Genomic DNA, 71,384 nt, shown 5'->3' with positions numbered 1-71,384 from the left:
ATCACCTGAGGTCAAGAGTTCAAGACCACCAGCCTGGTCAACACGGTGAAACCCCGTCTCTACCAAAAAATACAAAAATTAACTGGGCATGGTGGCAGGTGCCTGTAATCCCAGCTACTCGGGAGGCTGAAGCAAGAGAATCCCTTGAACCCAGGAGGTGGAGGTTGCAGTGAGCCCAGATCACGCCACTGCACTCCAGCCTGGGCAACAGGGTGAGACTCCATCTAAAAAAAAAAAAAAAAAAAAAAAAAAGGAAAAGAAAAGAAATAGCAGAATAGCAGTAAGCTATAAAATGCTAAGACTAAAAATTTTAGTAATATGCAGTTCCTCCAATGCTAAAAAGCTTGAAGAAAAAGAGTACTACTGAACATCTTGGGCCCAGGAAACAGTGGTTTCTAAGCCAAAAAAGATAATTAAACAGATAGTAAAATGTATTGTGTAACAAAACTAAAATCTTAAACATTTCTCAAAATTTTTCTTCACTCAATGTTAGCAAAGGAATTCTTTTTGTGTGTGTAAACTTGAATTCTTTAAAGGTAATTTTAAAATTTTATCTGTGGTAATCCTGCAGTTTTCAAGAATGCCAAAACAGGCCAGGTGTGGCAGCTCACACCTATGATTCCAGCACTTTGAGAGGATCTCTTGAGAGCCCAGGAACTTGAGACCAGTCTGGGCTACATAGTGAAACCTTGTCTCTAAATTTAAAAATTAGCCAGGTATGGGATGGTGTGCACCTGGGGTCCCAGCTACTCAGAAAGCTGAGGTGGGAGGATCGCTTAAGCTGGATAGATCGAGGGTGCAGTGAGCTGAGATCTGCCACTGTACTTCAGCCTGGGCAACAGAGCAAAACACTGCCTGCCGCCACCGCTCCTGCCCTCTAAAAACACCTTAAATTATGATTTTATGATTTTGCAAGTGCTTTTAAAGCTTTAAGTGATGTCTAAATGTCTGGTATTCTTGGGGTTTTTAAAGACACTGGGGAAAAATGTTAAGAGGAACAGCTGACAGGTCACAAAATAAATGTAAAAACTTTGATATAATAAGTAATGACCTTGTCTAAATATACACTAAACAGACCTTTTGCATTCTGTTTTAAAATTACATTATTTTTGCTTTCTCTTTAGTCCATAATTTTGGTGTCAATTACTAGTTGTTCCTAAAATATATAATCAACATTTTCACCAACTTTTTTTTTTTAATTATTTTTTGGCAGACAGGATCTCACTCTGCCACCCTAGCTGGAGTGCATGGCATGATCTCTTTGGCTCACTGCAGGCTCAACCTCCTGGACTCAAGTGATCCTCCCATCTTAGTCTCCCAAAGACCTGGGACTACAGGCACACGCCACCATGCCTGGCTAATTTTCATATTTTTTGGAGACAGGGTCTAGCCATGTTGGCTTGCCTTGGCCTCCCTAAGTGTTGGGATTACACGCATGAGCCACTGCGCCCAGCCTTCCTGTGGATTTCTTAAAACCTATAGAAACATTAACCACAGAGAAAATAAAAGGACAAATTCCACATTATAATCAATAATTTGTTCATCAAAAGATGCCATAAGGCTGGGTGTGGTGGCTCACACTTGTAATCCCAACAGGTTGGGACGCTGAAGTGGGAACATCGCTTGAGAGCAAGAGTTCAAGACCAGCCTAGGCAACATAGTGAGACCTCTATTATTCAACAACAAAACTATAAACTAAATGAAAGAACTCATTGTGGAAGAAGACATTTACATCACACACAACTGACAAAGAACTAGGAAAAAAAAGAAACAGCAAAAGACAAACACTTCAGCACAAGAGGAAATCTAAATGACAAACATTAAAAGATGCTCAGCCAGGCGCCGTGGCTCACGCCTGTAATCCCAACACTTTGGGAAGCTGAGGTGGGTGGATCACCTGAGGTCAGGAGTTTGCGACCAGCCTGGCCAACATGGTGAAACCCCATCTCTACTATAAAAACAAAAATTAGCTGGACGTGGTGGCAGGCACCTGTAATACCAGCTACTTGGGAGGCTGAGGCAGGAGAATCTCTTGAACCCGGGAGGCAGAGGTTGCAGTGAGCCAAGACCACACCACTGCACTCCAGCTTGGGCAACAAGAGTGAAACTCCGTCTCAAAAATTAAAAAGATGCTCAACATGTTTTAAGGCTTAAATGATTCAGGGAGCAAGTCCAAATGTCTCTGTAGCTCATCAGACTGTTCATGATTGGATCTCTGCTTAACTTCTGCAATGTTCCCTCCTCCTCCTTTCATCCTACCCACCATTTGCAGACCTTCCTCTTCCTGAACCAGCTTCCCACTCTCACTATAATCTGTCTAACCCTATTTTTGTCCTTCTGGTTTCGGTTTACAGAGCTGAGAGCCTAGCCTGACCCACATCCTCTCCGTCCCCTTTCCACTTGGGAGTCTAGAATTGCCTCTTTGCTTTGTCCTGTTCATGGTTGAATCCAGGATCCATAATGCCTAATGCTGTGCTCGGCAATGATCTAGACACTGTAGTTTCTTTAGAAACCTAGTATCAAATGCCCATCTTTCTTGAATACCCTGGAATCCTCTCCATAATGGGAGGTGAAGTATATACAATGTTTTATTTTTACAAGTATCTTAAACTCAAACCTCAAGAAACAAATAACATATGCTATTCAATATGAATGTAAAGTACATCCTTACAATAAATAGACCCATTTGGTTTGGATTCAACAATCAATTCATGCTCAGGTAAACAATACATCATGCTTTTCTAACCATGAGTTTGTTATTGCGGATGCTGGCTCTGTTTCCCACAAGCAGATTCTACTAATGCACAACTACCTATATTTAAACTGCGGGAACCGGTCGCTTAAACAAGAGTAACACTATAATTACACTTAGAAAAATCTCAGAATTCCTTTAAGACACTTTAAACTGGATTTAAATGGATTTGAAATCCATTATTCAAGAGCACTAACTAGCGGCCAGGCACGGTAGCTCACGCCTGTTATCCCAGCACTTTGGGAGGCCGAGGTAGGTGGATCACTTGAGGTTAGCAGTTCCAAGACCAGCCTGGCCAACATGGTGAAATCCCATGGTGAAAAATTAGCCGGGCGGCAGTGGCACACTTCCTTAATCCCAGCTACTCCGGAAGGTGAGGCTGGAGAATCGCTTGAACGCAGGAAGTAGAGGGTGCAGTGAGCCGAGAAAGCGCCACAGCACTACAGCCTGGGCGACAGAGCGAGACTCCATCTCAAAACAAAAACAAAACAAAAAACACTAGCTGGCTCTCTTAAATGAGTTATTTTTTTCTGAGCCTCTATTTCTTCATTTGTTCAAATAGCCAAATAGCTACCATTAAACTTTGTGTTTAATATCTGGTCAACGGCCGGGCTTGGGGGCTCATGCCTGTAATCCCAGCACTTTGGTAGGCAGAGGCGGGCAGACCAAGAGGTCAGCAGTTCGAGACCAGCCTGGCCAACGTAGTGAAACCCGTCTCTACTAAAAATACAAAAATAAGCCAGGCGTGGTGGCGCGCACCTGTAGTCCCAGCTACTTGGGAAGCTAAGGCAGGATAATCTCTTGATCCCGGGAGGCAGAGGTTGTGGTGAGCCAAGATCACGCCACTACACTCCAGCCTGGGCAACACAGCAAGACTCCGTCTCAAAATATATATATATGTATCTGGCAAACAGTAAAAGCGAGCTTTTCAAAATGTCGCCCACTGCCCGGATAAAAAGCCCTAAACAGGCTGGCCGCGGTGGCTGGCGTCTGAAATCCCAGCACTTTGGTAGGCCGAGGCGGAGGGATCACCTGAGGTCGGGAATTCCAAGACCAGCCCGACCAACAAGGAAAAACCCCCGTCTCTACTAAAAATACAAAATTAGCTGGGTGTGGTGGTGCATTCTTGTAATCCCAACTACTCGGGAAGCTGAAGATGGGGAATCGCTTGAACTAGGGAGGCGGAGGTTTCGGTGAGCTGAGATCGCGCCATTGCACTCTAGTCTGGGCTTGAGAGAAACTCCGTCTCAATAAGGAAAAACAAAAAAGCACTGAACTGCCCAAAACCTGAGGACAACTCCCGGCCGACTTCCCCAGAGTCGCGTCCACACATCTTTGACCAGGGCCCAATTAAGGCCTCTAAAAACTCACCCTCAACTTCGAAAAAATTACAATGCCCCATAAAAATTACACTGTTTCATAAAATAAAGTATTTTCCACTCGACACGAATTTCCACGTGCGTCAAAATATAGCTTCTATTTTCATTTGTGTCGGTGCACGTGGTCTACCTACTGGAGGACCCAGCCTGATCCCAGCACTTCGGCTCCCCTCGGCCCCGCCCCGCCCGCACCCCGCCCAATCAGGCCCCGCGGTCCCCATGGTGACACACCCCCCGCGCTCACAGCTCCTGGCCCACCCCCTCGGCGGCCCCTCACCTAGGGCGAAGGCCCACCGTCCCTAAGGAGTCTAGGCGACCGCGACTCTTAACTACCCAGAAGCGTCTACCTCGATCGACTACTGGAGCCCCAACTCACTGTCTTCGCGCCGGCCGAGGAACCTCCTTTTGCACCCCACATCACCTGGCTCTCGGCGTTCGCCCTCCCGCAGGCATTCCTCCTTCCCGCCACCCCGCCCCCCGCACCGCCCACCAAACGGGCCCCGCGCCTTCCCCTTCTGGCCCCACCCCCAATGCTCCCACCTCCCGGGCCCCCGCCCCAGCCGGAGCTGCGCGGGTCGCCCCTTCCTTCGCCCAGCACCCCCACCTGGCGGGACGCGTCTCCTCCTTCCAAAAGGCCCGGACTCTCCGCGTCTCCCCTGCAGCCTTCTTCCTGTACAGCCTTTCTCCTCCGACCCTGTTTACAAGCTACACCCCCAAACGCTCCAGATTCGACCCCTGCACTCCTTCAAGCCAACTCTGCGGTCCCGCCTCCTCCGATCCCAGGGCCAGGCCGTGCAGCCCCCAACCTCCTGTGCGAGTCTCCCCTCCCCGGGTTCCGAGCGCCCCGCCGCTATGCCCCCGCCTTCGACCCCACCCCCACTCCGCTACCTGGTGGGGGCCGCAGGCGCTGCGGATCTCCGCAGCCCTCCGTTGAGGTTCTTCGCCTTAGGCGGCGACGCGGAGCGCGCCGAGGGCCTGGGCCCAGGCCCAGCCTCGCTCCAGGCCGCATCCTCGCCTAGGGAAGGAGAGGCCCCGGGGACAGCGGCGGCACGGCCGCCTTCGCGAGAGGCCCTGGCCGAGGCCTTGTTGGCATCACTCAGCGCCGGAGACTTGGGGAAGAAGCTGTACAAGGTGCTCTGTCGCGACATAGCGACAGCCGACAAGGCCCAACCGTTCTGTCGGACGGAGCGCCGAAACGCACCGCACCTACCGCGCGGCTCCTGCTGGCGGGAAACCTGGGGGGAGGCGCGCTCCGCCGGAGGAACCCGGGCCCCAGTGGCCAATCAACAGGCGCCTCGCCGTGCGCCGGCGGTGCGCGCCAGCCCCCGCCCCCGGGCGCGCGGCGACGTAGGAGGGGCGGGGCTGGCACGCTGGCGGGGAGGGGCCAGCGCTGCTGCCGACGCCTGGGCCCCGCGCGCGGAATTGCTGAGCGTCTCTTCCCTTACCCTGCGGGGCTGGCCGGGCCGGAACACTCCGACCCGAGGTTGGTTGCGGCTGCGGGGCTAGCGGGCTCGGAAAGCCCTCCCTCTCTGGAGCGGAAGCGGGAACAGCGGGGACGCGCACCGCCTGGGCGCGGGTAGTCGGGGGGACCCGAAGGGCCACGGAAAGGGGCTCGCGGGGAGAAACGCGTCCGGCGCTCGCGTGACCTCATGTCGTTAGAGCACTTTCGCAAGGAGCCGGAGCGATAGGGACTGAAGTTTAGTCAGCAGTTCACCTTCACGTTGTATTCTCAAGATTCGTACAGAGTAGGCACTTGGTAAATGCTAAATGAATACTGTAATAGCATTCGTTAGCGATGCTCTTGTGTATGGTAAAAACCTGCAGCTGTACAAAGCTTTCCTTTGCCAGGCACTGATCCCAGTATTCTACATCTAATAACTAAATCGATCCTTTGAATAACCTGTGAGGTAGGTACTTAAGGGCCACAGTCCGTTATCTGAGCCCTTTGACCCAGGTGTGTCTTTACAGGATTTTTCAAATTTTAGAAAGCTAAGAGACTATGAGGCCGGGCGCGGTGGCTCACGCCTGTAATCCCAACACTTTGGGATGCCGAGGCGGGTGGATCACCTGAGGTCAGGCGTTGAAGACCAGCCTAGTCAACATGGTGAAACCCCATCTCTACTAAAAATACAAAAATTAGCCGGGCGTGGCGGCGGGCGCCTGTAATCCCAGCTACTCGGGAGGCTGAGGCAGGAGAATAACTTGAACCTAGGAGACGGCGGTTGCAGTGAGCCAAGATCGCGCCACTGCACTCCAGCCTGGGCGACAAGAGCGAAACTCCGTCTCAAGAAAGAAAAAAAAAAGAAAAGAAAGAAAGCTAAGAGACTAAGAGAATAAAAAGTTTATCTTCAAATTCAAGAAAGAAAGTGGAAGACAGACAATTGTTTGTCCCCTTATCCCAAGCTGTAAATAAATATGAAATCCAGATTGCGGGAAACCAGTCCCAACCAACAGCTGTGCATTGGTAAAAACCTATGTAAGATTAGTTCTTTGCCTTGTTCGTGGGAGACTGTTTTGCCAGAAGGTTCTCCTTTGCTAGGCAAGAAATAAAATCAACCTAAAAAAAAAAAAAAAACCCGGCGGGACGCAGTGGCTCACACCTGTAATCCCAGCACTCAGCACTTTGGGAGGCCGAGACGGGCGAATCACGAGGTCAGGAGATCGAGACCATCCTGGCTAACACGGTGAAACCCAATCTCTACTAAAAATACAAACAATTAGCTGGGCATGGTGGCACACGCCTGTACCTGAGGCAGGAGAATGGCGTGAATGCGGGAGGCGGAGCTTGCAGTGAGCCAAGATCTCGCGCCACTGCACTCCAACCTGGGCAACACAGCGAGACTCTGTCTCAAAAAAAAAATTGCCAAAGATGGTGTGTGCTAAGAAAAATGCGGTATACTTCACGAATTTGCATTTCATCCCTGTGCAGGGGTCATTCCAATTTTGGTATATGTGCTACCCAAGCAAGCACAGTGAAACCAACTGTTTCAGGTAATATTTGAGAGTTGGTCTCTTTCCCCCACCGGCATATGTAACACCCCCAGAGAGTCTGGGGGAATACCCTGAAATCAGACATGCAGTAAAACTTACATGCTTATTCATACTAAGTAGAAAGAATACAGAATACAGACCATAAATAGCCTCAGGTCAAAATGTGCTACCAAATAAATTTATCCCCAAAAGCTTTACAGAGCTTTTTGGATTTCAGAATTGCACGAAGAGGCTGTTTATCCTGTATCTCCATGTCATGGATGAAGGTGAGGCACAGATGGGTCAAGTAACTTGCCCATGACTACATAGCTAGAGAGTGGTGGAGTCTGGATTTAAACTCAAGGAAGCTGGTTCTGGAGCCCTATGTTGTTAACAGAAATACTATAATGCTTCCAATTTAACACCATTTTATCTCATTTAGTTATTACAACCAACTTATACTAGGTTGAACAATATGAAATTGCCAAAATTTGCCCTTTTTAAAATTTTTTTGAGACAGGGTCTGGCTCTGTCACAGAGGCTGGAGTACAGTGGCGTTATCTTGGCTTATTGTAGCCTCAACCTCCCAGGCTTAAGCATTCCTCCCACCTCAATCTGAGTACCTGGGACCACAGGCCCGCACCAACATGCCCAGCAAATTTTTTTTTTTTTTTTTTGAGGAGTCTAACTCTGTCACCCAGGCTGGAGTACAGTGATGCCATCTTGGTTCACTGCAACCTCGCGGGTTCAGGCAGTTCTCACACCTCAGCCTCCCGAGTGCTGGGATTACAGGTGACCGCCACCATGCCCAACTAATTGTTGTTTTTTAGTAGAGACACGGTTTCACCATGTTGGCCAGGCTGGTCCCAAACTCCTGACCACAAGTGATCCGCCTGCCTCAGCCTCCCAAAGTGCTGGGATTACAGGTGTGAGCCACTGTGCCTGGTGCCCTGGTAATTTTTTAAAAATTTTCTGTAGAGATGAAGTTTCACTGTGTTGCCCAAGCTGGACCTTTTTGGTTTTTGGTTTGTTTTGTTTTGAGACAGGGTCTTACTCTGTGTCCCAGACTGGTGTGCAGTAGTGCAGTCTCAGCTCACCACAACTTTCACCTCCCAGGCTCAAACAATTCTCCTTCCTCAGCCTCCTGAATAGCTGGGATTAGAGGCACGCGCCACTACTGCCCGGCTAATTTTTGTATTTTTAATAGAGACAGGTTTCCCCATGTTGGCCATGCTGGTCTCGAACTCCTGACCTTAAATGATCCACCAGCCTCGGCCTCCCAAAGTATTGGGATTATAGATGTGAGCCACTGCTCCCAGCCAAGCTGGACCTTTTTCGAAATACAAATATTAATATTTACTTCGTTTTGGTTCAACTGAATGTAACGTTATTCTCTTTGTTGTTGTTTGTTTTTGCGGGGGAGACAGAGTCCCGCTCTGTCACTAAGGCTGGAGTGCAATGGAGCGATCTTGGCTCACCACAACCTCCACCTCCCAGGTTAAAGCAATTCTCCTGCCTCAGTCTCCTGAGTAGCTGGGATTACAGGCACCACCACACCCGGCTAAGTTTTATATTTTTAGTAGAGATGGGGTTTCACCATGTTGGCCAGGCTGGTCTCAAACTCCTGACCTCGTGATCCGCCCATCTCAGCCTCCCAAAGTGCTGGGATTACAGGTGTGAGCCACTGCGCCCGGCCGACGTTATTATTTTACAGGGAGGAAATGGAGGTTCAGAGGGGATGTGCCAGTTCTAAGAGGTTAAGAGCCTGTGCTTTGGGTTAAATGAAGAACTGAGCTCTGATGCTAGCTGGCCAAGCAGATAACTCGCAGCAATTGTATTAATACTTCTCTGAATTTGTTTCCTCGTCTTTGATGAGGACAGTAGTTCCTGTGGGCCAAATTTTGGAGGCTACAGTTAGATGCCTCCCACAAACTTCACTAAGAGACAAGAGAACACATATATTATGTGGGGACCACCCAGACCCCCAGAACTGGCATGAATATTACTTGGAACTGAAGACATTTGAGAGCCAACAGATGCAGAAAGACGCCTTTTCAAAGCTTCCCTTATGTGACTAACAGCAGAAATTTCTGGGAGTGAAGCTGCCATAAATCTCCTCTCTAGAGGAGTTTAGTGGCCAGAAAAAAAAGACAAAGACAACTTGCACCTGCAAAAACAAACATTCTTATCTCCCATTTGTTCCCCAGAAACCTGTTTGTTCTTCCCATAGAAGCCTTCTTCTCCCTCCTTTCCCCCTATTAAATGGTATATATAAAGTAGATTCAGAGATTCAAGAAAAAAAAAAATTGTATAAATGCCAAATAACAGCCTCCTGGAGTCACATTTTTTTTTCTTTGAACTCCTGTATGCATATCTGAATAAAAGTCTTTTTTTTTTTTTTTTTTTTCTGAGACAGGGTCTCACTCTGTTGCCCAGGCTGATCCTCCTGCCTCAGCCTCCCAAGCAGCTAAGACTGCACGTGTGCATCCTCACATCCTGATAATTTTATTTTCTGTAGAGACTGGGTCTTGCTATGTTGCCCAGGTTGGTCTCCAACTCTTGGGCTCAAGCTCTTCTCTCTACTTGGCCTCCCAAAGTGCTAGGATGACAGGCGTGAGCCACCGTGCCTAGCCCTAAACTATCTTTAGTCTGCAGTGCCTAACCAATACGTATATTCCATGACTATGTATGGGCTATTTTGAAAATTGAATAAAAATATTTTTATTTTAGTTTATATGTATTTTTTTTTTTCACATGGCTACACTTAATAAATTGCATAACAATCAGTGGAGTTGTTTTGGCCTAGGAGATTAGCAGGAAAGTACTAAGGTAGTAAATATACTAGGTGTTTGGGAACCTCTGGCCTACTGGTTAAGAGCTCTGTATTCAAAGTTTGTGTTCGCATCCCAGCTGAGCTGCTTGCTAAACTGCATGAGCTTGTTGGGCAAGTTATTTAGCCTGTGCCTCACTTTCTATATCTGTAAAATAGGGATGATATTAACACTACCTTCTTCATGGGGTTGTGCTAAGGATTGCGTGAAAGGACATTATGAAGCCCTCAGCCCATTGCCTGGCACACCATACATATTCAATAGATTGGACAGTTATACAAAGAAATCAACTGGCCAGGGACAATGGCTCACACTTATAATCCCAACACTTTGGGAGACCAAGACAGAAGGATCACTTGAGGCCAGGAATTCAAGACCAGCCAGCAACATAGTGAGACCCCCTTCTCTACAAAAACATTTTAAAAATTTAGTCAGGAGTGGTGGTGCGTGCCTATAGTCCTAGCTACTCTCTACTTGGGAGGCTCAAGGTAGGAAGATTGCTTGATCCCAGGAGCTTGAGGTTGCAGTGAGCTATGATCAGGCCACTGCACTCCTACCTTGAGACCCTGTCTCAGAAAAAAACAAAAACAAAACACACACAAAAAAAAAAGAAGAAAGAAAACAAGTATTCTCAAGAATACAGTGCCCTGTGTTCCCCTCTCTGCTTGTCCAAGGAACAGCGTGACCCAACAATCTATGTCTTTGTCTTGGGCCTTGGGAGGTAAAGTGAAGGATGAAGAAAGGAGGGGCATGTTTTGTGAGGGTTCCATCCTAGCCCAAGCAGCTCACGATCACCAGGGACAAGCCTGTAGTCTGCCAAAGTCAGGGTTTGTTTTGGTAGTTGCAAGGCGGGAGCCTCCACAGCAGAGGAACCATGGGGCATCTCACCAAACTAAAAAAGGGAGGGGGAGGGTGGAGTTTAGAATAAATTTACCTGAAACAGTGTTTTGCAAGCTCAAGTCTAGCTGTGTGTAAAGACAAAGCTAGACTACACAGTCCACCCAAGGTCCCATTTCCTTGGAAACAACAAAGTTAAGATAGATGTAGAATGGTGTCCACAAATCCCTTATCTAAAGTTATACACCTGGGTTGTAAATCACAGCTGTTTCTGTGTCAAAGTAAGACACTCCAGGCAAGAGTGGGATGTTTCATTTTTGCTGATACAATTTCAAACAGCAAGGCCAGGAGAGGTGGCTTACGCCTGTATTCTCAACACTTTGGGAGGCTGAGGTGGGAGTGTCCCTTGAGCCCAGGAGTACAAGACCAGCCTGGGCAGCAGAGTGAGACCCTTTCTCTACCAAAAAAAAAAATTAAAAAGATACCAGCTGGGCATGGTGACGCATGCCTGTAGTCTCAACTACTGGCGAGGCTGTGGAAGAATCACTTGAACCTGTGAGGTCAAGGCTGCAGTGAACCATGATCACACCATTGCATTCCAGCCTGGGTGACACACAGAGACCCTATCTCTAAATAAATAAATAATAACAATAATTTCAGCCAGCAAAGTTTCTGAAAGCCTATGACTTTCGAGAACAAGATTTCTGAAATTGCCAAGTGTAAAAAAACAGTATTCCTTATGCTACTTTGGGCTTTGGGATGGCAGTTTATCCTTGGGAGAGATTGTGTTTCCTGTTTAACTTTGTAGCTGCCTTTATCTTTGTTATCCCAGCCAGAAGACTAGCAGGGAATGTTTCAGATTTCTCATTCCTTGCTTATTTTAACTTTCTCAATTCTCAGGAAAAAGGAGGGGAGAAACTTTGTGCAAGTCAGCTGGAAAGAAATAGCACTTGCAGTCTGCCTTTGTTTAGCAAGGGTACAGAAATCAAAGCCTCCTGTGTACTCCCCTAAGTACCAAGGTGTGGTGGAGGCTCTGGGAGACTGGCTGGGGGAAGACAGGCTCAGAATTCACTTGGAGAAAGGGAAGATGGGCTTGAGGGCTTCCATAGCCTGGAGGCAGTCCCCTCCCCCACTCCAGCTATCTTCTCCATCCAGTGGCTAACATCCATTATTATTTTATTTTTTGAGCCAGGGTCTGGCTCTGTCACCAGTGCTGCGAACATGGCTCATTGCAGTCTCAACCTGTCCTGGGCTCAAGCAGTCCTTCTGCCTCAGCCTCTAGAGTAGCTGGGACTACAGGCACGCTACTACCATGCCTGGCTAATTTTTAAATTTTTTTTGTAGAGATGGGTCTACCTATGTTGCCCAAGCTGGTCTCAAACTCCTGAGCTCAAGCAATCCTCCCACCTCAGCCTCCCAAAATGCTGGGATTACAGACATGAGCCACCTTGACTAACTGGCTGGAAACTTCCATTATCTCAGACCATAAATGGCCCTGAGGGATAGAGAGATGGGGAGGGCTAGTACCAGCATTTCTCTAACTCTCCAAAGCCATCCTGGGTGGAATTGCCAAGTACTTTCCTAATATGGTCTCAGCCTCTGATCTCCAAAGTATGGCCCCAGTCTTGCCTCCCAAATGACTGGCCCTTCCTGCCCTCTGCATTCACTGTTCTGGAATCAGCCCCGCTCTGAAGCCATGCAGACCTGTTCTCAATCCTGGCAACCTTGGGTACATGTTGGGCACCTTGGGTAAATTTTTTGCACTTGAGCCTTGGTCTCCTGATAAATGGGGATTCACTAATATTTGCTTATGGAGGTATTGGGAGGATGGAATGAGATGAAGTAAAAACTGCTGTCAGGCGTCTAATGTATGCACTATAAATATAAATCCTTCCCTTCCCCTCAGGCTGCTTTTGCCCCCTTTGCCATTTCACAATGAGCCAAAGTATGATGGAACTGGATAAGCCCTGTGGGGACCCACTCAGAATCCCTGATTTGGTGTATAAAGATTATTTTAGGCTGAAGACATTTGAGATTCAACAGATGCAGAAAGAAGCCTTCTCGGAGCTTCCTAAATCTGACTAAAAGCAGAAGAAACTTTTTTTTTTTTTTTGAGACAGGGTCTTGCTGTCATCCAGGCTAGAGTACAGTGGCACAATCATTGCTCATTGCAGCCTCGACCTCCTAGGCTGAAGCCATCCTCCTACTTCAGCACCCCACCTCCACCCCCATTAGACAGAGAGAGGTACAGGTACAGGCTAATTTTTGTTTGTTTGTTTGAGACAGAGTCTCACTCCATCACAGAGGCTGGAGTGCAGTGGTGTGATCTCGGCTCACTGCAACCTCTGCCTCCTAGGATCAAGGGATTCTCCTGCCTCAGCCTGCCGAGCAGCTGGGATTATAGGTGCCCGCCACCACGCCCATCTCATTTTCGGTATTTTTAGTAGAGATGGAATTTTACCATGTTGGTCAGGCTGGTCTCAAACTCCTAGCCTGAAGTGATCCACCTGCCTCGGCTTCCCAAAGTGCTGGGATTACAGGCGTGATCCACCATGCCCAGCCAAGTGCAGGCTAATTTTTATAAGAAAAGCAGAAATCTTTGAGAAATGAAGACTGCTATGTATTTCTTCTTCCAGAAGCTACCAGGAAAGAGACCAAGAATAAACCTACTTCGAATTCCCTCTCCAGGGGAGTTTCATGGCTATGAAGAGATAATAGAAAGACCATGGGCCCCTGCATAAGCAAATGTTATCACAAACTTTATCTCCAGTTCGTTTTCCTAAAAATTCACTTGTGTTTCATAAAGAAACCTATGCATTCTTCCCATAGGAGCCTTTTCTTACCCCTTCCACTTCCCCACTACAGTGTATAAGCCGCAAATTGTAACCAGCCCTTTGAGCTGTGCATCATAGAGCACTCCTGTGCATAAGGGCATTGCATGCCTAAACAAATATGCAAAATTGTCTTTTGTCAGTTCAATTTGCAAATATCCAGTACTTGAACTTAAGAGTATAAAGGAAAACTTTTTCCCCAACATCCCTTATCCTCTGGGCCAACCCCTTCAATATAAGGAGAAAATGAGAAGTTAAGCAGCTAGGTGAGGGAGGGAGGGGCCCAGATTTCCCACTTACTAGTTGTGTGACCTTGAATGGATTACTTAACCTGTCTGTGCTTAGGCACATCTATGACATTGGGCAAATAATAGTACTCATCTCACAGGGTTGTGCGAATCAAATGAGTTAATGCCCATAAAGTGCTCAGAGCTGTTGGACATAGAGTAAGCAGTGTATAATCATCATTTTTATTATTAAAGGGTGCTTGCCTGAAGAAAAGATTCTTGCCTGAGAACACTTAGTTAATGAAGCTTAGAACTGAAATGAGGCCGGGCACGTTGGCTCATGCCTGTAATCCCAGCACTTTGGGAGGCCAAGGCGGGTGGATCACCTGAGGTCAGGAGTTCAAGACCAGCCTGGCCAACATGGCAAAACCCCATTTCTATTAAAAAAATACAAAAACTAGCCAGGCATGGTGGTGCACACCTGTAATCCCAGCTACTCAGGAGGCTGAGGCATGAGAATTACTTGAACCCCAGAGGCAGAGGTTGCAGTGAGCTGAGATCACGCCATTGCACTCCAGCCTGGGTGACAGAGCGAGACTCTGTCTCAAAAAAATAAAGAACTGAAATGAACATACTTTCTTCTCCCTGTATTAAATAACACGTAAGGCCAGGTGCAGTGGCTCACGCCTGTAATCCCAGCACTTTGGGAGGCTGAGGTGCGGATCACAAGGTCAGGAAATCGAGACCATCCTGGCTAACACAGTGAAACCCCGCCTCTACTGAAAATACAAAAAAAATTTAGCCAGGCGTGATGATGGGCACCTGTAGTTCCAGCTACTCGGGAGGCTGAGGCAGGAGAATGGCATGAACCTGGGAGGCGAAGCTTGCAGTGTCGCGCCACTGCACTCCAGCCTGGGCGACAGAGCAAGACTCTGTCTCAAAAAACAAAACAAAACAAAACAAACAAACAAAAAACCACTGAAGACCAAACAAAAATAATTTGGCTGCTTGCTCCAGGAAATATCTGCTCCTTACCTTGCTGGACTCACCCCCACCAATCCATTATGTCATGAATTCTGCCCCACCCAACTAGTTTCCTTCTTTGCAAGACCCAACCTCAAATGACATGGAGGGGGAAGGTAGTTCCAGACCCCCCTAGATCCAAATGCCTGGTTATCTCTCTGGCATCTCAAACTTCTCAACTTTAACATATTCTAAGCTGAACTTTTTTTTTTTTTTTGAGACAGGGTCTCACTCTTGTCATCCAGGCTGGAGTGCATTGGTAAAATCTCAGTGCACTGCAACTTCCGCCTTCCGCCTCCCAGATTCAAGCAATCCTCCCACCACAGCCTCCCAAGTAGCTGGGACAACAGCTGCATGCCACCACTCCCGGCTAGTTTTTGTATTTTTTATACAGACAGGGTTTCATCAGGTTGCCCAGGCTGGTTTTGAATTCCTGGGCTCAAGCCATCCACCCACCTAGGTCTCCCAGAGTGCTGGGATTACAGGTGTGAGCCACTGCACCCAGCCTTAAGATGAACTCTTGTCTCCCCTCCTCTAATCTGTCCTCCACATCTTCTCCATCTTAGGGAGTGACACACCTCTATTCATCCAGTTGCTCAAGCCAGAGACCAAGTAGTCAGACTTGATACCTCCTCTCCCTTGCCCTTCACATGCAAAGCCTCAGCAATGTCTGCCAATTCCACCTCCACACACAGAATAAAACTGTCTCCTCTCTTCTCCCATTACTCACAGAATCCTGCTAACATGGCTCTCTGCTTTTGCTATCATCTTACTAACATTCCTCCATTTTCTTTTCTTTTTTTTTTTTTTTTTTTGAGACTAAGTTTCGCTCTTGTTACCCAGGCTGGAGTGCAATGGCTCAACCTCAGCTCACTGCCACCTCCACCTCCCAGGTTCAAGCGATTCTCCTGCCTCAGCCTCCCAAGTAGCTGGGATTGTATTTTTGCCTTTTTAGTAGAGATGGGGTTTCACCATGTTGGTCAGGATGGTCTCGAACTCCTGACCTTGAGTGATCCACCTGCCTCGGCCTCCCCAAGTGCTGGGATTACAGGCATGAGCCACCACGCCTGGCTCTTTTTTTAATCTTTAATTTTGTTTAGCGATGGGGTCACACTCTGTTGCCCAGGCTGGTGCAATCATAGCTCACTATAGCCTCAAACTCCTGGCTCAAGCATTCCTCCTGTCTCAGCCTCCCAAGTAGTGGCATTACAGGCACAAGCCACCATGCCTGGCTAATTTTTAAATTCTTTGTAGAAGCAGGGTCTCACTATGTTGCCCAGGCTGGTCCCAAACTCATGGGCTCAAGCAATCCTCCAACCATGGCCTTCCGAAGTGCTGGGATTACAAGTGTGAGCCACCACACCCGGCCTTCATCCATCTTCTGTACAACAGCCAGAGCACACATCAGATGGTGTCACTTCTCTCTCCCATTAGAACTTCCCAGTGGATTCTCACCCATAAGGAATAAAATCCAAACGCCTTACTGCTGGTCCCTGTTACTTCTCCAATCTTATTTGATGCCTTCACTTTCCTCATTCATGGTACTCTAGCCAGGCTCAGAACCTCTTTCCCATCTCAGAACCTCTGCATTGGCTCTGCCTTCTGTCCAGTGCTCTCTGTCCCTGACTTTACATTACTGGCTCCTTCTCAACCTTCACATCTTCGGTAATCTAAAATAAGTCTCCTTTGTTACTCCCCCCCCCCCCCCCCCCCTTTTTTTTTTTTTTTTTTTTGAGACAGAGTCTGACTCTGTGGACCAGGCTGGAGTGCAGTGGTGCAATCTTGGCTCACTGCAACCTCTGCCTCCTGGGTTCAAGCGGTTCTCCTGCCTCAGCCTCCCTGGTAGCTGGGATTACAGGCACCCACCACTATGCCCAGCTAATTTTTGTATTTGTAGTAGAGACGGGGTTTCACCATGTTGGCCAGGCTGGTCTCCAACTCCTGACCTCATGTGATCCACCGCCTTGGCCTCCCAAAGTGCTGGGATTACAGGTGTGAGCCACCAGGCCCAGCCTCACTTGTTACTCTCATCTGTGCACCAATCACATTTTTTTCTTTGTGGAATCAACTTCCTAATTTTACTTAGTTATTTGTTTATTTGTGTATTGCTCTTCTCCACTGCACTTCAGGCGTTAAAGGCTTGTTTACCACTGTACACTCAACACTCAAGAACAATGCCTGTGTATACTTAGCCCTTATGGCAAGTTGATTGCCTTAATGGCCCCCAATTCAATGGCCTTCTTTCTTCCTATAATTTTGTAAGTCCCTCCCACTTTGTCTCTGGCTTGCCATGTGACTTGCTTTGGCCAATAAGATGTTAGCAGAGGTTTGAAAAGCACATATGAGCTCCCTCTTGCCTTCCCACACAATTGGGCTTGTTCTTTCTTGGCCTCCTGCCACTGCTATGAGAGCATGCCCACTAGTCTGCTGGAAGGATGAGGAACGGGAGAGGAATGTGGAGGAGATCTGAGTCAGCCTAGCAGAGCACATCCAGAGCAGCTGACCCTCAGATGTGTGAAGGAGCCCAACCAAGATCAGCAGAGCCATCTGCCTGACCTGCAGCTGAGACACATAAATAAGAAACCTGACAGCTGGGTGTGGTAGCTCACACCTGTAATCCCAGCACTTTGGGAGGCTGAGGCGGGAGGATCACTTGAGGCCAGGAGTTCGAGACCAGCCTGGCCAACATGACAAAACCCCCCGTCTCTACTAAAAATACAAAAATTACAAGAATCGCCTGGACCTGGGAGGCGGAGTTTGCAGTGAGCCGAGATCACACCACTGCACTCCAGCCTGGGTGACAGAGTGAGACTCTGTGTCAAAACAAAAACAAAAACAAAAAATTAGCCAGGTGTAGTGGCAGGCACTTGTAGTCCCAGCTACTAGGGAGACTGAGGAACAAGAATCATCTGAGCGGCCGGGCGCGGTGGCTCAAGCCTGTAATCCCAGCACTTTGGGAGGCCGAGACGGGCGGATCACGAGGTCAGGAGATCGAGACCATCCTGGCTAACACGGTGAAACCCCGTCCCTACTAAAAAATACAAAAAACTAGCCGGGCGAGGTGGCGGGCGCCTGTAGTCCCAGCTACTCGGGAGGCTGAGGCAGGAGAATGGTCTAAACCCGGGAGGCGGAGCTTGCAGTGAGCTGAGATCCGGCCACTGCACCCCAGCCTGGGCGACAGAGCAAGACTCTGTCTCAAAAAAAAAAAAAAAAAAAAAAAAGAATCATCTGAGCTTGGGAGACGGAGGTTGTAGTGAGCTGAGAACACGCCCTTGCACTCTGGCCTGGTGACAGAGGGAGACTCCATCTGAAAAAAACAAACCTGAGACTAGAGAAACCATAAAGCCAACCTACAGAATTATGCACAACAATAAATATTATTATTTTAGGCCACTATGTCTTACTCCATTTTGTGCTACTGTGACAGAATACCAGAGACTAATTTATAAACAGTTAAAATGTATCCCTTACAGTTCTGGAGGCTGGTAAGTTCAAAATCAAGGCAGCAGCAGATTTATTGTCTGGTGAAGGTCCAATCTCTGCTTCTGAGATGGTGCCTGGAACACTGCGTCCTCCACAAGGGAGGAACACTGTCCTCACAGGGAGGAATGTGGAAGAGCAAAAAGAGATGAATTCCCTCTGTCAAACCCTTTTATAATCCAGTCATAATTAATCCATCCAGGAGGGCCAAGCCCTCATGGCCTAAACGCCTCCCAAAAGGTCCCCACTTCCCAACACCATTGCGGGGTGAGTGGATATGGCAGGGCAGAAGGGAGGTGAGCATCCTAGGGACCATGTGTTGGGCCTTCAGCGTTCTACAGGACCCTGGGCCATACACAGAGACTGCAGGGTGAGTTCTGACCAAGCTGGCATGGCCAGTGAGGCTTCCAGCACCAAGTACACAAAGAGTATGAAAAGCCAGCTGATACAGGAGGGCCCTGGGAAGACCAAATGTGTATCCTACAGGAATCTGGCCTCAGCAGTTCTCAGAGGAAAGGGCCAGCAGGTGGGTTTCCTTAGGCCCTGGGGAGAGAGGTGGGACATGCCTCTTTGGCACTCTGTGCTGTGTGACTGTTTTTGTTTTTGATTTGAGACAAGGTCTCACTTTGTCACCCAGTGGAATGCAGTGGTGCAATCTTGGCTCACTGCAACCTCCACCTCCCAGTTTCAAGCAGTTCTCCTTCCTCAGCGCCCTGAGTAGCTGGAATTACAGGGACCTGCCACCATGCCGAGCTAATTTTTGTATTTTTTGTAGAGATGGGTTTTTGCCATGTTGCCCAAGCTGGTCTTTTTTTTTTTTTTTTTTTTTTTGAGACGGAGTCTCGCTGTGTCCCCCAGGCTGGAGTGCAGTGGCGTGATCTCGGCTCACTGCAAGCTCCGCCTCCCGGGTTCACGCCATTCTCCTGCCTCAGCCTCCTGAGTAGCTGGGACTACAGGCACCCACTCCGCGCCCGGCTAATTTTTTTTGTATTTTTAGTAGAGACGGGGTTTCACCGTGGTCTCGATTTCCTGACCTTGTGATCCGCCCGCCTCGGCCTCCCAAAGTGCTGGGATTACAGGTGTGAGCCACCGCGCCCGGCCCAAGCTGGTCTTGAACTCCTGAGCTTCACAATCTGCCCACCTCGGCCTCCCAAAGTGCCAGGATTACAGGCATGAGCCACTGTGCCCGGTCCTGTGTGACCGTTTATGTCCACCCCTGTCTCCTTAGCCCCAAGAAAATGGGGCCCATGTGGATCATGTTTGCCACTGTCTGGGCTCAGAACATGACGCCCCAAAGTATGGTACCTTGGAATGTAGGGTATTTTGAGCTTCAGGAGATTGAGAGGGCTGCAGAAGCAAGAAGTTTTCGATGAACTGCCTTGCCCTCCTTTCTCTCCTGAAGTGGGTCAGAGAAACTAGAACTCCTCTTCCTGGAAACAAACCATAAAAACTAGCAAGGTCACTCTCTGACCTCCTCCCTTCTCCCTTGAAGATCCTCCTGTGACAGGTGTCCTCCCGATACCTAGAGAGAAGGAACATCATACAAAGACACAAAAGAATTTGAACAAACAGGCCCAGCTGAGCTCTTCCTAATCTGTTACTCTTAGGTCACACCCCCTTTTGTCCAATCACATTTCTACGTGACCGTTTTTTTTGTTTGTTTGTTTTTCGGGAAACAGAGTCTCACTCTGTCACCCAGGCTGGAGTGCGGTGGTGCGATCTCGGCTCACTGCAAGCTCCGCCTCCCAGGTTCATGCCATTCTCCTGCCTTGGCCTCCTGAGTAGCTGGGACTACAGGTGCCCGCCACCATGCCCAGCTAATTTTTTTTGTATTTTTTTAGCAGAGACGGGGTTTCACTGTGTTAGCCAGGATGGTCTTGATCTCCTGACCTCGTGATCTGCCCACCTCGGCCTCCCAAAGTGCTGGGATTACAGGCATGAGCCACCGTGCCTGGTCTCTATGTAACTGTTTTTCATCAAACCGTGGCATAAAAATAGACAGATTTCCCTGGTCTTTGTTTTTGTTTTTGTTTTTGAGACAGAGTCTTGCTCTATAGCCCAGGCTGGAGTGCAGTGGCGCAATTACAGCTCACCACAACCTCCGCCTCCAGGGTTCAAGCGATTCTCCTGCTTCAGCCTCCCAAGTAGCTAGGATTACAGATGCTCGCCACCACATCCGGCTAATTTTTGTATTTTTAGTGGAGATGAGGTTTCACCATGTTGGCCAGTCTGGTCCCAAACTCCTGACCTCGAGTGATCTGCCCGCCTTGGCCTCCCAAAGTGCTGGGGTTACAGGTGTGAGCTACGACTTCCGGCCTTCCCTGGCCTTCGGGCCTTCATTCCAAAGGCTTCCATGTCACTAAAACTTTGGTTAAATTTATGGGCCAGGCGCAGTGGCTCACGCCTGTAATCCCAGCACTTTGGGAGGCTGAGGTGGGTGGATCGCCTGAGGTCAGGAGTTCAATACCAGCCTGGCCAACATGGTGAGACCCCATCTCTACTAAAAATACAAAACTTAGCCGGGCATGGTGGCACATGCCTGTAATCCCAGCTACTTGGGAGACTGAGGCAGGAGAATCTCTTGAACCCGGGAGGCGGAGGTTGCATTGAGTCCAGATCACGCCACTGCACTCCAGCCTGGGTGATAGAGTGAGACTCTGTCTGAAACAACAACAACAACAAAAATTTATGATGCCTTTCTCTAGTTAATGTCTTTTGTTATAGGCATGAACTTCACGATGGGTGAGGCAAAGATAACTTTTTCTCCCCTACACAACCTTCACACCTTCAGAACTTAATATCCTGGGGCACAGGAGGGCACAGTGAAAGTCTGGGGAAGGAATGTGTCCCAGAAGGGGTACATGTAGACCCTGTATGATCAACCCGATCAACTGAAAAGCAGATTCACACCAGTCCTCCACACCAGAAAGGGACTCACCCTGGCTGGTTTTAATAATGAGTTGCCTCTTAGTGCTGCCCTTAGTGTTTTCTTTCTTTTCTTTCTCTCTTTCCCTCTCTCTCTCTCTTTCTCTTTCTCTCTTTCTTTCTTTCGAGATGGAGTCTCACTCTGTTGCCCAGGCTGGAGTGCAGTGGCACGATCTTGGCTCACTGCAACCTCCACCTCCCGGATTCAAATGATTCTCCTACCTCAGCCTCCTGGGTAGCTGGGACTACAGGCGCATGCCACCACACCTGGCTAATTTTTGTATTTTTAGTAGAGACGGGGTTTTGCTATGTTGGGCAGGCTGGTCTCAAACTCCTGACCTTGTGATCTGCCTGCCTAGGCTTCCCAAAGTGCTGGGATTACAGGCGTGAGCCACCACGCCTGGTCGTTTTTTCTTTCTTGATTGTATTCTTTTATTCACCTGTTTAGAAACAGGATCCTGCTGTGTTGCCCAGGCTGGAGTGCAGTGGCTGTTCACAGGCCTGATCATCGCGCTCAGCAGTCTGGAAGTCCTGGGGTCAAGCGATTCCCACCTCCTTCCCACTCCCTCCCCTGTGGCTGGGACTACAGGCACGTGCTACCGTGCTACCGCGGCGGCTTGCCCTCAGTTTTGATTTGACTTCCCACACCCTGGAAGTGAGCAGAGGGGCCAGGAGGGTGGTGAGCAGCAGGAGGTTTGAGGAAGGGCAGATATCAGCGGTTTGCTCCTTCGGGCCTTGAAAATTCAGGGACGTGAGGATCTTGCACATCAGCCGCCTCGGCAAGACAGAGTGGCTGACCCTTGGCAGGGAGCGGATCAGAGCCTCCAGTCCAGACGACTGGTTTGAAAAATCTATCCCAGGCCGGGCGCGGTGGCTCAAGCCTGTAATCCCAGCACTTTGGGAGGCCGAGACGGGCGGATCACGAGGTCAGGAGATGGAGACCATCCTGGCTAACATGATGAAACCCCGCCTCTACTAAAAAATACAAAAAACTAGCCAGGCGAGGTGGCGGGCGCCTGTAGTCCCAGCTACTCGGGAGGCTGAGGCCGGAGAATGGCGTAAACCCGGGAGGCGGAGCTTGCAGTGAGCTGAGATACGGCCACCGCACTCCAGCCTGGGCTACAGAGCGAGACTCCGTCTCAGGAAGAAAAAAAAGAAAAAGAAAAATATATCCCAGGTGGCTGTGAACTTGTCCCGTCCTCCCGGCTTCCTTCTCTACAGTCCCGGAGCGAGCTTGTGCTCTCAGCAGAGGTCGGAACCAAGAACAGGTGTCCGCCTCAGAGGCCGGGTCCCCACTGCTTGGGCTGCGCTCGTCGCGGGTGCAGGGCTCCGTTTGACCACCAGAGGGCACTCTTGGCCAGGCGCTGGAACAAGCTCGCCCGACTGGGCTTTGCAGCCCCTCTTTCATCTTCCCACTGTCCCTGGGCTCCAGGGTCTGGCCCCTGGTTCTCCAATTCAGTGGCCGGCACCCCGACACCCCTCTCCCTAATCCCAAAGGCAAGCACCACGCGAGGTCAGAAAAGGAGTATTGAAAAGAGACATGCACTTAAATTTGCATTTCAGATAAACAAATAGTACTTTCTTTCCTAGGCCATCTTTTGTGGAAAGGTATACCTTTTTTTAGCATATGTCCAGTGCAATAGTTTTGCTAAATCTGGCGACCCTATTTTGGCATCAGACCTTTGCACCGGGATTCCAGCCTCACTTTTGACAAAAATTCTCTACTTGACCAAACTCAGGCACTTCTGAGCTCTTTTCCAACTAGGCTTGACTTTTGGGTTTCTGTGTTCTCTCTGCAGCCTCAAACCCCTGGGCACAAGGGATCCTCCCACCTCAGCCTCCCGAGTAGCTAGGACTAAGGCTCACATTACTACATCCAGCTAATTTTTTTAAAAAAATTTGTTTTTTGGTAGAGATGGGAGTCTCACTATGTTGCCCAAGCGGATTTTAAACTCCTGGCCTCAAATGATCCTCCCGCTTTGGGCGTGGTGCCCGGCTTGCATTATCCAATTTTTACAAGAATCCTAAGTCAGTGGAGCAAGAACTCTCCACCCTTGATATCTGATCACTTTTATTATTATTATTATTATATATTTTTTTTGAGACGGAGTTTCGCTTCTGTTGCCCAGGCAACAGAAGTGCAGTGGCGTGATCTTGGCTCACTACAACCTCCACCTCTGGAGTTCAAGCAGTTCGGCCTCAGCCTCCCAAGTAGCTGAGATTATAGGCATGTGCCACCATGCCAGGCTAATTTTTTTTTTTTTTTTAAGTAGAGATGGAGTTTCACCATGTTGGCCATGCTGGTCTCGAACACCTGACCTTAGGTGATCCTCCTGCCTCAGCCTCCCAAAGTGCTGGGATTACAGGCACAAGCCACTGTGCCTGGCCAATATCTGATCACTTTTACTTTTTTTGACATGGCGTCTCCCTCTTTGCATGCAGGCTGGAGTGCAATGGCGAGATCTCGGCTCACTGCAAACTCCACCTGCCAGGTTCAAGCAATTCTCCTGCCTCAGCCTTCCGAGTAACTGGGATTAGAGGCACACGCCACCAAGCCCATCTAATTTTTTTTTTGTATTTTTAGTAGAGACAGGGTTTCACCATGTTGGCCAGGCTAGTCTCAAACTCCTGACCTCAGGTGATCCACCAGCCTCGGCCTCCCAAAGTATTGGAGTTATAGGCATGAGCCACAGCGCCCGAGCCCGATCACTTTTATTTTAGGAGGTGAGTTCTTTTAAATTATCACTCCCAGAGAGACTCTAAAATGAGACAAGCAATCATGCCCTAACTACCCTCTTTGAGCTATGCCTTCATCTCTTGAAATGGCTTGCTATTGCCCTAAGTAGCTATAAATTAACCTAATAATGCCATCCTGGGCATTGTTACTACACCCTATAGCTTAACAATATATAGCCAATCATTAACCAATGCTATTTCTGGCAACCAATGGGAATTCCTGACAAACAGCTTTGTGTTTTTGTTTTGGTTTGGTTTTGGTTTTTTGTTTTTGAGATGGAGTCTTGATCTGTCACCAGGCTAGGGTTCAGTGGCATGATCTTGGCTCACTACAACCTCCGCCTCCTGGGTTGAAGCAGTTCTCCTGCCTCAGCCCCCCGAGTAGCTGGGATTACAGGTGTGCACCACCACGCCCAGCCAATTTTTGTATTTTTAGTAGAGACGGGGTTTCACCGTATTGGCCAGGATGGTCTCAATCTCTTGACCTCGTGATCTGCCCTCCTTGGCCTCCCAAAGTGCTGGGATTACAGGCGTGAGCCACCGCGCTGGGTCCACAAACGACTTTGTATCATCCTGCTCCCTAGCCTCCTTTTTTGCCTTTAAAAACCTGCTTGTAAAAAAGATCAAAGTTCATATTCAAGGGTTACTTGGGTCTGAGTCTTCCAGGCAGCTGTCCTCAGTTTGGCTCAAGTAAACTCTTTATATTTTGTGCCTCGGCCTCTTCCTTTTAGGTTGAAAATATCTGCCGGGCGCGGTGGCTCAAGCCTATAATCCCAGCACTTTGGGAGGCCAAGACGGGCGGATCACGAGGTCAGGAAATCGAGACCATCCTGGCTAACACGGTGAAACCCCATCTCTACTAAAAAAAAATACAAAAAACTAGCTGGGCGAGATGGCGGGCGCCTGTAGTCCCAGCTACTCGGGAGGCTGAGGCAGGAGAATGGCATAAACCCGGGAGGCAGAGCTTGCAGTGAGCTGAGATCTGGCCACTGCACTCTAGCCTGGGCGACAGAGCAAGACTCTGTCTCAAAAAAAAAAAAAGAAAAAGAAAATATCTAATCAGGTTCCTCATCCTCCACTGCACTCCAGGTAATCTCTGATCACCCTGCCTGCCTTCAAGAATCCTGTCAGGTCAGTTTAGCGAGGATATCCCCTTCCCCCGATGTTTCCTCTTAATAATTTCCATGCACACACCCACCTCTGCCCCCGCTACACACACACACTGCTCCTTGACTATAGATTCCTACTTGCAGTGCTATGTTTGGAGTTGAGCTCAATCTCCCAATCTCTCCCCACCTTGAGCAGCCCATTGCAGTGGTTTCTATAACTATCTTCATAGTCCCTCCTTTAATAAAGTTTACCTGTCTTCAACAAGTGCCATGAAACTTTTTTTTTTTTTTTGAGGCGGAGTCTCATTCTGTCACCCAGGCTGGAGTGCAGTGGCTGAATCTCAGCTCACCGCAAGCTCCGCCTCCCGGGTTCACGCCATTCTCCTGCCTCAGCCTCCCGAGTAGCTGGGACTACAGGCCTCTGCCACCACGGCCGGCTAATTTTTTTGTATTTTTAGTAGAGATGGGGTTTCACCGTGTTAGCCAGGATGGTCTCGATCTCCTGACCTCGTGATCTGCCCACCTCGGCCTCCCAAAGTGCTGGGATTACAAGCGTAAGCCACCACGCCCGGCCGCATTTTTTTCTTTAACACATTCGTAACTGAGTGGCAGGAGTGGTCCTCCTCTTTTCTGAGCTGAAGCTCAGAAATGGGTTAGGATACCTTCTGAAACTGCCTTTGCAAAATTATGACTAAGACAGTGAAAGAGATCTAACTTGACTGACTCCGTGTTGCTTCTAACCTCCAAGCTGTCCTTGTTCATTCTTGGGTATAGGCTGAACTAACTTTGGGAGAAACTTAATTTACAGTTTAAACAAATATTCCAGCCTGGCCAACATGCTGAAACCCCATCTCTACTAAAATTACAAAAAAAAATGGCTGGGCATGGTGGCTCATGCCTGTAATCCCAGCACTTTGGGAGGCTGAGGTGGGCGGATCACCTGAGGTTGGGAGTTTGAGACCAGTCTGACCAACATGGTGAAACCCTGTCACTACTAAAAATACAAAATTAGTTGGGCATGGTGGCACATGCCTGTAAGCCCAGCTACTCGGGAGGATGAGGCAGGAGAATCGCTTGAACCTGGGAGGCAGAGGTTGCAGTGAGCCAAGATCACACCATTGCACTCCAGCCTGGGCAAAAAGAGCGAAACTCCGTCTCAAAAAAAAAAAAAATTACAAAAAAATTGGCCAGGCATGGTGGCATGCGCCTGTAGTCCCAGCTACTCAGGAGGCTGAGGCAGGAGAAGCGCCTGAACCCAGGAGGTGGAGGAGGTTTCAGGGAGCCAAGATCGTGCCACTGCACTCCAGCCTGGGTGAGTGAGACTCCGTCTCAGAAACAAACAAGCAAACAAAAAAACAAAGATGGTAACAGTCCTTTCCCAAAGCAGACCTTCTTCTTTCCTGGGGACTAGATTGCCTTTGTAGGACTAACATTAGCCACAAGATTAGAAATTATGGTTTAGGAGTCATGCAACTGGAGGCTACAAGATTCTGACCCTCCCTAACCTGCTCCTAAGATCAGTGCTTGAGATATTTTGCAGACCCTGCACTTGATGGATCGGCTGGCCCCACCTAGATCAATAAACTGGCTCATCTGATCTGTGGCCCCCACCCAGTAACTTACTGAGCACAAGAAGACAGCTCCCACTCCCTATGATTTCATCTCTGACCAGTCAGTACTCCTGGTTCACTGACTTTCCCCCACCTACCAAGTTATCTTTAAAAACTCTCCTCCCAGAATGCTTGGGGAGACTGATGGGAGTAATAATAAAACTCCAGTCTCCCGCACAGCCAGCTCTGCGTAAATTACTCTTTCTCAATTGCAATTCTCCTGTCTTGATGAATCAGCTCTGTCCAGGCAGTGGGCAAGGTGGACCCCTTGGGCAGTTACACTTCCATAGGTAGCCAGAAGTCTATTGTGCTCAGCTAAAGGCTCAACAAACCTTTGCTTGTTTTCTCTTCATTCATTAGAAGCTACTGGTTCTTGACTTTTTTTTTTTTTTTTTTTTGAGACGGAGTCTTGCTCTTTCACACAGGCTGGAGTGCAGTGGTATGATCTCTGCTCACTGCAACCTCTGTCTCCTGAGTTCAAGTGACTCTCCTTCCTTATCCTCCCAAGTAGCTGGGGCCACAGGCACACACCACTGTGTCTGGCTAATTTTCATATTTTAGTAGAGGCAGGGTTTTGCCACGTTGGCCAGGCTGGTCTCAAACTCCTGACCTCAAGTGATCTGCCAGTCTCGGCCTCCCAAAGTGCTGGGATTACAGGTGTGAGCCACCATGCCCAGCCTGGTTGTGGACTTTAGAGATGTAATCTCTTCTAGGACAAAGCTGACCATGAATAAGACTAGGAGACAGAAGTCCAATCCCCACAGGACTGGGAGATGCAAGGCAGGAGGCTGAGCTGAGGGTGTGAGTGCGAGCCTCAACCGTCTTCCCCAACCAGGCTTATAGTCTGTATCAACATTACTTTACTCTTCCACTGTTTTTGTCAATGTGATTTTACTATTATAGGAAACTCTTGGCAAGAATGATAAAAGTTGCAAATGACTTTATTCATTCTAGGAACTTCCTGAAAGACTCATTGAAATCTAAATGCACCCCCCTCTCCTGGGACATTTGGAGACATCTGAGGTTGTCAGACTGGGATGGTGCTGGTGGTGCTACCCACATCTACTGAGTAGAGTCCAGGGATGCCCTTAAAGATTCTGCAATGCACAGGAGAGCACCCACCCCCCAACCCCCACAAAGAATTATTTAGCCCCAAATATCAAAAGGGCTGAGATAGAAAAATCCTGATTTACCTGAACATCAAAGTGTTCGATTATTTGTATTTTTGTTTTTGAGACAGAGTCTCGCTCTATTGCCCAGGCTGGAGTGCAATGGCGCAATCTCGGCTCACTGCAAGCTCTGTCCCCTGGATTCAAGCAATTCTCCTGCCTCAGTGTCCCAAGTAGCTGGGATTACAGACATGTGCCACCGCATCCAGCTAATTTTTGTATTTTTAGTAGAGATGGGGTCTCACCATGTTGACTAGGCTAGTCTCAAACTCCTGACCTCAAGTGATCTGCCTGTCTCAGCCTCCAAAAGTGCTGGGATTACAGACGTGAACCACAACGCCCGGCCAATGTTCAATTATTTAATAGGAAACATCAAAAGACAGTTCACTCCCCAAGACTCTTCAACATCCTTGCCTCTAAACCCTTGCCTTGCTGTATCCATTAATCTGAACTATTGTAAGATGTTCCTCACCCAATTTTAATGCAGTCTGTGCGTTGAAATGCCCACCTTAAACCAGACTGCCCTCTCTCTGCCAGAAGCTCCTAAGACTTTGTTCAGGTTATGTTCTGCCTCACCTCAGGCAGAACAAACCTAGGTTTGTTTTAAAGATTGTTTTGGTGTTTTCTTTTTTCTTTTTCTTTTTAATTTTACTTTAAGTTCTAGGGTACATGTGCATAACGTGCAGGTTTGTTACATCTGTATATATGTGCCATGTTGGTGTGCTGCACCCTTTGATTAGTCATTTACATTAGGTATATGCTATCCCTCCCTGCTCCCCTGCCCCCCCCCTTTTTTTTTTTTTGAGACAGAGTCTTGCTCTGTCGCCCAGGCTGGAGTGCAGTGGCATGATCTCAGCTAACTGCAACCTCTGCCTCCAGGTTCAAGTAATTCTCCTACATCAGCCTCCAAGTAGCTGGGACTACAGGTGCCCGCCACCATACCTGGCTAATTGTTTTTGTATTTTTAGTAGAGACGGGGTTTCACCATATTGGCCAGGCTGGTCTTGAACTCCTGACCTTGTGATCCTCCCGCCTCGGCCTCCCAAAATGCTGGGATTACAGGCATGAGTCACAGTGCCTGGCCTGTTTTGGTGATAATTTCAGGGAGCCCATCCCCTACCAGCACTTTCCTGCATCACTTCATTGGAAAGTGTGCAGCTCACCAGTCTCCATTCCTGCCTGGGAGGGTGGGAAGGATGGGGAGTGAACCCCAGGTCTCCAGCAACAGGCCTAGCCCTCCCAGAATAGGTACCTCCCCGCTCATGACAGCCTCCCCTCTATTCCTCAGTCCAGCCCAGGCGTGCAGACTGTAGACCTACCCAGATCAAGACTCAAAAACAGGAGACCTGTATTCTGACTTTCCAGATAGCCCATTGGCAGACCCTTCACAAAACCAGTTTCTCCATCTCTAAAAAAAAATTAAATTGGCTGGATGCAGTGGCCCACGCCTATAATCCCAGCACTCTGGGAGACCAAGGTGGGTGGACCGCTGAAGCCCAGGAGTTCAAGACCAGCTTAGGCAACAGAGAGAGACCCTGTCTCTACAAAAAAATTTTTAAAAATTAGCCAAGTGTGGTGACATGCACCTGTGGTCCCAGCTACTTGAAAACTTAGGTGGGAGAATCACTTGAGCACAGGAGTTCGAGGCTGCAGTGAGCCATGTTCTCACCACTGTACTCCAGCCTGAGCTACAGAACAAGACCCTAACACAAGAAAAAAAGGTAAAAATAATTGTGATGGTTAATACTGAGTGTCAACTTGATTGGATTGAAGGATACAAAGTATTGATCCTGGGTGTGTCTGTGAGGGTGTTGCCAAAGGAGATTAACATTTGAGTCAGTGGGCTGGGGAAGGCAGACACACCCTTAATCTGGGTGAGTACAATCTAATCAGTTGCCAGTGAATATAAAGCAGGCAGAAAAAGGTGAAAAGGAGAAACCGGCCTAGCCTCCCAGCCTACATCTTTCTCCCGTGCTGGATGTTTCCTGTCCTTGAACACTGGACTCTATTGTGGGGCTTCAGTTTTGGGGCTCGGACTAGCTGTCCTTGATCCTCAGCTTGCAGACAGCCTATTGTCGGACCTTGTGATCGTGTAAGTTAATACTTAATAAACTCCTATATATATATATCTGTCCTATTAGTTCTGTCCCTCCAGAGAACCCTGACTAATACAATAATAATAATTGAAAAACAGAAAAGGAAGGAAGAAGTGAAAATGAAGCATTCCATTCTCAACAACTGAAGTACCCTGTTCCCAGTACCTGTTAACATTCTGATGTGTTTTAGCCTTTTTGTCTATGCCTCTAACTTGGGATCATAGCCTATGTACAATTTCATATATGATTTCTCTACTTACAAAGAGGGCATTTCCTTGTGATATTAAAATCTCTTTGGACAACTGAGCTTAATGGCTTCAAAATACTGCATCAAGTAAACATGTCAGAGGCATTCGAACCAGAGTGACTCCATCTTGAAGAGGCGCTGGGTAAAATGAAGCTGAGACCTGCCAGGCTGCATTTGAAGGAGGTTGGGCATTCTTAGTCATAGGATGAGACAGGAGGTTATAAGATACAGGTCACCAAGACCCTGCTGATAAAATAGGATGCAGTAAAGAAGCTGGCCAAAACCCTCTGAATCCAAGATGACTATGGGAGTGACCTCTGGTCACCCTCGCTGTACATTATATGCTAATTATAATGCATGAGCATACTAAATAACACTCCCACCAGCACCATGACAGTTTATAAACGCCATGGCAACATCCCGAAGTTACTCTATATGGTCTAAAAGGAAGAGAAACGCTCTGTTCTGGAAATTCCCCAACCCTTTCCTGGAAAACTCATAAATAATCTACCCCTTGCTTAGCATATAATCAAGAAATAACCATTAAAAACAGCTAGGCCGGGATTGGTGGCTCACACCTGTAATTCCAGCACTTTGGGAAGCTGAGGTGGGCGGATTACCTGAGATCAGGAGTTTGAGGCCAGCCTGGCCAACATGGTGAAACCCTGTCTCTACTAAAAATACAAAAAATGGCCCTGGTGTGGTGGTGCACACCTGTAATCCCAGCTACTTGGGAGGCTGAGGCATGAGAATCACTTGAACTCAAGAGGCAGAGGTTGCAGTGAGTCGAGATCATCGTGCCACTGCACTCCAGCCTGGATGACAAGAGCGTGACTGTCTAAAAAAAAAAAAAAAAAGAAGAAGAAGGTCAACCAGCAGGCTTTGGGGCTGCTCTGCCTATGGAATAGCCATTCTTTTGTTTCTTTACTTCTCTAATAAACTTGCTTTCACTTTACTCTGTGGACTCGCCCCGAATTCTTCCTTCCTTTCTTTTATTTTTATTTATTTATTTTTAAGATAGAGTCTCGCTCTTGTTGCCCAGGCTGGAGTGTAATGGCGCAATCTCGGCTCACTGCAACCTCTGTCCCCTGAGTTCAAGCGATTCCCTTGCCTCAGCCTCCCAAGTAGCTGGTATTACAGGTGCTCAGTACCACGCCTGTCTAATTTTCGTATTTTTAGTAGAGATGGGAGTTCACTGTGTTGGCCAGACTGGTCTCGAACTCCTAACCTCAGGTCATCTGCCTGCCTTGGCCTCCCGAAGTGCTGGGATTACAGGCGTGGGTCACCGTGTCTGGCCCTGAATTATTTCTTGAGTGAGATTCAAGAACCCTCTCTTGGGGTCTGAATTGTGACCCCTTTCCGTAACAAATATAACCTAGTGTTTATTTAAGAAATTTCTGGTCTGGGCGCGGTGGCTCAGCCTATAATCCCAGCACTTTGGGAGGCCGAGGCAGGTGGATCACCTGAGGTCAGGAGTTCCAGATCAGGCTGGCCAACATGGTAAAACCCTGTTTCTACTACAAATACAAAAAAAAATTAGCCACGCATTGTGGTGGGCACAAGTAATCCCGGCTATTCGGGAGGCTGAGACAGCAGAATCGCTTGAACCGAGGAGGTGGACGTTGCGGTGAGCTGAGATTGCACCACTGCACTCCAGCCTATGCAACAGAGCAAGACTCCTTCTCAAAAAAAGAAAAAAAAAAGTTTTCCACTACTGAACAATTGTTTTCTGTTTTCCACTATTATAACTATTGCCAGGCATGGTGGCTCACGCCTGTAATCCCAGCACTTTGGGAGGCCAAGGCCCGTGGATCACCTGAGGTCAGGAGTTTGAGACCAGCCTGACCAACATGGAGAAACCCCATCTCTACTAAAAATACAAAATTAGCAGGGCATGGTGGCACATGCCTGTAATCCCAGCTACTCAGGAGGCTGAGGCAGGAGAATCGCTTGAACCTGGGAGGTGGAGGTTGCTGTGAGCTGAGATCACGCCATTGCACTCCAGCCTGGGCAACAAGAGCAAAATTCCGTCTCAAAAATAAATAAATAAATACATAAATAAATAAATAAATAAATAAAACATTGCCGTTGAACATCTTTGACCATAAAGTTCACTTTCCCTTTCCTCCAGTCATTGGTATATGATCAAGTCCGCCAGCAAATAGTTTGCTCTTTGAGAGCAGTGAGTAATTTATTTTGGTATTCTTTTTACGGCAGTCAGGGTTTGGCACATGGCAGGTATCCATAACTGGTTGATTGAGTGACAGCAACGAGACTGTCCTGCAGTTTTCCATCCTCTTAGTTCCCCTGTGACCTCTGCCTCCATTTGGCTGTGTGGAAGATCAGCACATAGCACCACAAAATATGCCTCTTTCACAGAAGGATTGTTGAGCTGAAGGCAAGAAAGTAGCAGATGCAGGAGAACTCTGCCCTACTTGTGTTTACTGAAAAGCAGGACGTACATATACAGAGACAAAAGGTATCCTGCACCCACCTTTCTATCAGGGAGGACAAAGGTTAACTAACCGCTGAAGACAACTTTACACCCTTATGGGCCTAGAGATGGCTCCAGAAGAATCTAATTAACAAGCTTTCCTAACTTGCCTTTATCTGCCATTTATTTGCCTTCCCCTAAGTTGTAACCCCTGGAGACTCAAAGTCTTTTCCCCTTGTATTGTTGCCTCTCTAAAAATAAATTTACCATTCCTTTTTTTTTCTTTTTTGAAACAGAGTCTCTCTCTGTTGCCCAGGCTGGAGTGCAGTGGTACAATCTTGGCTCACTGCAACCTCTGCCTCCCAGGTTCAAGCGATTCTCCTGCCTCAGTCTCCCAAGTAGCTGGGATTACAGGCACCCACCACTATGCCTGGCTAATTTTTTTTTTTTTTTTTGAGATGGAGTCTTGCTCTGTTGCCCAGCCTGGAGTGCAGTGGCGCAATCTTGGCTCACTGCAACCTCTGCCTTACAGGTTCAAGTGGTTCTCCTTGCCTCAGCCTCCCGAGTAGCTGGGATTACAAGTGCCACTACAACACTCAGCTAGTTGTATTTTTAGTAGAGATGGGGTTCCACCATGTTGGCCAGGCTGGTCTTGAACTCCTGACCTCAAGTGATCCGCCCACCTTGGCCTCCCAAAGTGCTGGGATTACAGGGATGAGCTAGCATGCCTGGCCCAAAATTTACTGTTCTTTGTTGAAGATGTTATATAAGCTGGAATTGAAAGCCACCTCTCTGAGAACTGCTCATTCTGAGTGTTTCCCATGTATATATGAAACATACATGCTAATAAACTTCTGTTCGCTTTTCTCTTGTTAATCTGTCTTTCGTTACAGGGGTCCATTCCAACCAAGAACCTATGAGAGTTGAGGAAAAAAATAATTTTCCTCCCCTACACCTGCCATAAGCCATACTATCCTATTGCTACGAGACTTTTGTTGCTGTTGTTTTGAGATGGGGTCTCCTTCTGTTGCCATGCTGGCTGGGCTGGTCTCAAACTCCTGACCTCAGGTGATCCGCCTGCCTTGGCCTCCCAAAGTGCTGGGATTGTAGGTGTGAACCACCATGCCCAGCCGAGAGGTGGCTTTCAATTCCAGCTTATATAACATCTTCAACAAAGAACAATACATTTTTAGAGAAGCAACAAGACAAGGGGAAAAGACTCAGTCTCTAGAGCAGGCCTCCCACCTCAGCCTTGCGAGTAGCTGGGACTACAGGTGTGCACCACCACACTCAGCTAATTTCGCTTTCTTTCTTTTCTTTTTTTTTTTTTTTTAGATTTTGTAGAGACAGGGTCTCACTATGTTGCCCAGGCTGGTCTTGAACTCTTGGGCTCAAGCAATCCTTGCTCCTCAGCCTCCCAAAGTGCTGGGATTACAGACGCAAGCCATGGTACCTGGCTTGCTATGAGACTTTGGTTTGACTCATGTTACCTTCCCAGGTTATTTTATCCTTGTTTAGAGATTGTTGGACCAGAACCATGGCGCTTGGCCCTGGCTGGACACGGAAGTCACCTAGAGAGCTTTAGCAAAAGTAGGCTCCGGCCCCCTCCAGAGATTCTGATGTATTAATAACTGGTCTTAGGTTGAGGCTCAGGCAAGGTGCTTTTTAAAAACCTCAGCAAGTGATTATAATGAGCAACCAAATTGAGAGCCCCCAGTTAAATGGTCCTTGAGGTTCTTCCCAATTCTTATGATCTGTGAGCTTTGATTGGGTCAGGCTAATAAAGCAGGGATTCTGTCATAGTGCTGTGAGAAAACAGAATACATTAATAATTATTTCCAGGAGCATACTGTTCAATTCTGGGTTCTCAAGGAAAAAGTTTTATAACGAGTCTTTTTTGGCTGGGCGCAGTGGCTCACACCTGTAATCCCAGCACTTTGGGAGGCCTTGGTGGGTGGATTGCTTGCTCACTTACTGAAGTCAGGAGTTCGAGACCAGCCTGGCCAACATGGTGAAACCCCATCTCTACTAAAATACAAAAATTAGCTGGGCGTGGTGGCACGTGCCTGTGATTCCAACTGCTTGGGATGCTAAGGCATTAGAATCCCTTGAACCCAGGAGGCGGAGGGTTGCAATGAGCCGAGATTACACCACTGCACTCTAGCCTGGGTGACTCTGTCTCAAAAAACCAAAAAACAAAAAAGTCTTTTTCCACCTTTTGGAAATATCTTGGCTCCCTTCACCCTTTCCAGTTAGTGGTCCGACCAGGACTGCAAGTCAGCTTACCCTTTTTTCCATTTCACAGATGGAGAAGCTGAGATTAGGAAAAGTCCTGAAGATAGTCAAGAATCCAGCTGCTAGCAGATTCTGTGGGTAGGAGGAGTTTCTGGAAGGTAGGAGAGAGTAGAAAACCTGCAAGTTTAAAAGTGCTTCAGAAGGCCAGGTGCAGTGGCTCACCCCTGTAATCCCACCACTTTGGGAGGTGAAGGTGGGAGGATCACTTGAGCCCAGGAGTTTGAGAACAGCCTGGGAAACAGGAGATCCCGTCTCTGTTAAAAATTGTATATTAGGCTGGGTACGGTGGTTCACGCCTGTAATCGCAGCACTTTGGGAGGTCAAGGCAGGCAGATCACGAGGTCAGGAGATCGAGACCAGCCTAGCCAATATGGTGAAACCCCCATCTCTACTAAAAATACAAAAACTAGCTGGGAGTGGTGGCGGGCGCCTATAGTCCCAGCTACTTGGGAGGCTGAGGCAGCAGAATAGCTTGAACCTGGGAGGCGGAGTTTGCAGTGAGCCAAGATCGGTCCACTGCACTCCAGCCCGGGCGACAGAGCGAGACTCCATCACAAAATAAATAAATAAATAAATAAATAAATAAATAAATAAATAAATAAATAAAATAATGTAATTAAAATTAGCCGGGCTGGGTGTGGTAGGTCATTCCTGTAATCCCAGCACTTTGGGAGGCCAAGGCAGGTGGATTACTTGAGGTCAGGAGTTTGAGACCAGCCTGGTCAACATGGTGAAACCCTGCCTCTACTAAAAATACAAAAATTAGCCAACTCTGGTGGCACACGCCTGTAATCCCAGCTACTCAAGAGGCTGAGGCAGGAGAGTCGCTTGAACTCGGGAGGCAGAGGTTGCAGTGAGCTGAGATTGTGCCACTGCACTCCAGCCTGGGTGACAGAGTGAGACTCTGTCTCAAAAAAATAAAATAAAATAAGTAGCCAGGCAGGCTGGGCATAATGTCTCACGCCTGTAATCCCAGCACTTTGGGAGGCTGAGGCAGGTGGATTACCTGAAGTCAGGAGTTTGAGACCAGCTTGGCCAACATGGTGAAACCCCGTCTCTATTAAAAATACAAAAACATTAGCCAGGCATGGTGGCACACACCTGTAATCCCAGTTACTTGGGACGCTGAGGCAGGAAATCACTTGAACCAGGGAGGCAGAGGTTGCAGATTGCTGAGATCGCACCACTGTGCTCCAGCCTGGGTGACAGAGCAAGACTCCATCTCCAATACAAATATATATATAAAGTAATTAGCCAGGCCTGGTGGAGCACGCCTGTAGCCCCACCTACTCGGGAAGCTGAGGTGGGAGGATCATCTGGGCTTGGGGAAGTTGAGGCTATAGTGAGCCATGATCACACCACTGCACCCCAGCCTGGGCAACAGAGTGAGACACTGTGTCCAAAAAAAAGAAGAGATAAAAAATAAAAGTTAAAAAAAAAAAATCTGAAAGCTCTTCAGATTGGAAGCAGGTAAAGAAAAGTGAAGAGAGACTGTCCCCGATCCTTAGAGCAATCTCCCTTACTACCTACTCCTGCTGCAGAACATCAGCCTCCCTGCCTCTAATCCCACCACAATACTGCAGCTCATTGATTCTCACAGGTTATTCTGATATCTTTAATTGCAAGCCCTCCCATTGTGGTTTTCCAGAGCTCTAGTCAGCAGTTAAGACAGCAGCAGGGATTAGGAGTGAGCCAGGGGAGAGCAAAAATGGGGGCTGCAGCTGTTTCCAAGGCAGCAGGAGGGGAGCCAGCTGGGAGGAGGCCGTGCCTGTCAGCCAGGCATTCAGCTGGGTGCCACCTCTGGAGATAGAGACAGTCAAGTTACACAGCAAATGAGTTTTTCTAACAGCTCATTCATCCTCTAATTTAGTAGTGAAATATTACCTGGATATACTTGAATCACCTTCAGGGGCTTGTAAAACACCCCTGAGGAGATTAAAATGATTTCCCCTGACAATTTCATGACTTAACGATAGTTCAGTAAGGAATGGAAACCAAAACACTGCCATATAGAAGAAAATAATTATTTCCTCCTGCTCGTAGGCAGATATGGGGCATTATAGAGGCATAGCAACAAGGAATACTGTCTCCAGAAGAATGGAAAATTACCTTGGGCTCCAGTCTGAGGCTTCTTCCTGATCCACCAAGTTCCTGAGAAAATAAGATGGGAAGAAGAAGGAGACAACGCTCCCTGTTGTGGGTTCCCAGCTTGCTCTCATCTCCAACTCACTATGAAATGCAAACTTACTTTCTGCTTCAAGGAACCGTAAGTTCCTTCTGAAATGACCATGGGCACAGAAGAATAAAATGCAACACAATCAATACTCTTTTTTTACATTTAAAACATTTTCCTGGCCAGGAGTGATGGCTCATGCCTGTAATCCCAGCACATTAGGAGGCCAAGCTGGGAGGATCACTTGAGGCCAGGAGTTCCAGACCAGCCTGAGCAGCATAGTGAGAACTCCCCCACCTCTACAAAAGAAAATTAAAATTAAAATTAAAAAATTAGGTTGGGCATGGTGGCTCATGCCTGTAATCCCAGTACTGTGGGAATCCCAGGCAGGAGGCTTGCTTGAGCCCAGGAGCTTGAGACCAGACTGAGCAACATTGGGAGACCTAGTCCCTACAAAAAAATGAAAAAATTAGCCAGGCGTGATAGTACACACCTGTAGTCCCAGCTATTTGGGAGGCTGAAATGGGAAGATTGCTTGAGCCTGGGAGGTTGAGGCTGCAGTGAACGTTGATTGCACCACTGCACTCCAACATGGGCAACCAAGGGAGACCTTGTCTCAAAAAAAAAAAAAAAAAAAAAAAAAAATTAGCTGGGCATGGTCGCCCACACCTGTGTCTTAGCTACTCAGGAGGCTGAACCAGGAGGATTGTTTGAGCCCAGAAGTTGGAGGCTGCAATGAGCTATGATCATGCCACTGCACCCCAGTCTGGGCGATAGTACACGACCCTATAAATAAATAACTAAATAAAACATTAGCTCAAAATTCAAACATTTAGCTACAATGGACCAAATAGCTTCACATGTACACAAAGCTCAGATGCATTTTTATACTGTGTGCTATTATCTTCCAAAAGAGTGAGACCCTTCCTGTTGCTTTTTAAATATTTTATTTTATTTTATTTTATTTATTTTTTTGAGACGAGGTCTTGCCATGTTGCCTAGGCAGGTCTCCAACTCCTGGGCTCAGGCAATCCTTCTGCCTCAGCCTCCCAAAGTGCTGGGATTATAGGTATGAGCCACCGAGTCTGGACTTTGTGTTTAATAAAGGAAAGGAAATGGGTTAAATGATAAATACTTCCCCTACAGAAATAAAACACTACTTGCTCATTGCGAAGTTCATTTTTATGTCTTCTAAATAGTGGCAAATGCTTGCTGAAACCAAACCTGTAGATGTCTCAACAGATTTATTTTCTGTTCATTCTATTTTGGGCTCCACTATTGAAGCAATCATTATTGGCAGACATTGTTCTACTAATAATTTTTGGAGCAGTTTCATTTTTTTTTTCTCCTTAGTACAATACAACTAAGCTCTCTCGGGATAATCTGGAGTGTGGGAAGGGGAGCGGGGCAGAAAGTATCATATTCTTAATTGGAGTTTGTGTTGATCCAAAATATATAAGTCCAGTTCATGAGTACTCCTCACTCACATTTTAAGCATAAACAGGTTTCTACAAAGGTTTGAGATCTGAGAGACACAGAAAGCTTCCCAATAGCCCTGCTGTGGTTCCTATAATTCCACTGGAATCCTCCCATTTGCATTAAACATTGTATCTCAAAGCTTGCAGAAATGCATACTATGAATTTATTAAGAATTTGGGTTTCTGTTATGTGATTTTGAGGAGTGATCAAAGAAATAGGCTTTGCTCTGGATGAGATACTGTCAGAAAGTGGGTGTAATTCTATTAAGAATCTTTTTGGCAGGGCGCAATGGCTCATGCCTGTAATCCCAGCACTTTGGGAGGCTGAGGCAGGTAGATCACTTGAGCTCAGGAGTTCAAGACCACCCTGGGCAACATGGTGAAACCCTGTCTCTACTTAAAAAAAATACAAATATTAGCTGGGCGTGGTGGCACGCACCTGTGTTCCCAGTTGCTTGGGAGGCTGAGGTGGGAGGCTCGCTTGAGCCTGGGAGGCAGAGGTTGTAGTGAGCCTAGATTGTGCTACTGCACTCCAGCTTGGGTGACAGAGTAAGATCAGGCTATAATGCAGTGGTGCAATCACAGCTCACTGTAGCCTTGAACTTCTAGGCTCAAGCAATTCTCCTCCCTCAGCCTCCCAAGTAGCTGAGACTACATGTTTTTTGTTTGTTTGTTTGTTTGTTTGTTTGAGACAAGTCTCGCTCTGTCACCCAGGCTGGAGTGCAGTGGCGTGATTTTGTGTTTTTTGTTTTTATGGAGACAGGGTCTCACTGTGTTACCTAGGCTGGTCTTGAACTCCTGGTCTCTAGCAATCCTTCTACCTCAGTCTTCCCAGTAGCTGGGATTACAGGTGTAAACCATTACCTGGCTTTATTGAGAATTAATATTTATTTATTTTTTTAATAATTTTTTTTCTTTTTAAGAGACAGAGTCTTACTCTGTTACTCAGGCTGTCACAGCTCACTGCAGCCTCTACCTGCCAGGCTCAAGTGATCCTCTCACCACGGCCTCCCAGAGAGCTGGGACTACAGGCATGAGTCCCTGTGCTCAGCTGGAATCTTTTTCTTTTCTTTTTTTTTTTTTGAGACAGAGTTTCACTCTTGTTGCCCAGGCTGGAGTGCAATGGCGCAATCTCGGCTCACTGCAACCTCCGCCTCCTGGGTTTGAGTGATTCTCCTGCCTCAGGCTCCCAAGTAGCTGGGATTACAGGCATGTGCCACCACACCCGGCTAAGTTTGTATTTTTAGTAGAGATGGGATTTCTCCATGTTGGTCAGGCTGGTCTCAAACTCCCAGCCTCAGGTGATCCTCCCACCTCAGCCTCCCAAAGTGCTGGGATTACAGGTGTGAGCCACCACACCCGGCTCAGCTGGAATCTTAATATTTCTTATCTAGAAGAACAAACTGAGGCTAAAGCTGTAATTGAAAAAGAAGCACCACTCACTCCTATGAGACAGAAACAGGAATTTTTGTTCATTTCTGTGGTTTGGGCAATGTTCTTGTTTGGTCTGTGTTGTGAAATGATGATGGAATGAATAGTCTTGTTCTTTGTCACTCTCAAAGGGGCCTTGTCTTATGTTGATGTTCCCTGAGCATCAGTGTTCAACAGCAGAACACTATGGCCTGGCTCTGGGTGCCAGGCTGGCTCTTGTCTCTTCTCTTTCTCATTGTTAGTGCTGTTAACAGTGAAACATTGCTAATTTCAAGGTTCATTTTTTACCTTAGAGAACCAAAGAGATGGGCCCTGAAACCGGTAGCATCAGCAGGGCCCAAGGAAGAAGCGCATGCACTTAATCTGCAAGAAAGTCCATTAGACTGTGTGTGTTACAGCAGGGAGCTGGTCGGGCGAAAGCAGAGCCCACACACCAAGAACATGAGGTGACCGTCGTGATGGTCAGGCGGTTGTTAAACTGTCTCTCTAAAATAATAATTGGTCACAGCTAGCGCTAGGGAAGGGCAGTCTCCTAATAGAACACACCTGAAATAGGTGATCAGCAGCTTCCTGATCAGATCTCAGCAGTCAGGCGAGTGGGCTCAGGCATGTACATGCAGACAGCCCACCCCAAGGAGAAACATGGAGAACTAACAAGACCTTGGAAGTGTGCCAACGTATAAAATCCCTAGCCACTTGATCTGCACACTTTGATCTCGCAAGTTACCCGCTTGGCCCTCTTCCAAATGGACTTGACTTCCTTTCATTTCTGCTCTAAAGCTTTTTAAATAAACTTTCACTCCTGTTCTAAAACTTGCCTTCACTCCTGCTCATAAACCTGCCTTATGCCCCTCACTCAAATTCTTTCTTCTGAGGAGGCACGAATTGAGGTTGCTGCTGACCCACCAGTAACAGATTCGCCACATGTGGGCCAAAAAAACTTCCCTGTCCTCTTCTGAGAAGTCAACTCACAAAAGGTAGATTAATAGATACGTCAACCTAAAAGGAGGAACCTGAGGCAAAATTATTATTTTTGTTTGTTTATTTCGAGGCGGAGTCTCACTCTGTCACCTAGGCTGGAGAGCAATGGTGAGATCTCAGCTCATTGCAACCTCCACCTCCTGGGATCAAGGGATTCTCCTGCCTCAGCCTCCAGAGTAGCTGGGATTACAGGCATCTGCCAGCACACCCAGCTAATTTTTGTATTTTTAGTAGAGACGGGGTTTCATCATGTTGGCCAGAATGGTCTCAAACTCCTGATCTCAGGTGATCCCCCCAACCGTGGCCTCCCAAAGTGCTGGGATTATAGGCATGAGCCACCCCGCCAGACTCTAAAGCAAAATTAATATAGAGAGTTTAATTGAGCCAAGCTTGAGGATTGCAACCTGGGAACATATATTCAAGTTGCCTTGAATATACGCTCTGATTAGCAACAGTTACAAGTATGTTTCTAAAGGAAAAGAAGAGGCAGGTCCTAAATTTGTTACCAAGAATTTACATTGAAATAACATAATCTATTGATTGGCTATCCATTGTTCTTTGTCCAGGAACATGAAGATGGTGGATAGGGCAGGTAGTCAGGAACAAAGTGACTTTAAACAGTTGTCTCAGACTAGGTTCGGTGGCTCACGCCTGTAATTTCAGCATTTTGGGAGGCCAAGGTGGGCAGATCATCTGAGGTCAGGAGTTCAAGACCAGCCTGGCCAACATGGCAAAACCCCGTCCCTGCTAAAAATACAAAAATTAGCTGGGTGTGGTGGTGCACACCTGTAGTCCCAGCTCCTTGGGAGGGTGAGGCACGAGAATCACTTGAACCTAGGAGGCAGAGCTTGCAGTGAGCCAAGATCATGCCACTGCAGTGCAGCCTGGGTTACAGAGCAAGACTCTGCCTCAAAAACAAAAAACAAAAACCAATTGCTTCCCAGGTTTGGGTGTGTGTGGTGGGCATGACTGAAGTCTCATACTCGTGTCTCTCTGGGCCTGCATACCTCACAGAACTCAGATTTCTCTGAGGTAAATTTCTTTCTCACTTGCCCTCTGTGACTCAAAAATCTTCCCACAGAAGAAATGATCAGTCTCTGCTTAGGGTAGAGTGAGAGGCGTCCTTTGTCCCTCCATGCTGAGAAGGCTCATTCCCGGATAGTCCTCGCCTGAGTCACTGATTTACATAACTGGCATTGCTTGTTAAATCATCTCTAGTGTTTGAAATTTCATGCTTTTGGTTTTCTTAGAACAAGTAAAACAATGAAAGATATAGCAAGTCTATTCTATTGGAGATTAAGTTCAAATTTTAGAAAAATTATTACCCGCCGGGCGCGGTGGCTCAAGCCTGTAATCCCAGCACTTTGGGAGGCTGAGACGGGCGGATCACAAGGTCAGGAGATCGAGACCATCCTGGCTAACACGGTGAAACCCCGTCTCTACTAAAAAAAAATACAAAAAACTAGCCGGGCGAGGTGGCGGGCGCCTGTGGTCCCAGCTACTCCGGAGGCTGAGGCAGGAGAATGGCGTGAACCCGGGAGGCGGAGCTTGCAGTGAGCTGAGATCCGGCCACTGCACTCCAGCCTGGGCGACAGAGCCAGACTCAGTCTCAAAAAAAAAAAAAAAAAAAAAAAAAAGAAAAATTATTAGAACTCAAAACAATAGTTAGGCCTGGAATCTAATAACAGGTATGCTATGGTTTTCCTCCGAAACATACTTTTCCCCTCTTGTTCCACATTCTCCCAAAGATAGTCCTTAGAAGGACCAATTATCTTGCAAAATAAGTTTTAGTATTATATGTTGCCTGATAAGGTGCAACAAGAATAGTAACGACCATATAGGCTCTTTAAAGTTGGCTTTGCTGGAACTACCTTACCTTACCTTACCTTTTACCTTACGATAGGGTCTCACTCTGTTGCCAAGGCTGGAGTGCAATGGCACGATCTCAGCTCACTGTAGTCTCAACCTCCTGAGCTCAAGCAATCCTATCACCTCAACCTTCTGAGTAGCAGAGACTATAGGCATGCACTAACATGCCAAGCTAATTTTTGTACTTTTTGTAGAGACAAGGTTTTACCATGTTTCCCAGGCTGGTCTTGAACTTCTGAGCTCAAGCATTCCTCATGCTTCGACCTCCCAAAATGCTGCAATTACAAGCATGAGCCATTGCACGCAGCCTGCTGGAACTTTCATAAGGAATTTCAAATTAGACTTTTAAAAGCTTCAAGATGGCCGGGTGCGGTGGCTCAAGCCTGTAATCCCAGCACTTTGGGAGGCCAAGATGGGCGGATCATGAGGTCAGGAGATCGAGACCATCCTGGTTAACCCGGTGAAACCCCATCTCTACTAAAAAAAAAATACAAAAAACTAGCCGGGAGAGGTGGCGGGTGCCTGTAGTCCCAGCTATTCCAGAGGCTGAGCCAGGAGAATGGCGTGAACCTGGGAGGCGGAGCTTGCAGTGAGCTGAGATCCGGCCACCGCGCTCCAGCCTGGGCAACAGAGCGAGACTCCTTCTCAAAAAAAAAAAAAAAAGCTTCAAGACTTGAAGCCAAGCCAAGGATTCACCATTAGACTGAACCTGTAATATATGTACAAATTGGGTGATTTCCTCTTTTCTCCAGGTGTCCATAATATCCTGAGTTTCCTGAGCCGTGACATTCTTGGCCAGGTGTAGTGGCTCATGCCTATAATCCTAAGACTTTGGGAGGCCAATGTGGGAGGATTGCTTGAGCCCAGGAGTTCAAAACCAGCCAGAGCAACATAGTGAGACCTCTTCTCTACAAAAATTGTTTTAAAAAAATTAGTTGGGCATGGTGGTGCATGCTTGTAGTCCCAGGTATTTGGGAGGTTAAGATGGGAGGATCGCTTGAGCCTAGGAGTTCAAAGCTGCAGTGAGATATGGTGGAGTGCCACTGCACTCCAGCCTGGGTGATAGAATGAGATCCTGTTTCAAAAAAATAATACTCAGGCCGGGCGCGGTGGCTCAAGCCTGTAATCCCAGCACTTTGGGAGGCCGAGACGGGTGGATCACGAGGTCAGGAGATCGAGACCATCCTGGCTAACACAGTGAAACCCCGTCTCTACTAAAAATACAAAAAAAACTTAGCCGGGCGAGGTGGCGGGCGCCTGTAGTCCCAGCTACTCGGGAGGCTGAGGCAGGAGAATGGCGTAAACCCGGGAGGCGGAGCTTGCAGTGAGCTGAGATCCGGCCACTGCACTCCAGCCTGGGTGACAGAGCGAGACTCCGTCTCAAAAAAAAAAAAAAAAAAAAAAAAAATAATAATACTCAGAAAAAGAAAGTGACATTCTTTATTTACTTCAAGGCAACCATGTGAACTGTAAATTTAAAGTGTGGGGTCAATTTTTTCAAGGATGTTTATTTGACTTCCTAATGTCAACCCTAGTTCCTTAAAGCTGTCTAGTCATATCTGAAAATGTGACATTTCAGTCAAACCCTTGATAAAATAACCAGTGTCTCCAACTGTGCTTTGTTACAAGAAGAATAGATTCTTTTTTTTTTTTTTTACTATAATAGGTTCTTATTAAACTTATGCTAATAACTAGATTGCCATAAAATAAGAATACTCATGAATAATTTTTAAACTTTGGAGAAATCAGGTAGAGACAGGTAAATATTTCCATTTTGCTAACAAATGTATCTTTTACTCCATGTCTATAAGCTATAAATTACTCAAAAGACAAAAGTTTTATTGATTCTGCAGAAAAAAATATAAAAGGAATCAGCAGTGTTTCAAATAAAAAGTCATAAAGGCCATTTATAGCCCTTTATCAGATCAGTTTCATATAACTGATTCTTGTTCTGCTTAATTTTGGGTTGGCAATATTCATGAATGATGCTTCAGTTTATTAGAATTCTGAAAGTTTTTACTTAATCCAATGATATGATCTCCAAAGTTATCAGAAACTTGTATTTATGTCTGGGCATGTTGGCTCAGGCCTGTAATCCCAGCACTTTGGGAGGCAGGGGCGGGTGGATCACTTGAGGTCAGGAGTTCAAGACCAGCCTGGCCAACATTGTGAAACTTCATCTCTACAAAAAAAATTAGCTGGGAGTGGTAGTGTGCACCTGTAATCCCAGCTACTCGGGAGACTGAGGCAGCAGAATCACTTGAACCCAGGAGGCAGAGGCTGCAGTAAACTGAGATCACACCACTGCACTCCAGCCTAGGTGACAGAGTGAGCAAAAAAAAAGGACACTTATATTCAGGAGCACGTCAGGGTCCTTTTCCATGAAGAAAAAGCAAATTTTGGACTGTAGCCAGTTATAAATAGTTTTTTGAGAAGAACCAAAGTAAAAATAATTATCTGTGGATTACAAATAGCTTAGAATAGCCATGGTTAAAGATGCAATCAACAAGGTAATTTGGTTATTTCTGTGGCATACAACAATTAAACATAATAATCATAATTATTACTGAGAACGTATACTAAGACATTTCAGAATTTAGGAATGTCACACAATTTTGGAACACATATGTATTAGACCCTTCTCACACTGCTATAAAGAAATACCCAAGACTAGGCAATTTACAAAGAAAAGAGACTTAATTGGTTAATGATTCTGCAGGCTATATAGGAAGCATAGCAGCTTTTGCTTCTAGGGAGGCCTCAGGAAACTCACAATCGTGGCAGAAGGTGAAGGGGAAGCAAGCACATCTTACATGGCCAGAGCAGGAGGGAGAGAAGGGTGAGGTGCTAAACACTTTTAAACAACCAGATCTTACTATAACTCACCCACTCACTATCACGAGAATAGCACTGAGGGGATGGTGCTAACCCATTAGTGAGAACTCTGCCCCCATGATCCAATCACCTCTCACCAGGCCTCACCTCCAACACTGGAGATTAAAATTTGACATGGGATTTGGTGGGGACACCAATCCAAGCCATATTATTCCACCCCTGGCCCTTCCAAATCTCATATCCTCCTCAAATTACAAAATACAGTCATGACTTCCCAACAGTCCCCCAAAGTCTTAACTTATTCCAGAATTAGGTCAAAAAACCAAAGTCTAAAATCTCATCTAAGACAAGACAAGTCCCTTCTGCCTATAAGCCTATAAAATAAAAAACAAATTAGTTACTTCCAAGATACCATAAGGGTACAGGCATTGGATACATGCTCCCATTCCAAAAGGGAGAAATTGGTCAAAAGAAAGGGGCTACAGGCCTTATGCAAGTTTGAAATCCAGCAGGGTGGTCATTACATCTTAAAACTCCAAAATAATCTCTGTTGACTCCATGTCACACATTCAGGGCACACTGTTACAAGGAGTGGTATTCCAAAGCCTTGGGCAGCCCTGCCCCTGTGGCTTTCCAGGGCTGCTCTCAGGGGCTGGTGTTGAGTGCCTGCAGCTTTTCCAAGTGCAGGGTGCAAGCTGTCAGTAGATCTACCATTCTGGGGTCTGGAGGATAGTGGTCCTCTTCTCATAGCTCCACAGGGAAGTGCCCAATGGGGCTCTGTGAGGCGGCTCTAACCCTCACATTTCCCCACTGCACTGCCCCAGAAGAGGTTCTCCATGAGGGCTCCACCCCTGTAGCAGGCTTCTGACTGGACATCCAGTCTTTTCCATACATCCTCTGAAATCTAGGCAGAGGCTCCCAAGCCTCAACTCTTGCACTCTGCACACCTGGAGGCTTAACACAATATGGAAGCCACCAAGGCTTCTGGCTTGCACCCTCTAAAGTGGTAACCCAGGCTATACCTGGGCCCTTTGAGCCAAGGCTGGAACTGGAGTGGTTGGGATGCAGGGAGCTGTGTCCTGAGGCTGTGCAGGCTGATGGGGTCCTGGGCCTGGCCCAGGAAATCATTCTTCCCTCCTATATCTCCAGACCTGTGATGAAAGGGGCTGTGGTGAATGTCTCTGAAATGCCTTCAAGGCCCTTTCCCCATTGTCTCCACTATTAGCATTTGCCTTCTTTTTAGTTATGCAAAATTTATGCAGCTGGCTTTAATTGCTCCCCTGAAGGTGGGCTTTTTTTTTTTTTTTTTTTTTGAGTTGGAGTCTCTTCCTGTCGCCCAGGCTGGAGTGCAATAGCATGACCTCGGCTCACTGCAACCTCCACCTCCCGGGTTCAAATGATTCTCCTGCCTCAGCCTTCTGAGTAGCTAGGATTACAGGTGCCTGCCACCATGCAGCTAATTTTTGTATTTTTAGTAGCGATGGGGTTTCATCATGTTGGCCAGGCTGGTCTTGAACTCTTGACCTCATGCTCTGCCTGCCTTGGCCTCCTAAAGTGCTGGGATTACAGGCATGAGCCACCCCACCCAGCCAGTTGGCTTTTCTTTTCGACCACATGGCCAGGCTCCAAATTTTTCAAGCTTTTATGCTTTCCTTCCCTTTTAGTTTTTATTTATTTATTTTTGAGACAGGGTCTCTGTCACCCAGGCTAGAGTGCAGTGGCACAATCATTGCCTTCACAGCCTTGACCTCCTGGGCTCAGCCTTCTGAGTGGCAGACACTATAGGCATGTGCTACCACACCTGGCTATTTATTTATTTATTTCATAGAGACAGGATTTGTCCATGTTGGCCAGGCTGGTCTTGAACTCCTGGGCTCATGTGATCTGCCTGCCTTGGCCTTCCAAAATTCTAGGATTACAGGCATGAGCCACTATGCCCATCCTGCTTCCCTTTTAAATACAAGTTTCAGGTTTACATCATTTCTTTACTCATACATATGAGAATAGGTGGTTAGAAGCAGCCAGGCTACTTCTTGAACACTTTGCTGCTTATAAATTTCTTTCACCAGATACCCTATGTCATCATTCTCAAGTTCAAAGTTCCATAGATCCCTAGGGCAAAGGCACAATGCCGCCAAGTTCTTTGCTAAGGCATAATAGAAGTGACCTTTGCTCCAGTTGCCAAAAAGTTCCTCATTTCCATCTGAGTCCTAAGCCTGGACTTCATTGTCCATATCACTGTAAGCATTTTGGTCACAACAATTTAACAAATCTCTAGGAAGCTCCAAACTTTCCCTCATCTTCCTGTCTTCTTCTGAGCCCTCAAAACTGTTCCAACCTCTGTTTGTTACCCAGTTCCAAAGCTGCTTCTGCATTTTCAGGTGTCTTTATAGCAATGCCCTACTCCTCGGTACCAATTAGTCCATTATGTGCTATAAAGAAATACTTGAGACTTGGCTGGGCATGGTGGCTCACGCCTGTAATCCCAGCACTTTGGGAGGCTGAGGTGGGTGGATCACCTGAGGTCAGGAGTTCAAGACCAGCCTGGCCAACATGGTGAAACCCCGTCTCAACTAAAAATACAAAAATTAGCCGGGTCTGGTGGCAGTCGCCTGTAACCCCAGCTACCTACTTGGGGGGCCAAGGCAGGAGAATCGCTTGAACCTGGGAGGCAGAGGTTGCAGTGAGCCAAGATCATGCCATTGCACTCAGCCTGGGGGACAAGAGCAAGACTTTGTCTCAAAAAGAAAAAAAAAAAAAAGAAATATCTGAGACTAGGTAATTTATAAAGAAAAGAGGTTTAATTGGCTCATGGTTCTGCAGGTTGTGCAGGAAGCATAGCAATTTCTGCTTCTATGGAGGCCTCAGGAAACTTACAATCATGGTGGAAGGCGAAGGGGAAGTAGGTACATCTTGCATGGCTGGAGTAGGAAGGGTGGGGGTTGCTACATACTTTTAACAACTAGACCTGATGATAACTCACTCACTATCACAAGAATAGTTCCAAGGGGATGGTGCTAACCCATTCATGAGAACTCCACCCCCATGATCCAATCACTTCCCACCAGGCTCCATCTCCAACACTGGGGATTACAATTTAACATGAGATTTGGTGGGAACACTGAGCCAAAGTATATTAACATATCAATAACATAGTTATACAAATATTTCTTACTTGACAATGTTTCTTGTATGATTTTAACATACCAGATAAGCCTAACATGGCTTTTTTGGACTTCCAGGCATTCTTTTTGGAAAAGTCTTTTTTTTTTTTTTTTTTTTTTTTTTGAGATGGAGTCTCACTCTGTCACCCAGGCTGGAGTGCAGTGGTGCAGTCTCCACTCACTGCAACCTCCACCTCCTGGGTTCACGTGATTTTCCTGCCTCAGCCTCCGGAGTAGCTGGAATTACAGGCTACCACGCCTGGATAATTTTTAGTAGAGATGAGGTTTCACCATGTTGGCCAGGTTGGTCTTGAACTCCTGACCTCTAGTGATCTGGCCACTTCGGCCTCCCAAAGTGCTGGAATTAAAGGTGTGAGCCACTATGCCCAGCCTGTTATGTAAACTTTAAGCAATGTCTTTCCCATTATAAAAGTTTTCTTGTGACTTGAGTGTAGGGAGATGCTCTTAAAAATGGAGCTTTCCTTTATAAATGTATTTATTTTACAAAGTGTTACAAAATAGCCAGCTAAATGCCAGGAGTCTTATTTTAAACACCAATCTAGTTAGATAGGTGGTCTTTTCAATTTAGCTTGTTTCTTCTTAATTAGATTACTGACTTTAGGGTGGAACCTTTTAGTGAATAGGGCAAAGGAAGCATTTGTAGTCTTCAGGGCCAAATATTTAAATGTGAAAAGCAGGCACAACTGGAAGGCAGGGCACCTAATTCTTTAAAAATCAAGGGTCCCATTTTAACTGAATCCTGTGTCCCCAAAAGTGGGAAATGCCATGAGACCAGCCATGTGGTGGGTGACCCAATAAGCCCACTCTAGCCCATCCCCCATGGGAGTCTTATCCCTCAATGATAAGCACTCTTACACCCTTGAAGTGTTCAAACGATGCCTTTCTCATCTAAATGCACAAAGAAAAGTGTGCCCTGCCTGCAGTAGCAACCATTCCTTGTATCCCCTGTCAGCCATTTCCAAAACTGCAGCCTTCACCGGTGACTTGTCAGCCAGTGCACACACAAACGTCAGGTTCCCACTCACAGCACAAAGCAATTCATGGAACCCACTAAAACCAAAGAGATTAGGTGATACAATGCAAAAGAGAACAGAGCTTTAGACCTGAAAGAAATTGCCCACAACACTTCAGACTCTGTAAGGAAAGCAGAAACTCCAAAAATCAGGTGAGTGGTGCCTTGTTCTGTGTTCTTCTAGGGGTCTCAAGGTCATTAGAAGTCTCTTCTAAGCTTCATTTGGTATTGAAAATGACAAAAGGAAGGAGAAGCAGACGTGGAAGAAAATAGAAGAACAAGTGTTAGAGGAGCCAATTTGGGAAGAGTATCCGCTTTCAAAAGGCCAATGAAGTTTTACGTTTTTCTCAGCAAAAATCATGCCAACAAGATAGGAAGCAAACAGAGGGATCAAACACATTTAAAAAGGGGCTTTAGCTGACTGAGAAAAATCCCAGAAACAGAATCCAAAAAAGGAAAAAGAAGAAATATTTTTTTCTCAAAAAAATTATAACCTAAATATCAGCTTTTTTGTTTTTTGTTTTTTGTTTTTTTTTTGAGACAAGGTCTTGCTCTGTCATCCAGGCTGAAAGCAGTGGCATAATCCAGCTCACCGAAACCTTGAACTCCTAGGCTCAATGATCCTCCTACAATAGCCTTTGATATTTTTTGTAGAGACGGGGTTTGCTATGTTGCCTAGGCTGGTCTTGAACTCCTGGCCTCAAGTAATCCTCTTGCCTCATTCTGATGCAGGATTTTTCTTGGCCCCACTTTCTAGCTGGAAACTTCTGTGGCTGGCAGGGCCTCTGCTTATTTCTTCCCACCAGCCCACTCCAGCCCATGGCTCCCAGCTGGCTTGGCCCTGCAAGCTGCTTCCCATCATATGGGGCAGCTACCTGGCACTGGCGAAGGATGGGAGGGCTACAGCTTACAGCTCTTTCATCCCCTACTGTTTGGCAGGTCCCAGGTTCTTGTCCTTCATCCAAGAAGAATGAGGTTATTCTGAAAATTGAAAGGTGAGGAAGGAGAAGAAGAATTTTATTGAGTGTTGGAACAGCTCTCAGTGGAGAGGGGACATGAGGGTGGTCTCCCACCTGATTTCAGGTGGTTTCTCTCCCAGTGTGACTGGGTCTGGGGCTTTTATGGGATCAGAACTGGGGAGTGTGTGGTGACTAGTGAGTATGCAAAAGGGTAAAAGAAAGACACCGCTCAAAGGTGGGGATGACAGTGTAAAAAAAAAACAATTAGGGAAGTGTAGGATATGTAAAATAAGTGAAGGGTGAGGATCAAACAGAGGAAAGTGCACCAAATGAGAACAGAGGTTCCCAATACAGTCTGTAGACTTGACTTGTAGCTTGGCTTTCAGGCTTTAAACTCTTTGGATTGAAGGTGAGGTCTCACTGGGGACCCCACCTGCATCTGCCTGGACATTTGCCTGTCTCCTGCCACTATCAATTCTTCCCCAAGTGTTGGGATTGGAGCAGTAAGCCACTGCTCCCAGTACTAAACATCAGCTTTTAGTGAAGATGACTTCTTTCCATAGAACTCTAAAAAAGAATCTTTTTGAATCTCTTATTACTAGATTTCAGCTAGGAAAAACATAAATTAGGTCTCCCATTCAGTTTGTCTGGTTTTAAAACCAACTTTTTTTATAGTTGTGAATGCAACTGAATTATTGTTATTATTATTATTTTTTGAGGAAAGGTCTCACTCTGTCAACCCAGGCGGGAGTGCAGTGGTGTGATCACAGTTTATTGCAGCCTCAACCTGTGGGACTCAAGTGATTCTCACACTTATTTTTTGATTTTTTGTAGAGAGAAGGTCTCACTATGTTGCCCAGGATGGTCTCAAACTCCTGGGCTCAAGCAATCCTCTCACCTTGGCCTCCCAAAATGCTGATATTACAAGTGTGAGCCATGGCGCCCAGCTGAATTATTTTAGACATTTCAGAAGATCCCTACTTTGGCTTCTGCTGCTTGTGAGTGTCCCAGGTTAAGTGAATCCACTTTTCCTAGAAGGGTTATACATAAATCCAGCTGGTATTTCTAAAAAGAGCGCTTAGATTTTGAAGCTGATTTCCCATAATTTAAGAACTTTTCGAAAGTGGCCCATGGGGGAATGTGTTTTTTTTTTTTTTTTTTTTTTGAGACGGAGTCTTGCTCTGCCGCCCAGGCTGGAGTACAGTGGCCGGATCTCAGCTCACTGCAAGCTCCGCCTCCCGGGTTCACGCCATTCTCCTGCCTCAGCCTTCCGAGTAGCTGGGACTACAGGCGCCCGCCACCTCGCCTGGCTAGTTTTTTGTATTTTTAGTAGAGACGGGGTTTCACCGTGTTAGCCAGGATGGTCTCGATCTCCTGACCTCGTGATCCGCCCATCTCGGCCTCCCAAAGTGCTGGGATTACAGGCTTGAGCCACCGTGCCCGGCCGGGGGAATGTGTTTAAGGTCAAAGTGTGACGTGTCTCACACTGTCTCTAACTACCATGTGGCAGCAGAGTGATGAAGGCAAGGGAGACCAGACTGTCATATGTGTCCAGAAGAGCAAAAAGGGGGTAACCTTTTCAGTTAGGAACAGGAATTGGTCACAAATGAAAGGCTAAGTCCACATTTTCAAGTGATGGAAAACAGCAGCCACCATTTTTTTTTTTTTTTTTTTTTGAGACAGGGTCGTGCTCTGTTGTCCAGGTTGGAGTGTAGTGGTGTGATCACAGCTCACTGCAGCCCCGAACTCCTGGGATGAAGCAATCCTCCCACCTTGGCCTCCCAAAGTGCTGGAATTTCAGATGAGAGGCACCGTGCCTGGCTGATCTGCAATCTTAAAAGCATGCTATATGAAACTATGGGGACCAAAGCCCTCAGTCCCCTAAAGGTTCGCTGAAAAATCACTGACATAAGGCAGATTGATTAATAGGAGAAAAGCCATACAGATTTGTTTGATGTGTATACACAGGAGCCTTCAGCACGAAGACCCAACCTCCTGATGAGTACAGAAGCTCAGATACCATCTTTTTTTTTTTTTTTTTTTCTCATGCTAAGAAGTCTCCATGAATGGAAGGTTATATGCCATCTTCAGGTTACAGAAAGAATGGGAACTAGATCCTGGCAAAACAGGTTATGGAGGTGGGGAGAAGAATAATTCTGTTGAGGGGATTACCAGGGAGAATGAATGGATCTGGGAACAGAGATGAACTTGTAAATAGTTCGCTTTGGAATTTAAATGATCCTTGGAAACTGTCATTAAAATGGGTCTGTTCAGGTATGGTTATGACTTGGTCTTATTTTCTGCAATAGAGAATGAGATAACAGGGAGGGGAAGGAAAAAACAATCGTTCTCCTTGGTGGGTCTAGATCTTAGGCAGATAAAGGAACTTCAGCCTCTACAGGGGAGAGAGTGGTGGGAGGGAGAGGTCAGAGAGACCTTGAGGCTTCTTAATTTCAATCTGTCAAAATGCCATCTTTTGGGGTATTGGTTTCTGAGCCCCAACAAAATGAAACCACCAGTACCTGTCAATCTTTTGATCAAAACTTCTGCTGTGTCACAGGGGTAGAAAAACTTTGACCAGAACCCCTGATCCCAAGGCAGAGGGAGAAAAAAGGTAGTTCCCTTCAGAGCTCTTTACTCAAATGTCCTGTTCAAAGGCAAACACCAAAGCTCTCCCCAGGACAGAGAGGGTTTGAAAAATAGTTCGAACAACATTTGGACCTTCAATCAAAGAGTGGGAGGTTCTAATTCAGGATAACTCACCCAAAACACCAGATGGGACACTGGAGGGAATGTTCATGCTGGTACCAAGTGTCACTTTCAGAGAGAAACACAGGATGGTTGGGGGGAGTCACTTTGAATCCTGCCAATTTCACCAGATTTGTCAACCTAAAAGGAAGGAAGCTGAGGCCAACGTAATGTAAGTAGAGAGTTTTTTGGGGCCAAGCTTGAGGACTGCAACCTGGGAGCATAGATTCAAGTTGCCCTCTATATACACTGATTAGCAACAAATACAAGTTGATTTTTAAAGGAAAAGAAGAGACAATTCCTAAATTCTTTACCAAGAATTTACATTTAAATAACTTAAGCTATTGATTGGCTATCCATTGTTCTTTGTCCAGGAACATGAAGATAATGGGTGAGGCAGCTAATCAGGAACAAAATGACTTTAAGCAATTGCCCCCAGACATGGATGCATGTGGTGAAGTGTGGCTGAAGTCCCATACTCATATATCTCTGGGCCTGCATACCTCACACACTCAGACTTCTCTCAGCTGTTTTTCTTTTCTCAGAAGAAATGACATACAGATTTATTAATGAGCACAAGGAGAGCCACAGAGTGATTACTCCTGCCCTTTGATGGGGTCCAGAAACTTGTATACCATCTTGAGGTTACAGAAGGAATGCTGCCTTGGATTGTGGCAAAACATGTTCTGGGATGGGGAGAACATGTTATGCAGATGAAACCTTACAGGTAGCAGCCCTCAGAAAGAATAGATGGTAAATGTTTCTTTCAGACTTTTAAGGTGTCAGACTTTCTAATCTTGCCCAGATCCAGATAGGGGAGGGCTTCAGAAAAGCCTGGTGGCCTCAGTGCAGATTCTTGCTACAGAGGCAAATTTTTCTCATAAGGAGATGGCTTTTAAGCTCTGTGTGTATTTCCACCTTTCTGAATAGCCATCTTGAAATATACCAAAGAGGGCCAGGTGTGGTGCTCACGCCTGTAATCCCAGCACTTTGGGAGGCCAAGGCAGGTAGATCGCCTGAGGTCAGGAGTTCGAGACCAGCCTGGCCAACCTGGTGAAACCCCCTCTCTACCAAAAATGAAAAAATTTAGCTGGGCATGGTGGTGGGCACCTGTAATCCCAGCTACTCGGGAGGCTGAGGCAGGAGAATCGCTTGAACCTGGGAGGCGGAGGTTGCAATGAGCCAGGATTGCACCACTGTACTCCAGCCTGGGCAACAAGAGTGAAACTGCATCTCAAAAAAAAAAAAAAAAAAAAAAGGGAAATATGCCAGAGAAGTATATTTTGAGTGGAATATTTTGGTTTCCTTCAAGACATTAGGGCAGTGTCCACGAAGAAGGTCAAACTCTGTAAAATATTTAAAGAGGGCCGGGCCCGGTGGCTCACGCCTGTAATCCCAGCACTTTGGGAGGCCGAGGCGGGCAGATCACGAGGTCAGGAGATCGAGACCATCCTGGCGAACACGGTGAAACCCCGTCTCTACTGAAAATACAAAAAAATTAGCCGGGCGTGGTGGCGGATGCCTGTAGTCCCAGCTTCTAGGAAGGCTGAGGCAGGAGAATGGCATTAACCCGGGAGGCGACAGAGCTTGCAGTGAGCCTGCAGTGAGCCGAGATTGCGCCACTGCACTCCAGCCTGGGCAACAGAGTGAGACTCCATCTCAAAAAAAAAAAAAAAAAAAAATTAAAGAGGTTTATTCTGAGCCAAACATGAGTGACCAAGGCCCAAGGCACAGTCTCAAGAGGTTCTGAGAACATGTGCCCATGGTGGTTGGGTTATAACTTGGTTTTATATGCTTCAGGGAGACATAAGACATCAATCAATACATGTAAGTTATACATTGGTTTGATTCAGAAAGGTGGGAGAACATGAACCTGTGGCTCACAAGTCATAGATAAATTCAAAGATTTTCTGATTGGCAGTTGGTTGAAAGGGTTATTATTTAAAGACCTGCAATCAATAGAAAGGAGTATCTGGGTTAAGATAAGGGGTTGACATAGTTTTGACTTTTGTCCCCCAAAATCTCAAGTTGAGATATAATCACCAATGTTGGAAGTGGGGCCTGGTGGGAGGTGTTTGGGTCTTGAGGGTGGATCCCTCACGACTTGGTGCTGTCTTCACGATAGTGAGTGACTTCTCATGAAATCTGGTTGTTTAAAAGTGTATGCCATCACTGCCCCCGCCGGCTCTTGCTCCCTGTCTTGCCATGTGACATACCTGCTCCTTCTTTGCACTCTGTCATGAGTAAAAGCTCCCCAAAGCCTCCCTAGAAGCTGAGCAGATGTTGGTGCCATGCTTGCAGAGCCTGCAGAACCATGAGCAAATTAAACCTCTTCTATAGATATATAAAAATTACCCAGTCTCAGGTATTTATTTATTTATTTTATTGATTGATTGATTTTGAGACAGAGTCTCGCCCTGTCCCCCAGGCTGGAGTGCAGTGGCACAATCTCGGCTCACTGCAACCTCCACCTCCTGGGTTCAAGTGATTCTCATGCCTCAGCCTCCCAAGTAGCTGGGATTACAGGCATCTGCCACCATGCCCGGGTAACTTTTGTATTTTTAATAGAGATGGAGTCTCACCATGTTGGCCAGGCTNGGAAAGAAATGAAACTCATGGGGTCTGCATGACTCACTCGAATGGCCTCTTCCTTTGGCCGCTTTCCTCTCCAGTTGGGCCAGAGCCAGATCTAAGTTTCTTCCATGGGAACCTTGAATTGGGAGAAAGAATGACTCCAGTGCCACCTATGTTATAAACCAAGGGTCTATATATGTCTGGGTCTGTTCCATTTATTTGGACTATGTGTTTATCATATTAATACCACACTGTCTTTTATTTTTATTTTTATTTTTTTTGAGACGGAGTCTCGCTCTGTCACCCAGGCTGGACTGCAGTGGCCGGATCTCAGCTCACTGCAAGCTCCGCCTCCCGGGTTCACGCCATTCTCCTGCCTCAGCCTCCCGAGTAGCTGGGACTACAGGCGCCCGCCACCTCGCCTGGCTAATTTTCTTGTATTTTTAGTAGAGACGGGGTTTCACCGTGTTAGCCAGGATGGTCTCGATCTCCTGACCTCATGATCCGCCCGTCTCGGCCTCCCAAAGTGCTGGGATTACAGGCTTGAGCCACCGCGCCCGGCCCAATAAGTAAATAATTTTAAAAAAAAGAAAGGAAGGAAGGAAAGAAAGAAGAGAAAGGAAGGAAGAAAGAAAAGAAAAAAGGAAGAAAAGAAAGAGAGAGAGAGAGAGAGAAAGAAAGAAAGGAAAGAAAGAAGAGAGAGGAAGGAAGAAAGAAAGAAGGAGGAAGGAAAGAAGGAAGGAAGCAAGGGAGAGAGAGAAAGAAGAAAGGAGAGAAAGAAGAAAGAAAGAAAAAGAAAAGAAAGAAAGAAAGGAAGGAAGGAAAGAAGGAAGGAAAGAAAAAAAGAGAAGAGGGAAGAAAGAAAGAGAGAGGAAGGAAGGAAGGGAGGGAGGGAGGAAGGAAGGAGGGAAGGAAGGAAGGAAGGGAGGGAGGGAGGGAGGGAGGGAAGGGGCAAGAAACAGATTCACTCCTGGAACAGAAGAAAGTGAAAGAAAATAGCTCTGGTGATACCTTGATTTTAGCTGTGTAAGAACCATTTTGGATTTCTGATCTTAAAAACAATAAGATAATAAAATTTTGTAGTTATAAAAAAAATATGTCAAAGGAATATATTTTGGGGTAAAATACATTGATTTCTTTTAGGGCCTGCTATCTGTCATGTGATGTTATACTAGAGTCAGACTGGAATTTGGTGTCTTATTGCTACAAAGTGTTGTGTCAGTCTTAAGGTCTGTTTTAATGTTAATGGTGGTTAGCTGTGCTTGAATTCCAAGAGGAAACGTGTCCAACACCCCCCACTTCCCATCATGGCCTGAATTCATTTTCTCAGGTTTACTTTGTAATGTCCTTGGCTGAGAGGATGGTCCATTCAGTCAGCTGGGGGCTTTAGAATTTTATTTTCAGCCAGGCGTAGTGGCTCACGCCTGTAATCCCAGCACTTTGGGAGGCTGAGGCAGATAGATCACTTGAGGTCGGGAGTTCGAGACCAGCCTGACCAACATGGTGAAACCCTGTCTCTCCTAAAATTACAAAAATTAGCCAGGCATGGTGGTGCATGTCTGTAATCCCAGCTACTCGGGAGGCTGAGGCACAAGAATTGCTTGAACCTGTGATGTGGAGATTGCAATGAGCCAAGATTGTGCCATTGCACTCTCGCCTCGGCAACAAAGAGAGACTCCATCTTAAAAAAAAAAAAAAAAGAATTTCATTTTCAGCTTACAGCAGGCTATTGAAAGAGAGAAAAAATATAATTTCTTTTCTCAATCCTTGTAACTTCTTAGCTGGGATACCTCTATAATAAAAGATAGACCAGGCCGGGCGCGGTGGCTCAAGCCTGTAATCCCAGCACTTTGGGAGGCTGAGACGGGCGGATCACGAGGTCAGGAGATCGAGACCATCCTGGCTAACACGGTGAAACCCCGTCTACTAAAAAATACAAAAAACTAGTCAGGCGAGGTGGCGGGCGCCTGTAGTCCCAGCTACTCGGGAGGCTGAGGCAGGAGAATGGCGTAAACCCAGGAGGCGGTGCTTGCAGTGAGCTGAGATCCGGCCACTGCACCCCAGCCTGGGCGACAGAGCGAGACTCCGTCTCAAAAAAAAAAAAAAAAGATAGACCAATAGGAGAAAAAGGTATACAAACTTAATGTGCATATGATCAGAGGAGCTATACACACAGTATGAGACTCAAAGAAGGGGTCAGATGGCTGAAGTTTTAACACCATTCAGAGATTACAGAAATGATAGGGATTTGGGGACTCTTGGGATGGAGGTAGCCTCACGGGTTATGGAACAGTGAAGGGAGGAAAGCAGGGCAGGGAAAGGCTGTCTTTTTATGTAATTAAAACCCTAAAAGGTAGCAGCTCTCGGAAAGAGTAGGTGGCAGCCTGGGGTAAGGTGTCTGCCAGACCTTTGCTCTCCTTTTCCTGTGAGTCAGCCTTTCCTAAATTCGGATAAGGGGGCTTCAGAGAAAGCCTGTTTGCATCTGCTGTTTACTTCACTCCACTAATGTTGATTTCCTCTACAGATGCAAATCTCCCCCACAAAAGACAGTTTTTCAGGACTATTCTCGTGTTTGCGGCCCCTCAGAATAGCCATCTCAAAATATGCCAAAGAAGTATATTTTGGGGTGGCATATTTTTGGTTTCCTTCAGCATAAACAACCTGCATGCCTTACATGGCCCCAATCATGACATCACTCTACAGCCATTGGTGTATATGACTATAGCTTTCAATTGTCAAGGAAAGATTAAATGATAGTCAGTGAATTCTTTTCAAGAAGGCAGGGAAAGGCTGGGCGCGGTGGCTCAAGCCTGTAATCTCAGCACTTTGGGAGGCCGAGACGGGCGGATCACGAGGTCAGGAGATGGAAACCATCCTGGCTAACACGGTGAAACCCCGTCTCCACTAAAAAATATACAAAATTAGCCGGGCGAGGTGGTGGGTGCCTGTAGTCCCAGCTACTCGGGAGGCTGAGGCAGGAGAGTGGCATAAACCCGGGAGGCAGAGCTTGCAGTGAGCTGAGATCCGGCCACTGTACTCCAGCCTGGGCAACAGAGCGAGACTCCGTCTCAAAAAAAAATAAAAGAAGGCAGGGAAGGTTGGGCGTGGAGGTTCACACCTGTAATCCCAGCACTTTGGGAGGCCAAGGTGGGTGGATCACCTGAGGTCAGGAGTTCGAGACCAGCCTGGCCAACATGGCAAAATCCCATCTCTACTAAAAATACGAAAATTAGCTGGGCATGGTAGTGGGCACCTATAATCCCAGCTACTCAGGAGGCTGAGGCAGGAGAATTGCTTAAACCCGGGGAGTGGAGGTTGCAGTGAATCAAGACTGCGCCACTTCACTCCAGCCTGGGTGAAAGAGCGAAACTCCGTTACAAAAAAAAAAAAAAAGAAGTCAGGGAAAAGCAATCCATTTTAGAACTATGATGGTGTAAAAGAAAATAAAGTTTCAGGATCATCTAAATTTATTTTGCCGAGGGAGAAGTTAAGCCCTAGAGACTGAGTCACATAGCATGATTGCCATTCCATTTCTTAGATTATAGATGAACTCTCTTCCTCATTGTTCTTATTCTGTAAATGACTAGGAGAGATCAGAGACCAGACCTCCCCATTTCCAATCACAAATCACAAAATGTTGTAGAGTAACTGCCTCTTTCATTGTTCGCTACATAACTGAGACCAGATGGTACAAAATACCCCATGTTTATGTCTTCATTGTGGGATGTTAACTATACCTTTCCCAAAAGAAAAAGTCCTCCCCAGCTAATAGAATCATTGTAGCTATGCATTAAGCCTTATATAGAAAGATGTTGAAGGCAAGCATGATGGCGCATGCCTGTAATCCCAGCTACTTGCGAGTCTGACGTGGGAGGATGGCTTGAGCCCAGGAGTTCAAGGCCGTTGTGAGCTATGACTGCACCACTGCACTCCAGCCTGGAACACAGGGTGTTTCTAAACAAAACAAAACAAAAACAGAAAGATGTTGAAATTCTGTTAAGTTTCCCTAAACTTTATCTATGTAAACAATTCCAAACTTCTATACTTCAGAACACTAACTTTCTTTCATTCTTTGGAATCTGTCCTTCCCAGGCAGCAGTCCTTATACTTTGTGCTTGAATAAACTCTCTTTAGATTAGAGTCTGAGCCTCTTGACTGTTTTATGTTGACAGTGGTAAAAATCATTCAAGTATTTAGAAAAAAAGTATTCAGCCTCGGAGTAGACATAGCCCCCACCCTTCAATGATCCCATTCCAGTGGGACAGGTAGAAATGCCTCTCTGGGGAATCTCTGGTGGATTCGAAGCACTGAGACCTTACTCTTGGACAACTCCTGGTCCTATGAAAGGAGCAGTTTCCAATATTTTTTTTTTTTTTTTTTTTTTTTTTTGAGACAGGGTCTTGCTCTGTCGCCCAGGCTGGAGTGCGGTGGCCCGATCTCGGCTCACTGCAAGCTCCACCTCCCGGGTTTGCGCCATTCTCCTGCCTCAGCCTCCCGAGTAGCTGGGACTACAGGCGCCCACCACCTCGCCTGGCTATTTTTTTGTATTTTTTAGTAGAGACGGGGTTTCACTGTGTTAGCCAGGATGGTCTTGATCTCCTGACCTCGTGATCCGCCTGTCTCGGCCTCCCAAAGTGCTGGGATTACAGGCTTGAGCCACCGCGCCCGGCAGTTTCCAATATTGAGGATTCCCTGATGGAGCCAGACAGATCAAGTCCCCTCCACTGGGGATATCCCAAGCTAATGGAGGAAGAATGGAATGAGCCCAATAGGAGAAGCACAGGCCTTGCTTGTCAGACAATTCTGGGGTCATACATGTACCTTGGCCTTTAGTGTGGTGGTGTGGGACATGGTAATCAGAACTCAGCCAGTCACCAGCCAAGTTGTATAACTCACAAAGCAGGTTTTCTGTCATATGTAATTATTGAGAATGAATAACTAAGGTGGAAAAAAATCTATACAGATGCTCCTTGACTTACAATGAAGTTATGTCCTGATAAATCCATCACAAGCAAAAAATGCATTTAATTCACCTAAACTACCAAACATTATAGCTTAGCCTGCTTGCCTTAACTGTGCTCAGATATTAGCCTATAGCTTAGGCAATATCATGTAATGCAAAGCCTATTTTATAATAAAGTGTTGAATATCTCCTGTAATTTTTTATTTTTTTGTTAGGACGAAGTCTCACTGTGTTGCCCAGGCTGGAGTGCAGTGGCGCAATCTCGACTTACTGCAGCCTCTGCCTCCTAGGTTCAAATGATTCTCCTGCCTCAGCCTCCCAAGTAGCTGGGATTACAGGAATGCACCATTATGCCCAGCTTATTTTTGTATTGTTAGTAGAGATAGGTTTTCACCATGTTGGCCAGGCTGGTCTCGAACTCCTGGCCTCAAGTGATCTGCCCGCCACAGCCTCCCAAAGTGCTGAGATTACAGGCATGAGTGACTGCACCTGTCTTAGCTCATGTAATTTATGAATACTGTACTGAAAGTGAAAGACAGAATGCTTGTATGGGTCCTCATCATTAATGTGCATAGCTGAAAGCACATTGGGTGTGAAGAATGTTTGAAACATTGAACTAAAATTAATTGTTGGATGATAGGGATGCTACGGTGACAAGGTGATAAATTTCTCTCTCTTCTGATGAGGGTTGAGAATAGCTGGTAGAAGGACACTTATTGTTGGTTCAGCGGCATCCTGTTCTTCAGAAAGATAGTAAGTTTTGACTGTGAAGTTTGTTTCTTCTTTTCATTATGTATTTCTGTATAGCAAGCCAGAGCATATTGTAACTCCTTGTCAGTTCTTACACATATTCAGTAGCTGATATCCATTTCTTCTGAGATTTATACCCCACTGTTGAGAGTAGCAAACACCTCCTCCAGTTTCTTTGCTGTGAATGTTCTTGGTGCCTCAGGTATTACTTTTTCTTCTTCCGCCTCAGCTTCTTCACTTATTTCTTCCTCCAGTTTGATCAGTTCCCTCATTAGAAAGCTCTTCAGCCTCAATGCCAACAAGCTCATGAATATCCTCTTTATTGATGTCTAATTCTAGCTGTTTCCCAAGCACTAATATCTTGTTACTTACTATTTCATCAACAGCGGAATTTTTGTTAAAGCCTTTGAATATGTTCAACATATGTCTTTTAAACTTTCTTCCAAATGCCGTTCATGCATTGCTGTGTGACTTCTTCCCAAGCTGAAGCAATGTTCCAGATAGTATTTAGAATGTTAAAACCTTTCCAAAACTCTTGGAGAGTCTGGCCAGATTCCGTTGCTTCAACAGCCTATGCGAACGTTTGGAGTAAATGGTAGCCTTTGAATGCAGCTATTGCACCTTGATTCTTTGGCTGAATGAGTGTGATTGTGTTCAGCGACAATACACAACCTTTATGTCAGGATGGGCGTCGATGATATGCTGTGGGTGCCCTGGAACATTGTCTAAGATCAGAAGAATCTTGAATCAGATGCTGTTTTGCCTATAATATCCTCTTGTCTATAGCATAACACAGTTCAAAAACTAGTCTGAAAACAATGCTGACTTGTTTTCAAGGCTTGTAATCCAAGCTTTCCTGTTATGGCAATAATAAAAAGGAAGTATATGCTTATTCACATTCTTGAATGCTCTAGGGTTCTCCAAGTGGAGAATTTGAACCATGCAACATTTCCACCCAAAAACAGCATTATAAGGTCTTTGAATGCCTTGAATCCTGGCATCTTCCTGTACTCTTGATGAATGTATGGATGCTCCAGGATACGCTTCCAGAATAAGCTCATTTCATTGACATTAAATATTTGCTGTCACAGTATTTCTTATTCACAATTATCTTACACAGCTCTTCTTTAAAAGCTTTGGCACATTTAGTATCTGCACTTGTGGCCTCACTGCTGACCTCCACATTATGAAAATGATCACAACTTTTGAAGTGTTGGAACTACCCATGACTTGCTATAAACCTTTTTTTTTTTTTTTTGAGATGGAGTCTCGCTCTGTCGCCCAGGCTGGAGTGCAGTGGCCGGATCTCAGCTCACTGCAAGCTCCGCCTCCCGGGTTCACACCATTCTCCTGCCTCAGCCTCCCGAGTAGCTGGGACTACAGGCACCCGCCACCTCGCCCAGCTAGTTTTTTGTATTTTTTTTTTTAGTAGAGACGGGGTTTCACCGTGTTAGCCAGGATGGTCTCGATCTCCTGACCTCGTGATCCACCCGTCTCAGTCTCCCAAAGTGCTGGGATTACAGGCTTGAGCCACCACACCCGGCCGACTTGCTATAAACTTTTACATATCCAAAGGATCATCAGCACACTCTTTTAAAGTATTGAAAAGTCTTCTTGCCTTAGCCTGGATCACCGGAAGGCTCAGTGGCGTGTGCTTCTGTTTCTGGTCTTCCATCCACATGACAAGTAATTTTTCCATATCATCAGTCAGCTCACCTCTTTTCTTCATGATGACAGTGGATTTAACCAATGCTGATTATTTCACTACATCTTATTCGCTTCTTTCCTTTAAGAAGGTGGAAATTACGGAATTTGAAAGTCCTAACTTACCTGAGATGACCATTACTACCTTACCACCTTCATGCTGAGGAATTAAGATCTTGAGTTCCATCTCAAGGGTAATTGCCTTCCTCTTCTCACCAGAGGCAGGAGACACAAATGGGCATTTTGCAGACATAATGAGATATGAAAGCATAAAACACAATATCCCCAAACACTGGCAACACAGTACACTGTAGGGTACCAGTTGTTTACCCTCGTGATCGCTGCTACCCAGGATCTTGAGAGAGTATCATACCACATACGGCTAGCCTGGGAAAAGTGCAGTTTCTACTGAATGTATATCAAATTCATATTATTGTAAAGCCTAAAAATTATAAGTTGAACCATCATAAGTTGGAGACCATCTGTATGTTGATCGTCCAGGAGGGCCATGGCAATGTGCTAAGCTGACTACCAAATGGCTTAAAAGCCTAAGAAGTGTCTTCAAAAGAAAAATTAGCCATTCAACAGTTGCAGATTTATCAGGGGTATGAAGAGAAGGAGAAAAACTGAGATAGGTAAAGATAAGGCAAATAATAGCTGACACTTATCAAGGGCTTACTAGGTGCCAGGTTCTGTTCTATTTTTCATGTGTTAATGCAGTCTTCACAAAGATCCTATGAAATAGTTATTACATTTTCTCCATTTTACAGAACAGGAAATTGAGGCACAAGGATGTTAGGTAACTTTCCCAAGTTTTAGTAAGAATTAAAGCTAGGATTTGAGACTGAGCAGTCTGGTTCTAGAATCGTGCACTTGCCCATCACCCTTGTGGGGGCCGTGGCCATTGGCCCCCTAAAAGTTCACTGAAAAACTACTGACATGAGACAAATTGATTAATAGGAGGAAAGACATATAAATTTATTTAATGTACTTACATGGGAGCCTTCAGAATGAAGACTCAACCCAACAATAAGATATAGAAGCTTATATACCATCTTGAGGTTAGAAAAAGAATGTGGGCTAAGAGTATGGCCCCAAACAGTTTATGTTGGTAAACCATGTTTAGTAGCAAGACACGGTGTGAAAGGGAGAAAGAAAGAGGTCTGGCTTGCAAAGATGGCTTTGTTAGACAGATGAGGCCTCATAGGTAGCAGTCCTCAGAGAGGATAGATGGTAAAAGTCTTTTTTTTTTAATTTAAATTTTTATTTTTATTTTAAGTTTCAGGATGCATGTGCAGGATGTACAGGTTTGTTACATAGGTAAACGTGTGCCATGGTGGTTTGCTGCACCTATCAACCCATCACACAGGTATTCAGCTCAGCATGCATTAGCTATTTTTCCTAATGCTCTCCCTACCCTAACCCCACCTCTTGACAGACCCCAGTGTGTGTTGTTCCCCTCCCTGTGTCCATGTGTTCTCATTGTTTAGGTCCCACTTATAAGTGAGAACATGTGGTGTTTGGTTTTTAGTTCCTGCATTAGTTTGCTGAGGATAATGGCTTCCAGCTCCAACCAAGTCCTTGCAAAGGACATGATTTTGTTTTTTGTTTTTTGTTTTTTTTGTGTGTGGTTGCATAGTATTCCATGGTGTATACGTACCACATTTTCTTTATCCACTGATGGGCATTTGGGTTGATTTCATGTGTTTGCTATTGTGAATAGTGCTGCAATGAACATATGGTAAAAGTCTTTTTTCAGACCTTTCAAGGTGTTAGACTCAGTTAATCTCTCTTAGACATCGAAAATTTCTAGAAAAGGAAGGCCTGGCTGCATTAGTAGAGATTATCTACAGATGCCAATTTTCCCCAGAAAAAATAGCTTTGCAAGGACGCGTCTGTTTGCTGGCCCTGCAGCAACCATTTCAAAATATGTCAAATAAATATATTTTGGGGTAAAATATTTTGATTTCCTTCACCCTATACTAGAACCACCTCTGGATAAATCATGAACACTAGTGTGGATTCTGATCAGGGAGCCCCTGTAAGCTGGTGGTCCCTTAGAGAAAAATGGAGTCTGTATGCTGATTTAAAAATATAGATTGGGCCAGGGCGGGTGCGGTGGCTTACGCCTGTAATCCCAGCACTTTTGGAGGCCGAGGCAGGCATGTCACGAGGTCAGGAGATCGAGACCATCCTGGCTAACACGGTGAAACCCCATCTCTACTAAAAATACAAAAACTAGCCAGGCGTGGTGGCGTGTGGCGGTAATCCCAGCTACTTGGGAGGCCGAGACAGAAGAATTGCATGAACCTGAGAGGCAAAGGTTGTAGTGAGCCAAGATAGCGCCACTGTACTCCAGCCTGGGTGACAGAGCAAGACTCCATCTCAAAACAAAACAAAATACCAAAACCCAAAAAAACAGATGGTGTCACCTGGAGCTTAAGAAGCTGCATGCAAGTATTGAATTCCTGATAAGGGCCAAGAACAAATTAAGAGGGCAGAAATCCAAGAATGTATTTCACATAGCCAACCAAAAAAACTTTAAAGCTAAAAACAAAGCAAAACCAGTTACCACTAATCTTTTTTTTTTTTTTTCTTCTTTTTTGAGACAGAGTTTTACTCTTGTCACCTAGGCTGGAGTGTAATGGCACGATCTCAGCTCACTGCAACTTCTGCCTCCTGGGTTCAAGCGATTCTCCTGCCTCAGCCTTCTGAGTAGCTGGGATTACAGGCGCCTGCCACCACGCTTGGCTAATTTTTGTATTTTTAGTAGAGACGGGGTTTCACCAGGTTGGCCAGGCTGGTCTTGAACTCCTGACTTCAGATGATCCACTTGCCTTGGCCTCCCAAAGTGCTAGGATTACAGGCGTGAGCCACCATGCCCAACCACCACTAATCTTTTTGGTTTTTTTTTTTTTTTTTGAGACGGAGTCTCGCTCTGTCGCCCAGGCTGGAGTACAGTGGCGCCATCTCGACTCACTGTAAGCTCCGCCTCCCGGGTTCACGCCATTCTCCTGCCTCAGCCTCCCGTGTCGCTGGGACTGCAGGTGCCCCCCACTGCGCCTGGCTAATTTTCTGTATTTTTAATAGAGACAGGGTTTCACTGTGTTAGCCAGGATGGTCTCGATCTCCTGACCTCGTGATCCGCCCGTCTCAGCCTCGCAAAGTGCTGGGATTACAGGCATGAGCCACCGCGCCTGGCCCACCACTAATCTTAAACATTATGAATGATGAAAAAGCTAACAGAGTAAATAAAGCTTTTGTAAATGTACAAAAGGAACTTGCACATGTCTCAAAAGGCCTTTCTCTTGAACCTCTACAGAAAGAATTGATTCCTCAGCAGTGTCATGAAAGCAAACCAGTTAATGTTGGTGAAGCTACAAAATTAATGGCTCAGTTGTAATATAGTGGTGATGCATCTAATTCCCCACAAAGACTAAGAAATTAAATGTTTTATACAATAAATAAATAAAATATATATTAGGTCAGGTGTGGTGGCTCACACCTGTAATCTCAGCATTTTGGGAGGCCAAGATGGTGGATTTCTTGAACTCATGAGTTTGAGACCAGCCTGGCCAACATGGTGAAACCCTGTCTCTACTAAAAATGCAAAAATTAGTGAAGAGTGGTGGTGCACCCCGTAATCCCAGCTACTTGGGAGACTGAGACATGAAAATCACTTGAACCTGGGAGACGGAGGCTGCAGTGACCCGAGCACCACTGCACTCCTGTTTGGGTGACAGAGTGAGACTCTGCCTCAAAAAAAAAAAAAAAAAAGCCAGGCACAGTGGCTCATGCCTGTAATGCCGGCACTTTGACGAGTGGATCACCTGAGGTTGAGAATTTGAGACCAGCCTGACCAACATGGAGAAACCCCATCTCTACTAAAAATATAAAATTAGCTGGGCATGGTGGCACATGCCTGTAATCCCAGCTACACGGTAGGCTGAGGCAGGAGAATCACTTGAATCAAGGAGGCAGAGGTTGTGGTGGATCAAGGCATTGCACTCCAGCCTAGGCAACAAGAACAAAACTCTGTCTGAAAAAAAAAAAATAGCTACTTGGGAGGGTGAGGTGGAAGAATGGCTTGAGCCCAGGAGGAGGAGGTTGCAGGGAGCCGAGACTGAGCCACCACACACCAGCCTGAGTGACAGAGCCAGACCTTGTCTCAAAAAAAAAAAAAAAAAAAAAAAGGCAAAAGAACTAGAATAGTTAAAACAATTTTGAAAAAGAAGAATAATGTTGGTGAACCCACCCTACCTGATTTCTACATTTTACATAAAGATACAGTAGTCAGTAGTCAACACAGTGTGATATTGGAGAAAGGAGAGACATATAGATTAATGGAATAGAATAAAGAGCCCAGAAATAGATCCATGCATGCAACTGTCCCTAGGAAAACTTTACAAAATCGATTAAGAGAAGAAAAAATTCAACCAGGCTTGCAGCACAGTTAGCAGTCATCGTTAAGCCAGCTTGCTCTTTGGCCCACTTCCTTGTGGCTGCTCTCTGCTTACTACCCCAGGATATTGGTAGTCCTTGTCACAAGACTGTTCTTTTTCTGTTCTGTAGATGAAATCTAAGGCCTTGTGAGATTAAAAGTTTTCCAAGGAGTTTCTCCGTTGGGTTTTGCATACAACAAAACTACCCACACCGGCTGGTCTGAGGGGCCCAGCAGAAAGCTGATTCATGGAAGAATGCAGTTTCCACATCCTGATTATTATTATTATTATTTTGAGATAGTGTCTAGCTCTGTCGCCCAGGCTGGAGTGCAATGACGCAATCTCGGCTCACTGCAACCTCCTCCTCCCAGGTTCAAGTGATTCTCCTGCCTCAGTCTCCTGAGTAGCTGGGACTATAGGCACGCGCCACCTTGCTCAGCTAACTTTTATATTTTTAGTAGAGACAGGGTTTCACCATGTAGTCCAGGCTGGTCTTGAACTCCTGACCTCAAGTGATCTGCCCGCCTCAGCCTCCCAAAGTGCTGGGACTACAGGCTTGAGCCACTGCACTGGGTCAACACATCCTGATTATTTCATCTGCTTTACTCCAACTAATCAATGACCTCAGTTTTCTAGCCCCTCACCCTCCATGAGCCCCTTAAAAATCTTTGCCCAGAAAACCCTAGAGAAAATGGATTTGAGGCTTGAGAATTCCTCCTGTTTCCTTGTTTGGCACTTTGGAATTAATAAACTCTTTCTCTGCTGCAAACCTTGCTGTCAGTGTATTGGTCTGTTGCTGTGGCAGCAGGCATACAAACCTAGCAGTCCTGTTACATACATATATGGTCAATTGATTATTGACAAACAGGCAAAAATAATTCAATGGAAAAAGTACAGTGTATTTAAGGGATGAAGATGGAACAATTAGATATCCAGGTGCAAAAAAAGGAATCTCAATTTATACTTCACACCCCATAAAAATTAATTCAAAATGGATCATAGACATAAATGTAAAACCTAAAACTGTAAAACTTCTGGATAAAATATTTGTGAGCTTGGGTTAGGCCATGATTTCTTAGATATGACACCAAAAGTACAGTTCGTAAAAGAAAAAATCAATAACTTGGACTTCATCAAAATGAAGAACTTCTCTTCAAAAGACACTGTTGAAAGAATGAAAAGAGAAGCCACAAATGGGGAGATCCTTTTTTTTTTTTTTTTTTTGGCAAAACTTATATCTGATAAAGGACTTGAATCCAGAATATGTAAAGAACTCAGAAAACTCAATAATAAAAAGTCAACCCTGCTTTAAAAGATGAGAAATGAGCCAGGCACAGTGGCTCATACCTATAATATTAGCATTTTGGGAGGCCAAGGCAGGCAGATTGCTTGAGTCCAGGAATTCAAGACCAGCCTGGGCAACATGGCGAGACCCTGTCTCCACAAAAAATATGGTGGCATATGCCTGTGGTTCCAGCTACTCAGAAGGCTGAGGGGAGAGGATCGCTTGAGCCAGGGAAGTTAAGGCTGCAGTGAGCTGTGATCACTGAGAAGAACAAGATCCCCTGGTGACCATCAAGCAGGCCATCCAGAGGCAAAACTCCTTATCTGAGGAATTTAGAAGTAATTAGCCTTCCCTGTTACCTAAAGTCAGCATCTGGTTCCAGACCTCTTTCCTCAAAATTTATACATAACTAGAATTTCTATACATCTCCAGAATGCATGCATGTTGAAACTCATTGTACAACCCTTGCTGACATTAAGACGCCAAAATGTCTGCAAAGGTAATCAATAATCATGACTTATGTGCGCTAATATGGTCTAAATTACCCTTAAACTCTCGCTTTAAGGTCCATAAATATCCCTAAGGACAATCCGCCGTGGCACGCTCAGTTCTCTTGCTGATGCACCTGGCTGCACTCTTCTGCAGTGTACTTTCTATCTAATAAAACTTTCCTTTTCAAATCTATAGTGTTGTCAGTAAATTCTTCTTACCAACCTGCAAGTCAACCAATTTCCGATGCCAGGCCTCTGACCTCACCTTGTCAGAGGTGTTTGAACCAGAGCAACTCCATCTTGAATAGGGGCTGGGTAAAACAAGGTTGAGACCTGCTGGGCTGCATTCCCAGGAGGTTAAGGTGTTCTAAGTCACAGGATAAGATAGGTGGTCAGCACAAGATACAGGTCATAAAGACCTTGCTGCTAAAACAGGTCGCAGTAAAGAAACCGGCTAAAACCCATCAAAACCATGAAGGTCACAAGAGTGACCTCTGGTCATTCTCACTGCTACACTCCCACCAGCGCCATGACAGTTTACAAATGCCATGGCAATGTCAGGAAGCTACCCTATATGGTCCAAAAAGGGGAGGCATGAATAATCCAACCCTTATTTAGCATGTAATCAAGAAATAACCATAAAAATGGGCAACCAGCAGTCCTTGGGGCTGCTGTGCCTATAGAGTAGTCATTCTTTTATTCCTTTACTTCCTTAATAAACTTGCTTTGACTTTATGGATTCACCTCAAATTCTTTATTGTGCGAGATCCAAAAACGCTCTCTTAGGGCCTAGATTAGGACCCCTTTCCAGTAACAACCTGGTAATCGCCCCCACTGCACTCAGCCTGGGCAACACAGTGAAAACCTGTCTCAAAAAAAGAAAAAAATGTATTTGAATGGACACTTCCACAGAGACGATATAGAGATGGCAAATAAACACATGCAAAAAAATTGTTTTCTTTTCTTGAGACAGGATCTCACTCTGTTTTCCAGGTTGGAGTATAGCAGTGCAATCTTGGCTCACTGCAGCCTCAACTCCCCCAGCTCAAGTCATCCTCTCACCTCAGCCTTCTGAGTAGCTGGGACTACAGGTGCATACCACCATGCCCAGTTAATTTTTAATTTTTTTTGTAGAGATGGGGTCTCACTATGTTGCCCAAGCTGGTCTTGAACTTTTGGACTCAAGTGATACACCTGGCTTAGCCTCCTAAAGTGCTAGGATTACAGGCATGAGCCACTGCACCCAGCTGCTAAAATGTTAAACATGATTAGTCATTAGGGAAATTCAAATTAAAACCAAAATGTAATACCACTACACATCTACTAGAATAGCTTAAAAAACAAAACAAAACAAAAAAAACCAACAAACCCTAGTTCTGTCAAGAATGCAGAGTGACTGGAATGCTCATATAATATAGTAGCCATACAGAATAATATAGTCTCTTTGGGAAACAATTTGGCTGTTTTATATAAAATTAAACATTTATCATATAACCCAGAAATCCCACTCCTAGGTATTTACCCAAGATAAATGAAAATTTATGGCTGGGGAT

General features: G+C 46.1%; 2 protein-coding genes across 4 annotated transcripts in view; one reads left to right on the top strand and one right to left on the bottom strand.

The window, feature by feature from the left end:
* MSH6 (mutS homolog 6) overlaps window positions 1–5,431 on the bottom strand; it is a 25,517-nt gene extending 20,086 nt beyond the window's left edge. The window contains exon 1 of one of the 3 annotated variants that reach the window (XM_025405876.1): window positions 5,020–5,431. In XM_025405876.1, the coding sequence (XP_025261661.1) occupies window positions 5,020–5,279 (260 nt within the window). In that variant the 5' untranslated portion in view covers window positions 5,280–5,431. The remainder of the gene's footprint in view (window positions 1–5,019) is intronic. The other 2 variants (XM_025405877.1, XM_025405875.1) reach the window with 2 other exon arrangements.
* A 13,213-nt stretch (window positions 5,432–18,644) lies between these two features.
* On the top strand, window positions 18,645–67,066 carry LOC112604493 (uncharacterized protein C8orf59 homolog). The gene is made up of 3 exons (XM_025353523.1): window positions 18,645–18,700; window positions 66,036–66,194; window positions 66,821–67,066. Exons 1-3 carry the CDS (start codon window positions 18,645–18,647, stop codon window positions 67,014–67,016), a joined length of 411 nt encoding a protein of 136 aa, XP_025209308.1. The 3' UTR covers window positions 67,017–67,066.
* The last annotated feature ends 4,318 nt before the right edge of the window (window positions 67,067–71,384 follow it).

This window comes from Theropithecus gelada, chromosome 13 (assembly GCF_003255815.1).
Source record: "Theropithecus gelada isolate Dixy chromosome 13, Tgel_1.0, whole genome shotgun sequence".
NCBI lineage: Eukaryota > Metazoa > Chordata > Mammalia > Primates > Cercopithecidae > Theropithecus > Theropithecus gelada.
Note: the sequence above shows the minus strand (reverse complement) of the source record. Positions and strands in the feature narration are given on the sequence as shown.

Bases quoted from the DNA above. Each gene is read 5' to 3' on its own strand.
- LOC112604493 (XM_025353523.1), top strand. From the start codon at position 18,645: ATGTGTTGGGCCTTCAGCGTTCTACAGGACCCTGGGCCATACACAGAG. The intron at 18,701-66,035 runs GTGAGTTCTGAC...CCAAAAAAACAG, and splicing joins CCATACACAGAGACTGCAGG to ATGGTGTCACCTGGAGCTTA. The intron at 66,195-66,820 runs TTTTTTTTTTTT...GCCTGGCCCACC, and splicing joins AAACCAGTTACCACTAATCT to ACTAATCTTAAACATTATGA.